At 32.5% G+C, this 72089-nt stretch overlaps 2 protein-coding genes across 4 annotated transcripts; one reads left to right on the forward strand and one right to left on the reverse strand.

Annotated features, from left to right (window-relative positions):
* Positions 1 to 14799: 14799 nt before the first annotated feature.
* LOC134696777 (uncharacterized) lies at positions 14800 to 20033 on the reverse strand. Its single transcript, XM_063558724.1, has 2 exons — positions 19914 to 20033; positions 14800 to 16765 (listed from the first exon to the last, which is right to left on the reverse strand). The coding sequence occupies exons 1-2, from the start codon at positions 19918 to 19920 to the stop codon at positions 14826 to 14828; spliced, it is 1947 nt and encodes a 648-aa protein (XP_063414794.1). The 5' UTR covers positions 19921 to 20033; the 3' UTR covers positions 14800 to 14825.
* Positions 20034 to 28998: 8965 nt separating this feature from the next.
* Positions 28999 to 50432, forward strand: LOC134695702 (uncharacterized). 3 transcript variants are annotated; one of them, XM_063557069.1, is made up of 2 exons: positions 28999 to 29102; positions 48156 to 50432. In XM_063557069.1, the coding sequence occupies exon 2, from the start codon at positions 48314 to 48316 to the stop codon at positions 49160 to 49162; it is 849 nt and encodes a 282-aa protein (XP_063413139.1). In that variant the 5' UTR covers positions 28999 to 29102; positions 48156 to 48313; the 3' UTR covers positions 49163 to 50432. The 3 variants fall into 3 exon arrangements, with proteins under 3 accessions (XP_063413139.1, XP_063413138.1, XP_063413140.1); XM_063557068.1 differs by lacking the exon at positions 28999 to 29102 and adding an exon at positions 42372 to 42644; XM_063557070.1 differs by lacking the exon at positions 28999 to 29102 and adding an exon at positions 46939 to 47078.
* Positions 50433 to 72089: the final 21657 nt, after the last annotated feature.

Genomic DNA, 72089 nt, shown 5'->3' on the forward strand with positions numbered 1-72089 from the left:
CAGTATATTATTTCAAAACTAGTTGTTGGCATGATACGCAGTCAGGGGCATTACTTAAACAAGTAACATTTAAAATTACCTATACAAGTAATTTTGAAAACGAGGCTATTTTTTAATATTACTTATATAAGTAACTTTTCTAAATATTATTTTTATAGGTGTTCAATTATACAGATTTTACTAGCTTTAAAAAAAATTCGCAGTCATCTGGTAATTTTCCCCATGACATATGAAATCTAATCTTTCTGAAACACTAATTGCCTTTCTGACGCACTTATCTTTCATATCGAAGCTTTTGGGTCAAAGATTGGTCTCTTGGCTCTATTAAAATACCATTTTCTTCAACAATCTTCAAGGTAGACAGATATAAATAGATAGAAACTTGTGAATTAATTAAGACTTGAAGTTATTTATAATTTTAATCCAAAACAATAACATATGTTCCTTAAATAACATGAATAAGTGTTATTACTAATTTTTCAAAGATGTATCAAATAACTTATTCAAGTAATATTTTTGTCATTATTTTTAAAGTCACCCTTAATCTTTATGCTCCTCTTAAATCTAATAAATTATTCATTTTATGATATAAAAAGCTTTAAAAATGCATGAAAACTGCATTTAGTCCATGCTTCTATTGAAAATTAAAATAACTCTATTGAGTTTTTTTTTTTAATTTTAAAAACAAAAATTACCTATATAAGTAACAAAAAAAAATACTTGTTTAAGTAATGCCCCTGACTGATACGAGTTCTGTTCTTCTCATATATTTTATGATGGTATGATACTAAACAGTTTAATTGAGGTCTGGAGCTGGCATAGGTATAACTGCTAGTAGTCCTTTGTTTATGTATGTAACATTGTCATCTTGTTTAGTTTGGTTGTGACCTATTCTGACATTAGACTCGGTTTTCTTTTAACTGAGTTTAACTGCGCGTATTGTTGTTTGGATGTGTTTTCTACATTAGCCAGAGTTATATTAGAGGGTTGAGTTCTCCAGAACAGCTAAGCACGCCTCCGGGTGTGAGATTATCTCGCTGTATTCAAGACCAATTAGTGGCCTTCTGCTATTGCCTGCTCTTCTATTGCGATGTTGTCTCTTTGACACATTTCCTATTTCCATCCCCAGTTTTACTATTTAAGCACAATTGATGAATAAACATATTATTATTATAGTTTTACCCTGTTTCTCAAACAAATATATTCTACACTATACTTATAAAGATCATGTATTACCTGTGAGGATAATTACCATTTAAATGCAATTCAATCGACTGGTTTTATGTTGATTAATTTTATTGTATTGTGTAGAATGAATCAGCCTTGTGTATTTTTTCATATTTGTTTGGAAGGATAGTTTGAAGCTGTGTTTTATTATATTAGAGATTTAACGACATAATGGGAGATAAAGGTAAACCTTTTCAAATTATTCATTTGAACATTTTACATATCATTTTTTATTATAAACGCATATTACACAAATGTAGTAGTTTCGGTTTCATCTTTCAGAATCAAACAACTATGAACCGTGAAAACGGATCAATAATGATCAAAAGTGTTGTGGTAATATTTTTAACATCAAACATTAATTACCCTATCAACATTTATTTGTTTTTTGAGAATAAAGTTTAAAACATACATATAGAAACAAAAGTATCCAAATTCGTTTTTCCCTATAGGCATGATAGAGTTGTAGTAAACCGAAACAAAACTGTTATTATTATAATAAAACGAGCTTTGAATAATTTGTTTTAAATGAAGGAATCTTTTATTTGTATTAATGATAAGTATCCACAAAATCCAACGGAAAGGCAGATTGCGTATTGCATTCGTACTTATATATGGTAAACATCACTGCAAGTTGTTCTGTTCAATTCGTTGTTTTGGAAATGATAATTAAATTTGAAGCATCAAACTGCGACAAACAAACCAAATATCATGAGCATTGCACAAATCAGTTGAAGTAATATAAAACATTTTCCCGATGTCAATTGTAGTTCAATTTTAACATGTCACTCCACTTTACTATTTTGAAGTAGAAAATGAAAAAAAATTTCGTGTGTTTTGTTGTTGAAAGTTATGCTCTTTGACATGAATACCAAGATCAACAACACATTTGATTTCTTTTTAACAGTGATTTAGTGCATTTCTAACAACGAAAGATTAAGAAAATTGGCTTTGAAAACAGGAAAACTTCTGCTGATTCTGAGCTACCTTTCGTTAAAATTATTCTATTCGATTTGTATTTACACAATTTCCAGGAACACAAACATAAATCATGTTAATTTTTCAATGTTAACTTCAACACATATTTATACGCATTAATGGAATTCCGAGGCTTTTTCTTACCTCAGGTATAGATTATTTTATCTGTTTTGAGGAAAACTTTTAGAATTTTTGGTCCTCAATGTGTTCAGCTTCGTTATTTATTTGTCCTTTTAAAAATTAGTTTTTTGGATTCGGGCATCACTGATGAGTCTAATGTAGACGAAAAACGCTGCTGGCTTAAATACAAAATAGCAATTCTGGTATCTACGGTGAGTTTATTAAATAGATATAATATGTTGCTTCAAATAAACATATACTGTTCTTTCTTATTCAAAAGAGAGCAGCATATTTACTTATTAGTGTACTACATAATGTTGAGTACACTAACACATTGAGTGTAAACCAGGATCAAATTTATTAGTCCCTATATGTTTCTGCTTTATGTTTTATAGCATTTAATCTGCACGTTGTTTATACAGTATTCATCTTTTGACACCATATATTCATACACAACAATGCCTATTTGTAATATGTGACACCGTATATACATACACAACAATACCTATTTGTAACATTTGACACCGTATATACATACACAACAATACCTATTTGTAACATTTGACACCGTATATACATACACAACAATACCTATTTGTAACATTTGACACCGTATATACATACACAACAATACCTATTTGTAACATTTGGCACCGTATATACATACACAACAATACCTATTTGTAACATTTGACACCGTATATACATACACAACAATACCTATTTGTAACATTTGACACCGTATATACATACACAACAATACCTATTTGTAACATATGACACCGTATATACATACACAACAATACCTATTTGTAACATTTGACACCATATATACATACACAACAATACCTATTTGTAACATTTGACACCGTATATACATACACAACAATACCTATTTGTAACATTTGACACCGTATATACATACACAACAATACCTATTTGTAATATTTGATATACATCGAGTGAATCCTCTGTAGTTAAAGTTTCATCTATTTTTAAAAGTTTAAAATGGTATGCAACAGACGTAAGATAATTATTTTTTTTAACTAGAATACCTTATCCTTGTGCAGTTTGAATATTTATTTCCATGAACATTTTTCTTCTTTGATTTTGGGACTAAAAATGTACCAACAAAATTAAAAGGTAAACAATTTTCTATTGTAAATATTATCATTTATTGATCTACAACTACATGCCAGCAAATTTTCATTTCAAATGTAGTTTAAACGATAAGTAAAACAACGATGACTCGTGAAGCGGAAAATATTAATGCTTTATTATTTTTTTATTTCATTTTGTATACAAATATATTAAAAAGACTTCCAATTTGCATGTGTCGAATTGCAAAAATTATTGGTTATAAGGCTATTCATAAAAAACGAAAGTGTAAAATATGAATAGGAAAAAAAAACATCTCCGATAGCATATATGTATGTTCTAAAGAGAAACAAACTCTTAGTAAATACAAGAGCTATGAACCTGGTGTTCAGTGAATGAAGTTTGGTGATCTTTTTGAGGGACATTAGAGTAACAATATATACAATCCGTATGTATACAGAACATACGTGTTCGGCTTTACTTCAACGTACTTTGTGTTGCACGTTGCAATTCCTTGTATGGTTAAATTTGATAATATTGAACATTTCTGGTTTCAGATCTATCATTATACCTTTACCATTATATGTGCAAAAACATTGTCGGATCAGAAAATCACGTAAAAACCATACGATTAATGAATGCAGTTTGTGATAATGTATCCAGGGATAAAACAAGAGTGGACATTGCCAGTGGTAGTTTTGGTGAAGGACTGCAAATGCTTGGTAGTGATCTAGATATTATGTGGGTATTACAATTCATCGAGGTTCACGATACCACAACATCTAAGGTTGTCAATCATATAAAACCGTATTTGTCACTGACGACGGATGATACAAAACCAGGTTTTGCAATGTTACGTCTTGTAAGTAGTCCTTATTCTGGTATACTAAAAATTTGCGAGCAATTTAAAAGGGATTTTTATCTGTCAAACGTCTTATTCAAAACAATATTTTTAAGCGAGGATGCTCAACTTGTTCACGGACCTTGTATATCCGACGTAAATGGTCTTGTTGACATAGCTGTTTGTCTTCATAGCAAATCTTGGATACAGCTTGCATCACAATGGAACACCAGGTCAAATTATTCATGGCCGAAAAAAAATATAAAGCAGATGATCATCAACCATGGGGTGTTATTTGTACCAATTGGCGATAAAGGATCACCACATGAGGATTTGGAATGGCGAATTTCTTTCTCAGTTGGAGAAAGATTTCTTATTTATACGTTTAGTCATACGCAATTAATATGTTATGCGCTCATGAAAATTCTAATAAAGGATGTAATAGATACTGATAATAAATGTAAAGATTTGTTGTGTTCTTATTACACGAAGAATATAATATTCTGGATATCAGAAGAACTTCAACCAACAGTATGGACACCTGACAATTTGATACCATGTTTTATGAGATGTTTTAGTCGGCTGATTTACTGTGTGCAGTATCAAATTTGTCCGCATTATTTTATTTCAGAAAATAACATGTTTGAGAACAAAATAAAAGGACTTGATAGGGATAATTTAATAGATAGACTTCGTATGCTTTTCAGTTACGGCTGGCGATGCATTTTATTTTCTGAACAAGTATCAGATAACTTGGTTATGCCGTGCAACGTTCAAATTAATCAAAGTTACTTGAATTATGACATCAACAAATTTTTAGAGTCAAAATTATTTTTCCGTGTTTCAGCATTAGGAGTTGAACACAATGATATCAGTAGAGTGGTTTATAATTTAATGTCGTGTACCTCCAAAACATTGAAAATTATCCATGCATATTTCATGTCAGTAGTGTGCAGAAATAAATGTCAGTCAATGTACATTAGCAGCAAAGTCAGTAACAAGAATCAGTATAAACAACACCATACGTCTCTGGGATATCTACTGATGAACATAAACCATGATGCAGTCTCTGGATGGTTGATGATTGCATCGCATTTCTACATGAAAAACCAATATACAAAATCTCTGGTGATCATTTCATATGCATTATCGAAGTGTACACATTAAAAACTATTTCGTGAAAAGGAATTGTCTGTCATGCAAAGTCTTCACGTCAAATGTCATTTAAAACAAAAGCACGGAGTGGTGCGTTCGTTGAAATCAGTACTAGTAGATTACGTTATTTTTTCAATTAATTCCTTTATACCTATGGAACTGTCAACAGACGAATCTCATTTTGAAGTGGCACCTGTAGTTTACGCACATTTTTTGTCTTTCCTATGTCATCACCATCTGAACAATGTGCGAGAATCTCGAAATTCACTCCGAGATCTTCGGTTGACAATAACCGGAGATAATTTCATAGGAGAGGATGTAACTCTTAAATCCACAGCTTACTATTGTCTTGGTACTGCTTTTCTGATAATAGGACACAATAAATCAGCAAACCAAGTTTTCGTTGAGACGGCCCATTCATATCCGCATCCACGTTTGATGAGGCCATTGGCAAGACTTCTATTTGATCTATGAAAGCTTTTATGTGACAATATCCATCTTAGAAAAACTTTACGTGCTTCACCTAGTTGATTAATAATGACATTAAATGTTGCTTTTATGTCACTTTTTGTGTTTTCTTTAATATTTTACATTTTTATCAAATAGTTATTCTATTATGAATAACAACCACGCTGATACCTTTGCTTTGTTATATACAACATATATTCTTTGCTTATATAAAAAAATGAATGCATTTAAAAGGGTTTTCATTGATTTGTATTGATTTAATTATATAATGATGAAAACAAATCATTTAATAAATACTGCAATTTCAAAAGCTCGCGAAAAACCCCGTAAACAGTTAACATTTTAAGCCGATACCGAACGTGAGTACGCTAAGCATAGAGATAGAGGTTTCTGTAGTTTTGCAATGAATGGTTTATTCCATATCAAATATAACCACACATATGTGGCAACATTCCAGAATGGAATTAAGTAAATTTGATTATAACTAGTTTAGTGTTAACATTAGAGAATTTCATTCACATCTCATGGTTTTCCTTTTTCTTCGAATTAGGAGGAGCATTATCTGGAATAGCAACTACTTCATTATTTTTATGTTAGGTGATTTCAAGGGCAAAAATCATTCGTGTTCAAATAATCAAACTATGTTTAAACGTGTTTAAATAATGCTACATTCTCAGTAGTGATTTAAATGAAGTGGACTAAAAGTTGATACTTTCAGAGTAAATACTAGGGAAAGTGGTTTATTTGAAAGCGTGTACTTTTTAATTATTTTTCATCTTTGATAATTCCTTTTATTCCCCATGGAATATATCACGTTTGATTTTAATATATGTCGACTCTCTTTCATGCTGCCGTAGGTAACCGTAAACATTTCTCATATGGTTCTGGAAAATAATGTTGCTTTAGTCTACACAGTTCGGGATAGAGGTTCATAAAAACTTACCAAACAATGTATGGTAATGAATATAACATTCGCCAGACAAACTGACAGTCATGCTTGTGTTTTATTGGTCTTCAACATTGTCATCTATTGATAAAAATATAGTTAGTATTTATTACCATTGTGTTAAGTCTGTTTGTACTTTGCAGAAACACGAAAACAAAGGATACATGACTATGAAGAACACAAATATCATAGATAACAGCAGTCAATATAGGTGCTACAATATAGTAAGCAGATCCGCCAATGTATGCAAAAGTATAATTGGAAATTCAACCTATAGAATATTGATTCAACTGAGATATGGATTACCAGACGCAAGCATTTTCGTTTTAGTTTGACTAACGCACAGAAGAAAAGGCGTGGCTTTATTATGTTTTGATCCTAACTGCTATATACATGATATATTTACCAAACAAATTAAAACTTCACATTGTCATTGAATACACGTTTATAATATCAACATAAGACCCTCATTAATAACATTCAATATATTTTGATAAATTGAATAAAATGTAATAAATATTTCAGGAGGTGAGTGATAAATACAAATAGATTTCGAAAATATTCTGGCTTATTTCTAAAAATAGGCAACAAGAAATGTCAATAAAATACACCAAAAGATATAACATGAAATGTAATAAGGAAGTTGGGAAGGGATTGATAAAATAAAAACGCATTTTACAAACATTTTGGCATTTTTCCAAGAAAAGGGAACATATCTTGAACACTAAATATCAATACAAATACACTAATTAAGTACAGGACTCATTGCTCATTTGCATATATAAACGTATGGTCAAAAAAAGATACAAAGATAACAAACGAATATTCAAATGAATGAGTCGACAACTAATTGACAATGTTATGGCAGAATAGCTATCAAAGGTACAAAGATTATAATCTAAAACGCCAAACGCGGGTTTCGTCTAAATAAGACTCATCAGTGACGTTCAGTTCAAAATAGTTATAGAGCCTAACAGGAACAAAGTTGAAGAGCACTGAGGACCAAAAATTCCAAAACGTTTTTTTAAAAATTCAAAGTTTTGTGAACGGGTTAACAATGTCATGACGGAATCAACAAACAACTAGACACGCGGTACACAAAAAATCAGGAAAACTAATGAATGGGCAACACGAATTCATGTCGGTGCCACGGGAATATCTGTTGAGCAAAACAAATGTAATTTATTTTAAAAAATATTCTCATTTGATAAATGAGGGATACTGTCTGAGGTTAGAAAAGAGGAGGGCGCTCACAAATATGTGTTACCTTGAAACATTCTTTTTGTTGCTGTCCATCGTCGGGGGCCTCTTGTGCAGTAGATGTCGTTGGTACAAGTACGTCATTGTTTTTTTAATTTTTTCGTCAAAAATTGAAATGTGTAAGCATTGTAAACCATATTCGAGTGAATAAACATCACCATTTCTTTTTGCATGTTTTTTTAACGAGGTTAAACGAATTATAATACAATACCTCATCAGAAGCACCAATTTTCTGATATATGGTTCTGAAACATGATGTTGCTTTAGTCTACGTAGTTCTTTACGAAGTATTGTATTATAATGATGTTTTTGTTAATAAAGAACCTTAAATCTGTTACCGGATAACTACACAAAACCAGGTATATTTTGTTTCAGAAATGGTTCAAATTATATATTATTTGCTCAATAATCTTCCACATGACGAAGTTTAAAGACTGTTAACTTATTCGCCTAGTTTCTGTACAATATTGGACAATATGACTGTTAAATTATAAGCAAACAACTGCCACCTAAATATATAAGTGTGACATTATTAGTTATATAGTGATATAGTGAACTAAAAAAATATATATGGGGTCTTTTAATTCTGATTATTCAACCAATGATCAATATTTCTAGTTTTTCTTATTACTCATAAACAAGAATGTGTCCCAAGTGCACGGATGCTCTATCCGCATTATCATTTTCTATGTTCAATGAACCATGAAAATAAGGAACAATCTTTAATTTGGCATTACAATTAGAAAGATCATATTATAGGGAACACGTTTACTAAGTTTCAAGTTGATTGGACATCAACGTTATCAAAAACTTCCTTGACCAAAATATTTAACCTGAAGCGAACGAACAGACGAACGAACGAACAGACGGAAACACAGGTCCAAAAACATAATGCCATATTGGTTTAGAGCAAAGCTTAAATCGCAATATGCAATTTACAAACCAAATATATAGTTCACTCAAACACGTGCACTGTACAACGAATTATGAATCATTTTCATAACAGCGTGGACAACCGCAATACTTATGTAGGAAATAATACTGGATCGTTTACCTGTTCCTGGTTTGTCATTGGCTATCGATAACAGTGGTTTTAAGTTCACCATGTGTGTCAGGTGCCTTCCAATGGGGATTACGATAAAATAAAAAATAAGAAGAGTGAAGTACATGAAAGTGCACAAGAAGAAAATAAGAAGAACCTACCTCCAATAATTGCGTTTAACCAATCATATTCCTAAACAAGTATAGGAGTTCAACTTTTAACAATGTGAAAATCCTATATTGCACACTCAGCTATAAACGGCCCCGAAATGACAATGTGAAACAATTTAAACGAGAAAACTAATGATCTTGTTTATCTTTGTAACGTTGTGTTTCAGTTTTTATAACTGTAGTAATGAAAAAAGAAAACTATAACATTGTTTTGGTCTGAACAAATGATTATTCAACCAATGATCAATATTTCTAGTTTTTCTTATTACTCATAAACAAGAATGTGTCCCAAGTGTACGGATGCTCTATCCGCATTATCATTTTCTATGTTCAATGAACCATGAAAATAAGGAACAATCTTTAATTTGGCATTAAAATTAGAAAGATCATATTATAGGGAACACGTTTACTAAGTTTCAAGTTGATTGGACATCAACGTTATCAAAAACTACCTTGACCAAAATATTTAATCTGAAGCGAACGAACAGACGAACGAACGAACAGACGGAAACACAGGTCCAAAAACATAATGCCTATAAATGGAGCATTAAACAAGAAACTAAATCTGTACATGAAAGAAAATGGTATTACAATTAACAGTTAACTATACACGATTATTAGTTGTTGTCTCTTTGACACATTCCCCATTTCCATTCTCAATTTTATACGATATGTAACATCTAAATAATCTACTAAGTATCTAAAATTGAGTTTGTAAACATCGATTGCATCTAAATCATCATTTAAAATTAGTCCTGCTGGCCGATTGTTACCTATCAACAACAAAAAATACACCAGTACACCAGTAGTATATAACCGTGTTCGATTATTATCAATCGATTAAAGAAAAACAAACCAGGGTCAATAACCAAAACATAGGGAAACACACCAACTACAAAATGAAAACAATTGAATAACATAAACACTGAAGTGCTAGACAAATATCTTCCCCGGCGCTATCAAAATAATCAACGCCTATACGTATACTTATATTTAAAGAATAAGAAAACTATTTGTTCTGCTTATTGATTACCTTTGACTTGTCTAATGTTAAGACTCCAAACTGTGCAGAACGTTAAGAGATCAATATTATATCTTTTGAAAGAACAAAAAAACTTGTAGGTATTGAAGTTTTGAAAAAAAACAACAGATCAAAAATATGTTTGTATTTGTTTTCTTTTTGTTATTGCAAATAATTTATTATATGTTTTAAACTCATATATCTTCTAAAATGTATCAGTTTAATGTCTTAAATTCAAATTTATAATATGAGGAAGGCGCTACCTTAAATGCCAGCTTTATAATGTCCTAGATATTGATTGGTTGTTGGTGGTTTAACGTTCAGTGGCAAATATTTCATGCATGTTCAGAACGAATGTCCAAGGCTACAATAACGTTTTGTTTATATCTAAAATAAAATTATAAGTTCAGATGGAAAATGCTATTTTTCTTGAAAAAAATATTCTGATTCCCAAATTGATGAATAAAAAAGCATAGGACAAAAAAATATTTTGAATCCAGATCTTTGCCAAAAATGATTTTATCTTTCAGATATGCAAATTAAATTTAACTTTTATATAATATCTAAAAACATAAAAACTTCCCAAACCGCACATGTCAGTCTGTACACAGTATTTTTTAGGTGATAATAAGACTGTATTTGCCAATTTGTTATGATAAACCTTAATACTAGTGTTAAATTTTGACTAAATAATTTTAAATGATAGCGCTGAAGGGCTTCGGTAAAAAAAAAATCTGACTCGAATAAAAACATTTGTATTTCTGATCATCTTCAGTTTGTGAGTTCTACATCAATATCTGACATGTACTATTTAATTCAGAGTCAGTTTTATGTCATTTCTTGCATATATTTTTTTTGTTACATGTACATAATGTAGCTTACTTTTCAAGTTCTTATATGATAGCAAAAAAAAAATGAGAATGGAAATGGGAAATACAAGCATGTTAAAAAAAACCACATTTGGTTTCAGACAATAACTTGAGTTAAGTAAATGGAATTCCATGAAATTTTACCAGGAGGTTCATACACAAAACTCAAAAGGAAGATAAGAATTGATTTTGGGGTTATAGTACATTATTGGAGGTATTTTTATTTTTATATTTTGGGTTTTTCTTCCAAAAATTACCTTATTTACATCAATTATACTCATCTACTACAGATTTGGCAGGAGATGCACTCAAAATATGGTGTTTTAAACATTTTATCTGTAGTCTGTGCATTTTTCCTATGATGTACATGTACTTCTTGATAATGTTGATGTGAGTATCATGATAAAGAAAATATATTTGGTAACCGTAAGTATATATTCACAATTGACATGCACCAGAGCGAGAAAAGGATCATCTTTCCCTTTAATTCCAAAAATTGAACATGATTTTTTTCTCTCACAGAAACACATGAGTTATTTGGTAAATAAAACATTTGTCAATGTTTGAAACTTTCAGTAATAAAAATTCAGTTTAGCTTGTTTGAATGTTTCACTGATTGTGTGAAAATTTTAACAGCAATGTACAAAACACTTGAATAAATTTCATTATCTGCAGAATTATTGATAACTTTCCTCACAATAAATTCACAAGGACATAGAACTAACACATTGTCTATGCTATTCTGATCTGAGTTTTATACATACATATACTGGCATGGCTGTGCTGTTTCAAGTTGTCTTCTTTTTCTGTTTCCTAAGAAGTATTTGTTTAACCTGTTCAGTCACTATAAAGTGTTACAATTCTTATTTAGACGCAACACATAAATAGTGACCAAAAAGGTTCTGCTTTCACACGAGAGGAGCTAGAAAAAAAATAAATGTACACATTTTCAATAGTTAGTAGGACTTACTATCATATGGAATTAAGGAGATATGTACATGTAGTTGGAGACTTCTGCTGAATAGAAATATGTGGGTCTACCTGTGCCTGTTTTCAAATTAGTCCATATTGATCTAAAGGATCTAAAATTAAAATATGTTTGATTTCAACTGACATAAAAAAAAAAATGGTGTTATTTATATGCTCAATATACATCTGCAGTCGTATCAGGCTGTGCATGGCAAAGCATTTTATTGCCTTTAGGTTTGCACTTTTTTTTTTTGGTCATGAAAATAAATTTTCTAACATTAGAATACCCTAATTTTACCTAAATTGTCAGTTTTTTTTAACAAACTTTTTTTTATGTACCAGACAAAAGTTTATTCTGTGCTTATTTTGTAGACTTCCTTTGTTTACAATAGAGTTATACCAATTTAATTTTGAGTCCATGTACAGTCATTGAAAAATTAGTTTGAAATAACATCCAAACAATCCATGATCCTGTAATGAGACAGGAACCCAAATTCCATACATCTTTACATTTATGGTTAATTTCAAATCCTTTAAACTGGGATATAAAAAGAGATTTTGTTTTATTTCATGCTGTAACTATTATTTTTGGAAGAAAAGGATGTTCATGGTAACACATTTAATTTGCTTATTTTATTGGAACCCAATTGAACCTTTCCATAGATTCACCTGGTAGTTACCTGTCCATTTAAACTTTTTGCAGTTCTTTTGTCCCATTGAACAAATACAACAGGTATTGTTCTCTGTATAGTTTATAGTCACTCAGACCTTTAAATTTCTTCTAAGAGAAATCTATCACTTATTAATTAATGTACCAGAGTAAAAAGATGATAATAAGATAATTTCACATGGTGAAACAAAACTTGTAAGTTTTTTGCAGGTATTTTTTGTTGAATAGGTGCAATTTGGTTACTGAGTACAATTTTTGTACTGTGATGTTATATCATAAGTGTGTATTGCTAAATAGGTTGAAATGTGAACCTGATAGTGATATAGTCATAAAGTACTTGGTAGAGTGAAAATGTTTTGATCAGGGATAAACTGATGCATAAAATATGCAGGCGACTGCTGCAGCTTGAATTTTAAAGGATGTAGCCCACATTCTTCCAAGTAACATGCCCTATATACACATCATGGTTTATTCTCATGGGTTATCATAATAACTCCATCTTCCCATAAAATCCAATTTTGGACAATATTGAAGCATACAATATATACAGTAGTCAGTTCTAAATGTACTACTCAGACTCAAGTCTCCTTTTATGATTAAACTTAGAGAGAGAAAACAAAACAGTTTCCATTTCCTGGGACTGTATAAGGTTTGACATAATCAATGAAAAGATGTCTTGAGAGTTTGCCATTTAGAAAGTACAGAATAAGAAGATTGTGAATTATTTGAATGTTTTAACTTTTGTTAAGTTTTGAATTAGTCTGTGGACTACCAAAGGATCCAGAGGGAGACCCTTTTCTTTAGGGAAAAAATGATGATTATATAGGAAATAACTGAAGCATGACTGGAGCGCACCGTCAGACCCCCCCCCCTTTTTTATGAAAAATGCTGGATTCGCCATTGACTACATGAATAACCGTGATCACATTCAACTGTATAATTATCACTGTTCCTTGGTGTGGGGAATAATGATATGTGGCAGATGAACATAAGGAGTCATGGTCAACCAGTGCACCGGAGTTTACCCCGCATGCCCGACATGGTCAATTTGTAAAAAGAAATGCGAAATATATTGCTTGCAGAGTTTTTTTTCTGTGTTCCCATGGCTGGACGGAACTTTTACGCTAAATATGTTTTCGTTAACTATGATTTTGTGACTTTTGAATGAAGTACCTGTGATTATTTAGGACAGTTAATTTGCTTTGACCTCACTGATAATGGAATGTTGAAGCAGACGAAACATGGCGTCGGATGTTGTTGTCATTTCTTCGGTAATTTCCGTGGAACAATAAAATTTAAATAAGCTACACAAGTAGCCAACATTTCTGAATTCTTGTTTTTGCAAACAAATAAAAATTCATGTCGTATTTAACATCGAATTTGTTCCGTTCTGCCTGTTTTTACAAGATCGCGATTAAACGAGAATTTTGGCAGCCATTAATAAAAAATAATCATACGAGATTTAACGAGAGTGACGAAACTTTTCAGATGGGTCGTCTAGCAAGAGTTATCGTTCTTTGTCCCAAAACGATGCTTCTACCATAAGTGCCAGCTAAAGCTGGCATATAATTCGACTTAACATTTAGTGCTATTCTCTTTGTCCTTAAACTGGAAAGGAGGACACCTGAATGGTTTAAATTCTAATTTTAATTTTCTTCTTATACCAAAATCATATCCATAAAAAATTGTTTGTGTGGTCTTATAATGTGTTTGTATCAATGCTCAGTTTTAGACTGTATTATGCAGTTGTGGAAATATGACAAAAATTTGCGAAATAAAACATTGTGGGATTGCATCATCCATTTGTGTTTAGCGGTACATAAAACACTGATAACTTGTAAAAAAAATATGTACAAATTATAATCTGTACAACATTACAACTTGTACACAACATATAAAGCACAAATAATATAATCAATACCATGTGAGTAAAAAAAACTTTAATCATTAAAAGAATAAGTAAAATCTTCGGTTTTATTACACTATCTGCATTACATTCCACCAATTGATAACAAATTCCGAAAAGCAGTATTTAAATCTGGATCTGATTCGAGTTCTATAGATCTTATAAAAGCATATCTAGCTGATTCTACGTCTCCAAAAACCTTAAAAGCTATACCGAGGATGTTGTAGGACATAGCTATCTCTGAGTCACTTGCAATGAAATGCTCTTCCTCTATAGTCAATTGTAAATCTTGGAGAGAATCAAAACATTGATCGGTATTTTTCATTTTATAATGACACAGAAAAGAAATAAAATGAGCATATACCTCCGGTGGTATTTGGTAATATGACAAATCTCCATTAATTTGTAATTCATCTGGTAACAACGTACAGTTTTTAGTAAACCTTAAATAGCTGAAAAGCAGCATTTTCTTCAACCGAGAAACAGTCAACCGCTTTACACACTGCGAACTTAACAATTCATTCTGTATGGGCGACAAACGAATGCCAAAGTAAAGTTTTTCGGGTGAACATTTTAAAAGTGAATACTGCAGAATGTCGAGAGCTAGTTTGTACTGTTTTGTCCTATAGAAAAGCGAAGCTAACTTTAGCCATCCAGACACAGCATCATGTCGTGCATTCAATAACACAGTACTTATACTAGTTTTGTACTGTTTATAGGAAGATTTATTATCGGGTTTATCATCAATTGTAAGAAAATTGTCACTATTGAATAAGATCATTGACGTATAGAACGAATAAAAGTCTCTTATTTTGGAACTTTTATTGGACAAAACCATGTGCATTCCTTTCCTCCATAACAAATTATCACTCTCACTTGGGATTGAACGGTCTCGTAAACACATAGATGGCGACATTAGTAATCGAAGATTTTCACCGTACATAAGATGCACTTCTTTTTGAAAAGATAATTCATTGAAATTCGACATTTGATCTGAAAATAAGACACTTCGCCACCCATAACTATATAGAATGTTCAGTTTTTGTAAGAGTGTTTCCTGTGCGTGTCCTTCAATCTTATTTCTAAATAAATTATTTTCAGGAATGAAGTACTGTGGGCAAACTGAGTTTTCAACACAGTATATTAGTCTCTTCACACACCTCATAAAATTAGATATCAGGTTTTCTGGCCTCCATATCGAAAGTGGACATTCCTCAGATATCCAAAATAAAATTGTTTTCATGAAGTATGAGCTAAGTAATTCTTTACATTCTAAGTCAGTATCTATCACGTCTTTTAGAAGAATTTTCATGAGAGCATAGCACACTACTTGTGTATGTGTGAAAGAATAGATAAGAAACTTTTCTCCAACGGAAAACGATATTCGCCATTCTAATTCTTCTTTCTGCGATCCTTGAACACCTTTTGGTACAAACAGAACACCGTGTTTTATAATTGACTGTTTAACATCGTATTCCGGCCATGCATTCTTTGATCGTGTTTTCCAATCTTCTGCTTGTTTTATCCATGATCTGCTGTGTAAGGTGTATGCATTATCCATGAATCCATCATTGTCAGAAACACATGGTCCATGGATGATCGAGGAAAACTTGTGCAAGAATAGTTGTTTTATTTTAAGGTTTGAAAAATAGTATTCGCCTTCAATTTCATTACAAAGTTCATATATTTTCAAGTTCTTACTATGAACCAGACGTAATTGGGTAGATCCTGGTTGTGCTTCGCATGTTTCCATGGTAAAATATGTTCTATTTGGGTTGAAAGGAATGTCTAAGCTTTCACAAACCTCAATAAATGATATCACTTTCACAAGATCAACGTCACTTCCTCGCATATCAAGGCCTTCTCCAAAACTTCCACTTGTGATTGTTGTTTCAATTTCATTGCGTGATAAATTATCTCTGACAGTGTTGATCATTCGAAGTGATTGAACATGCTTCTCGGTCCCAACGATATGATTGCACATGTATTGATATAGAGCTAATGATGATTGGTGCGTTGCTGGTTCTGAAATGATATTTATTTTGAAATAAAAAGATAATAACTTGCACATTAAAGTCGATCAAGCGGAGGCAAATATATATAATTAAAGTTGAAAATTATATTCAATTACATGTTTGTTTTGTTGCTTTTTTCCCTTTGTGTTTCCAGTTGGGTAATTTGACATTTAGTTAGTAACTACTCTTAAAAAGTCACACAATTGATTTTTTTCCCGAACTTGATAATGGCGACTGCATTATTTGTGAATAAAATGCTTGTTGTACAAAGTATTGTTGTTTACTTTGCAGTATATTCTTGTTTTTATACTGTATTGTGAAAGTTAAAGGAACGATAATAGCATTAATAGTGCAATATTGAAACAATTAGGAAGAAATTATCAGCCAATCTTAAAAATCATCATTGAAAATTACTTATAGAAACCATAACAACAAAATTAGTTTTTTTTATCTTACGAAAAAAAAAATTGACCCTGGAAGTTAAAGCAGACCAAAAGAGAAAACAATCATTACTGGATAACTTCAACTTAATAAACACTCCTCAACTTTTTGATTTTGAATTTTACAACTTGTGTGCGCCTTTACTATACTGTCTAGGTTAGCTACATTGCTCATATTATCATTGTGACGGCATATACAATTATGTAAATGTACTTGATTGATTACTTATGACAAAAAAAAATGCGTAGGAGTTTCTGAAAATAGAGCTCCTGCGCATGCTCATATACAAATAGTATCATTTCATTTGTGTTTATTTTCCCCAGTGATTTGTGACGCAGCAAATATAATAAGGGTCTCTATATATAGGTTTGTCTGTTTCAGCAACAAATGTACAGGATTTGTTTACATTTGCTCTACATCTTTTTGACACGTTTGGCAGTAGTGACTTGTAATTTGTGGATGGTTTTTTCCTCTTTACACTTTGTTTAGATGCGCGCGTCACTAATGAGTATGTGAAGACGAAACGCGCGTCTGGTGCAAATAAAAAAAAAATCCTGGTAATAAGTTTATTTTCAGATCTGTTGATCAATTCTTCTTGTTTTCTGATGTTTTGAATTATTTTGTGGGTGTGCAGCATGTACAACTTATAATAAAGGTGGTATAGGACAATACAGGGAGATAACTTTGCAAACATTTTTAAAGTGTATTAATCACGTTCATTTGATACATTCTAATTTTTCAAAGTCAGTGTTTGTTTTTTCCTGTTCTGTACAGGTATTTTCCTTCGTTATATATTAGAGGACATATGGGTTAAATGCTTTTAAAATCAACACAAATATTTACACAGATATTTACACATTGTGGTGGGATCTTAAGTATAATAAAAATTGTACACAGGTAATACTATTAATTTTAAAAAGAAGTGTTTTAGTTTAAGTGCTTTTTACATCATTTATAATACTACCTTCGTTCAGATTTTTATTTTCATTTTAAAGTTTGTCAAATTGCAATATATATTGCCGTGTTATGTTTGAAATCATACCTCCTTTGAAAACCTACAAGAATACGTACATGTATATACAACATATTAATGCTATGCATACATGATATATACGTTCATTTAAATGCATTTTTTTTTCTTTTGAAAGTCTAATATTTTATGAATTGAGCATCTACGTTCACCCTAAGTACACCTGAGTTTTTATTACAATATTGAATGTTGTGGGAAAAGTAACACACCAACAGCATTTTATAAAATAATCTAGAATGTATGTCGACATGCTACATGTATCTACACAGATCTCTTAAAAGCGTAATATGAATGTTCCCATGAAAAAACATGAACACATCAACTTTTGTTATAGATCTTACTTTTTTGAACATTATTTCAATGTACAGTTTATATATATCTGTACTAATATTCAAGATAATAACAAAAAACTGCAAAATTTCCTTTAAACAACCAATTTCGTGGCATCAACCTAATAATGAATTGTGAAATTTGTCTGTATTTTCAGGACTGATAAATCATAACCAATTGAACAATTTAAACCATTGTCAGATCAACTCTAAAAGCTTTAGTTTTTGAGATGTAAGCCGAAAACTGTATTTGATCACTCTGTTCTATTTTTGCCATAGCTGTCATGTTTGTCGATGCATCAAAACTTCGGACACATACTGCCATACTAAACAACCTAAATATTCGTTATTCAGTCTTTTTCCATGTGTCAGAAGCTCTTGAGAATATGCACAAGTCTATATCAATGTCTTAGTGTAAACAAAACTCGTCAAAGATACAAAGCTTAAATAGTTTGTTCGCCGTACTGGCGATTCGCCTTCAACATGTTCAAATGCTTCATCAGCTGCACTCAAATAAAATAAATCAATGACTATAGCACCTGAACTGTTGAAATGGTTGAAGTAAACAAGTATTAGACCGTTGGTTTTCCCGTTTGAATGGTTTTACACTAGTTATTTTGGGGCCCTTTATAGCTTGTTGTTCGGTGTGAGCCAAGGCTCCGTGTTGAAGGCCGTACTTTAATCTATAATGGTTTAATTTTTGAATTGTTGTTTGGATGGAGAGTTGTCTCATTGGCACTCACACCACATCTTCCTATATCTATTTACAAATTGAAATTATTTGCAAAACGCTTGAACGACCTTATGTGTTATATCGCCTTAACACATCTATGTTGTTATAGATTAAATATAATGAAACATGCATATGCTTTCTTTGTTGTGTTTTGTTTTCTGCAGTTGTCTTTTAGTCCCTTCGGTGTCTTTTTGTCTCTTTTAAAATACACATTAAAGATCAGAACATTGTTATTAACTATAACTTACCAGCCATTTTGTTGATGACGTTTGGCTTACCTGGATACATACATCAATGCATTTCTTTTCAAACCGGTTTGTGTTCTATTTATTATATATAGTGCAAATGAAGTCAATACTGCGATATTGGAATATCAAATTCCATAGTTTGCATTATCATCATTGCAAATGTTGCTTGACATCATACAGCATAATATTTTTGAATCAATGAGAAATAATAAATTAACAAAGCTGAACGTCGTTAGTAACTAACGTGAATTGTTTAGCACTATGCTCTGATTTTTTTTTCTATAAATTATTTTCCAATATATGTCTGTTTTAAAACTTTTAGGACAGTAATACAAATATTATTCAAGAGCAGAAAAATAGAATTAAATAGAACGTACCTGCCATTTTACTGTTTCGAATATGTCTACGGAGAGGTCAACGGCATATAGTTCATTTCATAATCTTTAGAAATTTAAACATCAGTTGATATTTAATCATACACTACAGAAGAAATCTTTCTTTTGATGGTTTAAAGGATAAAGGCATGAATAGGGTTTAATTTATATGGGTTGTCCTCTTTTGTTCGAGGTTAAATTGACTTGAAATATTATATTATTTGACACTTCACTGTGACCGATTAATTTTGACTCCGGAGAGTATATTTACTGTTAAATAGTATTTTTATGCCTAAGATTTTATGTTAACCAATTATCTATATTTCAGAACCCCTTAAAAGAAATACATGTTTGATCAAAACGTGACTATACATGTATATACAGATAGTGTGAATAAACTCATCATAGATACCAGGATTTAAAAAAAAAACGCCATGACGCGTCTACAAAAGACTCATCAGCGACGATCGAATAAAAAAAATGAATGTTTAAAAGGCCAAATAAAGTACGAAGTTGAAGAGCATTGAGGACCAAAAATTCCAAAAAAAGTCTTGCCAAATACAGCTTAGGTAAACCTATTCTTGAGGTAGATTGATTGATTCTACTGCGATTAAAAGTTTCAGTCAGTTTGTATCTGACGTAGGCTAAATAGGTTAACCTTTGTCAAATTTAACCATTTTTCATAAAAAAAGAATCTTTTAAAAAAGTCTTCTTTTGTAACAATTGAGACGAATTTAATCAAACTTGGCCACAGATAAGCATTATGGTATGTAGTTTAAAAATATGTGTCGATTGACATTTCCTGCCAACCAATATTGCAGACAGTGATTCGGTTCAATTTTATTAAGTTATAGCTGTGAATACATCATTTATTTCAACATATTAATACAATTATTTCAATATATACATTTTTTCGACAAATTTGAAGAGGAAATACAGTAATGCAGCTACAACCACAATATTACACATCAAGCTACATTGTGTAAGTAGAGATCAAGAACTAACGGACTGCTTAAATCAACAAAGCACAACACAATTACGCCGTGAAATGATAATGCAAATAAGATAAGGTACATGTACATGTATAGCTGTAGTTCAGTCATTTGGATACTACAAAATGAAGTGAACTTTGTTGTGAAAAGTATTAAAAGTTTTATAGTACTATCTTCTCATAGATTTTCAAACTAAAACTATCATTAATAATGATCAATACAACTTTTACTGAATCAATAAATGTTTATCGGGAAACTGTTACATCTACAAAATTACAAAATTAACTTACCGTCCTGTAAATGTTGTTGCAGGTTAGATAAGCGTCGGCTAAGAAAGTCAGTTAAGCAGTTAATGATTTGTTAAAAGCATATATGGCATACATTTATTTTCCAGAACATTATTATTCCAACTGAAACATTCATTTGCGAAGAGATGTGTATCTGAAATTGTGCAGTGACGTACATGTATATATAAACTATCGTCAGTCGTTGTCAAACGTCATAATGAGTATGATGAAAGAGCAAGTGAAATGATTGAAATAAATGAAATAAATGAACAAAATGACAAGATTTTAGAAGTACACACAAGTATAAAGGTAACATCTACACACTCTTTGAGCAATAATACTTTATTCATTTTTGCATTTTAGAAATTTAGCTTACCGTTTTAACCTGATGATCTGGGTTAGTTGAAATATCTATATTTCCGTTTTACGGTTCGTGGAGTATTCGTCCTAGTGCTTTTTATTTTATATTTTAAGTTGCTTGTTTCTCTGAAGTTAACATTTCTGATGCAATATTTGTATCCTTTTATCTTTCACAAAAGTATGTTTCATTCCGAGTTATTGTCAGTTCTCTATTTAGGCAGAAGCAACACAGAAAATGAAGTGCGGCTCTGAATACAAAGCGTGTAACCTCTTACTTTGTTTGATTTTTTTGTGTCTAATTACAATTTTTTTATCTGTATTTCCTTAATGTTGCTTTTCTATGGAAAGAAATAATTTTTGTTTCTATAGTATGAATCCCAAGGGCATTTGCAAGTGCTGATTTATTTATCAATGACAATATAGATTATTTTCACATGACAGATTTTTAACTACGGACATATCATTTTTCAGTTAAGTGACCTCAATGATTGATTGATTGTTGGTTGCTTAGTGTCCAGTGGCAAATATTCCTTGCATTTTAAGGACGTGAACAAGACGTGAACAAGTCAACAAGTAATACAATAGGTAGGTTTTTATAACACAGGCCATTCGGGTTGATGGTCGGGGACATCTGGACTGCCACTGGAAAATGACGGGATTTTAGATAGGAACAGCAATTTGGCCTTACAACAGGCCACCTACGGACCCCTCAAAGAGTTGTTGCAAAGGTTCTTAAGGTGAATAGAGCGTGACACTCTCTTTACACGCGGCATCGGATTAAACGTCCCAATTCTGGCCGGACGTGGCTGCAAACTTGATACATCCCGCACAACCAAACGGACGCCGGTCCCTGCTTTTGAAAACGTCTTACTGCTGTTTGTTAGAAAACTAAGTGACCATACTTCAATTCCCCAATCAATCTTGAGGTCAGGCTCACAATAACCCAAAGAGATAATTGGTGCAATATGGAGAAAATGAACTACAAATATGAAAAAGTGTATAAGTGTCAACGAGACAACTCATCATCCAAGTCACGCTTCATAAAAGATTTACAATTATATGTCAAAGAAGAAGGCCTTTGACCACACCGAACAGCTAACTACACAAGTCCACAAAATGACAAGAGTGTTAACAATTCAAGCTGAAAAACAAACGGTCTGATCTATATAAAAAAGAGACCTTATTTCATTTATGTTTTCTATACACGAAAACAATCATTAATAACACGTTTCCAGATTGCACCGACTAACTCAACTTCTTTTTAGTTGAACGAACCTGGACGAGTACCAGACATAATATCCTATCAGCAAGTAGGTAATATGTCGAAAAATCACATACCCCGTAGTCAAAAATCGGTAATATGAATAAACATGTAGTCTATTGTCTGATATCGTACAACTTGTTTATCATACTGCAATAAAAAGACCTAAGAATTAATCGTTTCATTTGTGTAATAATGTTTTGTATTACACTTAAAAACAAAACAAAAATCAAAACAAAACAAAACAAAATCAAAAATCAAAACAAAACAAAAATCAAAACTAAACAAAAATCAAAACAAAATTGTACGTACGACTAAAGCTTGGACGAAGAACACATATTCCATGTTCCATTTGCTAAACATTTAGATGTACTGGAACCATTAATCCTGTTTGACTCACTCACACAATCAAGCTTCACAACAGTTCTTTCCGGTAAAGTTTCTTGATTACCGGTTATATTTGCCTTGAGTTCATCTTTGTTTGCTTTAGTAACAATTATCGCATTAATCCAGAATCTCCGACAAGTTGATTCAGCTATAAAATTGAATATAAATTAATTAATAACTTACTATTGGATGTAAAACGTCTTCTGATTGACTGAAAGTTTTCTGTCTTTCAGCTCATAGACAAATTTTTTTGAATGATTTGCACCTTCACAATGAAATAGAGAATTAAGGAATGACTGTATAAACAAAATATATACATGTATATAATACAAGAGGTGGTCTGGCCGGGAGGCTCCTCGTCTGTTTATTATGATCATGTGAACGGTCGTGATGCTGAATTTACCATTGTTTTTCGTTTATTTATCATTTTGTTTTATAGCTATATAATTAAATAAGAAACTACATCATTTTGTTTTTTATGCAAAATCTACGGTGGCAGAATGCGGAAATGAAAGCTGCTATGCCACTCCCACAAAACAGTTATCTCGTTCCCTCAAGATGCTATCTCGTTCTCTCAAGGTGCTATGTAGTTCCTCAAGATGCTATGTCGTTCCCTCAAGATGCTATTTCGTTCCCTCAAGATGCTACATCATTCGTTCAATATGCTATTTCGTTCCCTAAAGATGCTATCTCGTTCCCTCAAGATGCTATGTTGATGCTATGTCGTTCCCTCAAGAAGCTATGTCGATGATATGTCGTTCCCTCAAGATGCTGTGTCGTTCCCTCAAGAACTAAGTCGTTCCCTCAAGATTTATGTTGTTTCCACAAGACATGGTATCTTGTTCCTTCAAAATATGGTATCATGTTCCTCCAAAATGCATCTGTTGTTTCTACGAGATATGTATCATGTTCCTTGAAAATGTTATGATGCTACGTCGTGACGAAAAGATAATATGTCGTTCCCTCAAGATATTATATACTTTCCACATGATAGTTATCTTTAAATGGGAAATAAAGAATGTATCAATATGATTTGATTGTTTTGCTGTGAGAATGACATACTTACTTAAAGGAACGACATACATGTAGCATCTTGCCGTAACGGCATAGTATCTCGATGGAACAAGTTCCAAACAACCTACATATTTTTCTTTCATGGCCGATTCTGCCACTGTAAAAATCTGCCATTGGACGTTAAGGAGATAACTGCTCACATTCTGATTATTATTAATTTCATTATCTTCTATTTCTGATGTTTGAGTTTCTTCGAAAAAAAAATAGAGACTTTTTTTGTTTTGCCTCGAAAATATAAACAAAAACCGACTTACCTTTTATTATTGGAATGGTCAAAATAACAAATGAAACTGCTACTACATGTACAAGAAGAATTGAAACCATTGCAGTAACTGAAATGCAACGGGTATTTCTAATAATAAATAATAATGATTTATATATATTGGATTATAATTGATTTCGGTTAAGTGGCGGATCCAAGGATTAGAACCCACCCTTTTTCACGATCAATACTTTGAATGGGGTCATAGGTTTGAACCCTCTTTTTTTATCCTGGGTTTGAACCCTCTTTTTTTATCCTGGGTTTGAACCCCTCTTTTAAAAATGACCGGGTCCGGATCTTAATATGTAAATTTAGAAGGCTTTGTAACTTGTATAAACATAGGAAAATGTGGTATGATTGCCACTTGCCAATGATACAACTATCTGACAAAAACGGTTCATATGAAGTGGATGTACGCAATTGTCAGCATCACTCGTACACTGTGTGAAGACAAAGTACATCAATCTCCCATGCAGAGTTGTCGGTCCTTGCTCTCTGTGAGAGAGAGCAAGGACCGACAACTCTGCATGGGAAATAGAAAGTACATGTGTCACTGAGTGAAACATTTATAATGGCATAAAAGAAGTGCTAACTTGGCACGATGCAAGTCTATAGGAAAGGATAACAAGATTATGAACACTCATCAATACCCTCAATATTGTAGATTGAAATAACGAATTTTCAACGGAAATATGAATACCAATAATGAAACCATATTTAAGAATGTCATAGTGAGATTGAATGGTTTTAAAGTAAAATACGTTAACATACTAACGCAAATTGTGCAAGTTGTAAAATCTGTTGCCAAAAACCTAGGTCCCACAAAAAAAGATGAAGGTCTGAATCATGCAACCGGCTATCAGGAATATAAGAAAAATCTTAAAAATCAATAATTATTCTGAAAACAAAATAATCCTTTTGTTATACATCCTTTCAATATGAACAAAAATAACTTTTGAAGAGGCAGAAACTCTTCTTGAATACTGAATTGAGATATGCATGTACATATACTCTTTTTGATAGTGTATCGAGGCAAATAATCTACCTGAATATTGTATTGTGGCATATACTCTACTTGCATACTTTATTAAGATAGATACCCTACTTGTCTTGAATATTGTATTGAGATAGATACTCTACTTGGATATTGTATTGAAGCAGATACTCTACTTGAATATTGTATCAAGGCAGGTACTCTACTTGAATATTGTATCAAAGGCAGGTACTCTACTTGACTATTGTATCAAGGCAGGTACTCTACTTGAATATTGTATCAAGGCAGGTTGTCTACTTAAATATTGTATCAAGGCAGGTACTCTACTTGACTATTGTATTGTGGCAGGTACTCTACTTGACTATTGTATTGTGGCAGGTTCTCTACTTGACTATTGCATCAAGGCAGGATTGGTACTCTACTTGACTATTGCATCAAGGCAGGTACTCTACTTGACTATTGCATCAAGGCAGGTACTCTACTTGACTATTGTATTGTGGCAGGTACTCTACTTGACTATTGTATTGTGGCAGGTACTCTACTTGACTATTGCATCAAGGCAGGTACTCTACTTGACTATTGTATTGTGGCAGGTACTCTACTTGACTATTGTATTGTTGCAGGTACTCTACTTGACAATTTTATTATGGCATATTCGTAACATATAAACTGTATTGGACCAAACCTCATTGTCAATTTCTAGATGTAAGTAAATATTTTGGGCAGACTAAACTAGATCGTTTGTACTTTTCATTTCAAGTTTGGGATAATCACCAACATTGAATTATTTAGTGAGAGAACATCATCTTCATTGTGGAGAATGAAGTTAAAATATAGCCTTACATTTAGTTGAACTGCAGCATCCATTTACAAATGTATAACGTAAAATTATTGCCCAAGCTCATTCAGTAGTGCACTTATCTTTTAGCAAATCATGTCTTGCATGTCATTTACTCAACAACGTTGAATTATGTTAAAGAAAAAGGTCAACGAAAACTGTTATGTAGTTCGTTAGTGGCAGTAATTGACTTTAAAACATTCAACCAACAAGAGTCCATCATCATTTGGGCAATTGAGAAATATCCGTATTACTATTAGTCCAAACATATTACGTTTTTTAAACACTTCTGATAAATTACACTTTGTTTCTTTATTAAGGGGAGGGCGGTTCATCGTTGCTTCTTGCTAAATAAATATACGAAAAAAAACTATTAAAATAGGTTGACGTATTATGCAAGTTAAATAAATACCTTTTATTTCATATGAATTACCCCCCTTTGTCCAGCGTCTGACATGTTAATGATATATTTTACATTTCTTTTTTTAACAGTTCATTATGTAAAAGCGTTGACCTTGTGCACATTTTTAGAATGAAGCGCTTCCGTGCCTCATACAAAATGTACTTCGGTCAACGCTTTTACACCCCAATGAAGTTACAAAAAGAACCATTCAATTCTCAACAGTTGTACTGCAGGCTCCTGACTTGGGACAAGCACATATAGAATAAGGCGTGTTGAAAATATTAGTACGAGCAAAACCCTCGTGCACCTAGCATATTAATGGCAGATCCATGATGAGAGGGGTCCGGGGGTTGAACCCCCTCTTTTTTTGGACGTCAATGCATCTGAATGGGGACATGTGGATGACCCCCCACCTTTATCCTGAGTTTGGACCCCCCCCCCCCCCCCCCCCTTTTTTCAAAGTAAAGCTGCAAGCTAGTACTCTTATATCTGTATATTGTGTCTTTTTTTTTTAAAGGTATTTATTAATACACTATCACGTCCGGTCTGTGTTTTTGTTAGATGTTGTTTTCCCCTGCTTTGTATCGACCTGATGAGTTAAATATGTAAGCGAGCGCCAAACCCTTCTGTATCAAAGTGGTGTAACTGTGCAACATACTGACAAACTATAAAAAGCAGGTGAAAATGGTTTAACTCATCAGATGAATTAAACTAGAAATACATCGATTAAAAAACACACAGAGTAGACGTCGCCGTGTACGTGTACATACCAATAAAAAAATTACACTATAGTAAGTTTAGAACTGATGCTACTCTCAGTTAAAGTGTTTAAATTTAAACCTGAACAGATAAGATCAATATGCACTTCTACACCTGTTCAAAGCTTAGTACATGTATTTTACTCTACAAAGAAAGTCAATCAGGTTCGATTTTTTTTGTCCTTTGTGGATTTATGGGTGCGTTTGATGGGTTGTCTCAATCCATCAAAATTGACAATTTAGTCAATATATGAACATTTCATGACTTAAACTGGATTAAAATATGGGACGTTTATCTTGTATAAACTAAACTATAGTACTCTCTCAAAGACTCACATAAGCACGTTGAGAATGATAATAAACTTTTGGTGTTATAGGTGTATTTGTAGGTGTGTTACATATATAACAAATGAAATATCGAGAAGAAAGACAAATGAAAAAGGAATAGATATCACTAGTAATCAAAAACTATGGACTAGGTCATTTAGTATACATGTTATATCCTGTAATGTTTGTCACTGACTTATAAAGATGTCGTCAACGTGTTTTTACTTTAATAGTTCACGAATTAACGTTGATATTCATTTATTTTAAATAAAGTTTCAGTCATACCCTGTCATTTTTACTGTTATTGGTGACTTGCTTCCAATGAGCATAGTATCTTTGAATTTGACGTATTGGAACTATAAGATGTTCTGATTAAGGGTCCTTGATTTTTATTTTTTAAATTTGTCATATCTTTCTTTTCTTTCTTTTTTTCGTTTGTTTGTTGTTGTTTTTTTATATATATTTTAGCAACCCATCATTCTCTATTCTTTATTTTTAAGCCCCCCCCCCCCCCCCCACCCCCCACACACACACACAATTCTATACTTTTTTTTATATTTAAGTGTTCAATTTTGTTTAAATTGTTTGTCCTTTTTTCCTGTAGACTTGGTCCATTATTCTTTTTTCTGTAGACCTTATCCAGACTCTCTATAAGGACAGAGAAAAACTTCAACTTTTATAATACAAAAAAAAGTGATTACCACACAGACATATAGACACATTACGAGGTCTCAGTTGTACATTTTGTATACAATTATAAGGACAAGGTTCTGGATTTCCTTGTGTCAATCAACTCTTTCAGTTAGACTGTCAAGTATGTAATTGCCAATTGAAGGTAGAGAAATCAAATTGAAAAGGCTAATCATATCCGTACAATGCACTGGGGCAATTCTACATGTGGTAGCTGATGCGAAAGTTATAATCTTTTCGTTACCTTCATCCATGATTACCTTGAACTCTTCGAAATTGTAATGGAGGCATTTATGAAAGTTATGTAAAAATAATATATCGAAAAATAAACGTAAATAAAATTAATCAACCCCTACCGAGCCTCTCACAAAATCGATACCAATCTGCATTAAATAATTGCAACTATCAAAAACCTTTTAAGTCTTTATCCTTGAAGTTGTCAATTTAATGTCCAATTAACATATAAATCCTATCATGAAGTTTGGTTTAAAAAGAATATATTCCTCAGTTGTAACACAGTTCGATTAGGATAGTACTTATGGGACTTTGCTTTTCTTTGGTAAGTAATGTAAGTTAACTATGATCTGCTTCTATAAAAATAGAGAAGGGTATGGGTTATTGTGCGTGTTAACATATTGGCTAGTGAAAATATCTGCATGGCGACTTTAGGTTATATAAATGAAATATTTACAAATTGCAAATTTCATGCAATTGAAAAAAGAATATACTGAAATAAATACCATTGGATACAATTGTTCGGGTATGGGGAGTTTTGACTTCACAGTTATAATAAGATATGCATTAGGTAAGTTTATATGTAGAACATCGAAGGTTTTACGATAATGTACTCAACTTGTGTACTCCATATTGTGTATGATGTGAAAATGGGCATAACTGTACATGAACACGCCATTCCCCCAATGCTGCAACCAGACGTTACGCAAACATTGCTTGCACATGTACACACCCTCCCCAGATTGCCATCTGACGTTACGCAAACAGTTATCAATCAACCAAATTCCGCGCTATTAGTGAACGATTATTTAACTTCTTGGGGAGGAATGGGGTTGGGGGGGATTATGTCTTTTTAACCTTAAAAAATATTCTGATCCCAAATTTGACAGGTAAAATATTGTGGTCAGGGAGATGACAACAAAAACATTTCCGAATCAAGATTATCTACATACCTTAATATGCATATAATTCAAAATTTTCGGCTAAGACAAATAATTCAACCTCCCCCTTGAAGTGAAATGGTTGATCCCTTACGCAAACAATTATCAATCAACCCAACTCCGCGAAAAATTATAATAACTCTCTCTAACGTGTAACCTCCTACCCGAAAATTAACTGGTCTACCTTCACTGTTATTTCTAACTTCATATCTAAAATCATTTTATTAAATATTAAGTAAAGTTACAAGAATATTTTGGTATAGCATTGAATGTGGATTACCGCTGCGTCAACACATACGGGTTTTGTCGTAATACGAACAAAGTTATTCAAAGCAGAACTATTAAAATGCAGGCACACGCCTGTCACATATTTAAAAACTTATAAATAATGTAATTGCTATTCACATATTTAAAAGAAACTAACTTTTAAAGATATTAGCAGATTTTTAACTCGTTATTGTTTGTCTGAACCAATTTATGGACAGCACAGTGTATAGAGTTCAAAATCTTACAATTTCATCAAAAAGCCACCCCATTGGAAATAAGAATAGCTACGTCATTATAGTACCATGCAGTTACACATTAGATATATTTGATATAATTAAACACAAATGTTTTATTAGTGAATGACTTCTATATCTTCTTGTGTGATTTGCTAAATTTGTAATTTAAATCAAAACACACTTTATTTAATTTTGTCATTTAAATTACGATACCTAATTATCAGGTAAATATCAAATGTTTTCCGAACGCAATCTTGTCGATCATCTTCTTTATCTTATTCACACAAGTATCGGGTTCCATTTGAAAACACCTCTGAACAATAGGTATAATTATAACACCGTCTTAAATCTCACCAAAATCAAGAGAGGGCACAATGGGTATTTTTCCAATTCATTGTAGGTGGTATAAGAAACAAATTTAATGGAATAAAAAACAAAGACAAACAAATATTTCAGAAAAAAATATTAAAAAAAAAAATACTTACAAAAGAATATATAAAAGTGAATGTTCTCAATCCTTTGGTTTGATTTGTTGTTGGTGTTACCACAACACTCATACATCATGGAGACCCTGCAGTACCACCACACCCATACATCATGGAGACCCTGCAGTACCACCACACCTATACAGCGTGGCGACCCGGCGGTACCACCACACCAATACATCATGGCGACCCTGAAGTACCACCACACCCATACATTATGGCGACCCGGCAGTACCATCACACCCATACAAAATTGCGACCCGGCAGTACACCTACACCCATACATCATGGCGACCCTGAAGTACCACCACACCCATACATCATGGCGACCCTGAAGTACCACCACGCCCATACATCGTGGCGACCCTGAAGTACCACCACACCCATACACCATGGCGACCATGCAGTACCACCATGCCCATACATCATGGCGACCATGCAGTACCACCACACCCATACATCATGGTGACCCCGCAGTACCACCACGCCCATACATCATGGCGACCCTGAAGTACCACCACACCCATACATCATGGCGACCATGCAGTACCACCACACCCATACATCATGGCGACCCTGCAGTACCACCACGCCCATACATCATGGCGACCCTGAAGTACCACCACACCCATACATCATGGCGACCCTGAAGTACCACCACATCCATACATCATGGCGACCCTGAAGTACCACCACACCCATACACCATGGCGACCATGCAGTACCACCACACCCATACATCATGGCGACCATGCAGTACCACCACACCCATACATCATTGTGACCCCGCAGTACCACCACACCCATACATCATGGCGACCCTGAAGTACCACCACACCCATACATCATGGCGACCATGCAGTACCACCACACCAATACATCATGGCGACCATGCAGTACCACCACGCCCATACATCATGGCGACCCTGAAGTACCACCACACCCATACATTATGGCGACCATGCAGTACCACCACATCCATACATCATGGCGACCCTGAAGTACCACCACACCCATACATCATGGCGACCATGCAGTACCACCACACCTATACATCATGGCGACCATGCAGTACCACCACGCCCATACATCATGGCGACCCTGAAGTACCACCACACCCATACATCATGGCGACCATGCAGTACCACCACACCCATACACCATGGCGACCATGCAGTACCACCACGCCCATACATCATGACGACCCTGAAGTACCACCACACCCATACATCATGGCGACCCTGCAGTACCACCAGACCTATACATCATGGCGACCCTGAAGTACCACCACACCCATACATCATGGCGACCATGCAGTACCATCACACCCATACATAATTGCGACCCGGCAGTACCATCACACCCATACATCATGGCGACCCTGAAGTACCACCACACCCATACATCATGGCGACCCTGAAGTACCACCACGCCCATACATCATGGCGACCCTGAAGTACCACCACACCCACACATCATGGCGACCATGCAGTACCACCACACCCATACATCATGGCGACCATGCAGTACCACCACGCCCATACATCATGACGACCCTGAAGTACCACCACACCCATACATCATGGCGACCCTGCAGTACCACCACACCTATACATCATGGCGACCCTGAAGTACCACCACACCCATACATCATGGCGACCATGCAGTACCACCACACCCATACATCATGGCGACCCTGAAGTACCACCACACCCATACATCATGGCAACCATGCAGTACCACCACACCCATACATCATGGCGACCTTGCAGTACCACCACACCCATACATCATGGCGACTTGGCAGTACCACCATGCCCATACATCAGGGCGACCCTGCAGTACCACCACACCCATACATCATGGCGACTATGCAGAACCACCACGCCCATACATCATGGCGACCCTGCAGTACCACCACGCCCATACATCATGGCGACCCTGCAGTACCACCACACCCATACATCATGGCGACCCTGCAGTACCACCACGCCTATACATCATGGCGACCCTGCAGTTTTCAATGTTGCTGGAAGTTGATGTATACTGAGGGAACCACAGATCTTCGATAAGAACACTGACAATTTCAGTCAATTAAATAGGAGCCTAACACACCTGCCACAAACGGTATTAGTGTTGACTGTGGAAGTACTAATAGTCAGTAAAGAACTTTGAAAACTCGGCTACTGTTAAAAATAAAAACTCGATACATACATGTAGTAGAGATTATTATTAAAGTTAAAGCAAGAACAATATTAGGGTAAAGGTTTGATATACATTGTATCAAGTTTTACGAAAAAATGCAGAAATTCTGAGATTTATTTACATTTGGAATTTTACAAAAAATGACTTTCGATTTTAAAGTTAAAAGATTTCAGATGACACGATAGAAGCTTAAGAATATTATGCAATACGAGTAAAAGTACACTTATTATGGAAATTCGAAGTAGTAGTAAATGAATGTAATTGTTCGCTTTAACAATCAAATAATCTCTCAAAAGACCATTAAGTCTCAAATTAAATAATTAAGATGCATTTTTAATAAATTTCATCATAATTTTAACGGCTCTCTTTGTCATGTTGTCGATGTTCTAATCTATGCATTCATCAGTATTGAATTTCAACATCTTTGTCTAATTGACTCTAGGTTTTGTCAATGTCATACTAAAACAAAATACTATTATTATTATTCAAATAATATAGTATAAGGATTTTTGCTTGTCATCTTGTTAAATCGTTTCCGACAAAATTCAAGATGGAGTCGAAGAACTGCAGGAGGGAAATGAACTGTAAGTTGTTTTTATTATTAAATCGAGATGCTAGTACATAATGTAATTGTTTTAATTTTGGAGAACAGTTAGAGATTTTGGGTTAAAGCTGGGGTCACACATTCACGATTTTTACTACCGTTCTTGACAGGACCATTCCCGATTAAAATTTATTAAAAGTCTGATCAAGATCCTGTGAATCGTGGATGGAAATTCAAACTTAAATTAAAATTTGTGAAAAAAATAATTTGATCACGACAACAATCAGATAGTGTTCAGGAAGCACCGATATTCAACCGTTTCTAAGCGAATAAGTCCCGATAATCCCGTTCTGAATCCGCTTCTAATCCGATTTGAATTTTTCGCCAGGTAAAAATCGACCGAGTCTGTCACGACTGCGTCCCGACTGTACCGAATGTAATCCGACTGAGATCAGACAGTGACCAGACAAGGAACCGACGCTGACGGAAGTTATTTGTTCGAAAACTGTCGGCATGTTCGGGATGATCAGGTACTGTCGGAACGTAATCCTATCACGGTCCGCTCTATCGCATTGCAAACGGCTTTGTCTGGTCTCAGTCGTATTGTATTCTGTAGTTGTCGGGACTCTGACGTGGGTATCATTGACAAATTTCGCATTAATAACGGGACTGTTTCGGAACGGTTTCGGCAAAAAACGGTTCGCAATCGACAAGATCTGGATGCAATCTGGACTCAATCGGCAGAAAAACAGCTATGAAAAATTACTCCGGATCATTCCCGTTCCACAGGACACCGTCCAGAATACACAAGACAGTGTTCGGAATTCGATCCGATACAGCAGAATCTGTCACGACATAGCCACGATTGTAATCCGATTAGACAAAATCGGCTGAGTTGCCCCGAATGTTACGGGACGCACCTAACTGTCGGGATGCATTGCCGAACTATTCGGACCCTTCCCGATCCGTAGGAATCTGTTACGAACTAAAACGAATGCGTTCAAGACATATCAGTCGGAAAGAAGTCCAGCCTTTGAGTTATAAACTAGCATTCTTTGTCTTTAAAGATTTGAATCGAACACACTTCGACACGTGCGGGGATTAGACTCAAAACCTTACAATTGTCAGACGTACTCGTGATCAATGTATGTGTACTTACACCCCTCTTCTAAGACCACTCGGCTTCCGATTATGATGTTTTCTTGTATTCGGTATCTCAAACTTTTGATTTTCAAGATACTAACACGTAATTTACAAGACTTATCCAAAGGATATATTAGTCTAGAGAACTGAATTAAGTAGCACGCGTTTATCTCATTTTCATACCTAAAACATCTCGTAAGAAACATAATGCAAACAAAATTTAAAGCTAAAATCTGCCATGGTCTATGGCACAGCAAACCAATACATGTTTCACCAGTTTATGAAAAAAAAAGTTAGGTCAAAGATGATTGTCATCACATTCAAAGCATCTGAACAAACTACAATGATCCCTTAGTTTGGGCAAAAGGGTGTTGAGAATGGAAATAAGGTATGTGTCAAAGAGACAACAACCCGACCATAGAAAAAACAACGGCAGAACGTGACCAACCGACATGTATCCAATGAACACTAAAGAAGGCATTCATTTGGCAGAAAATTGCCGATATCAATTGACAAAGGCTCCTGAATGTGGCTAGAACTAAATCTTCTGGAATGAATGATAAGGTGACACTTGAGTGCTAGCATGTTTCTGCGCATATCAATTACGCATAACATTAGTAATTTATTGCTATGTCTGAAGTTAATATTGAGTTTGAAAATGATGTTAAAAGTTCATTGTTTGTTAGCAATAAGCCTGTATATATAGTATATATAACTTCTTATTGGTTACTCAATATCGACACGTGGTAAGTGTAACTGGTGAATAGAGTAAATTATGATTTAAAATTTATCATTGGACATAAATTTTATTAAGCCAAAATGAATACTACATTGTAAGCCAGTCTTGTCAATCTAGAAACCTAATCAACTTTCCAACAAGATTTGTTTTCCAATTTTTAAAAACAATTATTTTAAAAAGAACCAAAACAAACCCTGTCCTCAGTCAGATCACACATGGTTGATCCCTTAAGAGTAGTAAACAAACATACACTGATCTATAAAATCATAGTATTAAATGCATTTTGATAATGTCCCCATAACCGGATGATATACATAACCATAACATGCAAAAGTGTTTACAAAATAAAAGAAAGAGCGCAAGGCATTCGTCACAATTTTATCCAATCAAAAACCTTGTTATAATTGATGATGTAGATCATCATTGTACCTTCGAAGCCATTCGTACCCTACCGTATTTGTCACTTATTTCACGTTTCATTATCTTGTTTAAGGATAAAAACGTATTAAATTTAGATCTGTAGCTAAGTCATACTAAAACGAACTTTGTCTTACACTGTTACATGATAAAACCTGTGAATTATTTAATTCATGTTTTATATGTTTATAATGAATGTCAGTCGTATTTTCAATTTGATGATCACGAATTTCTCTGAATTTTAAAAATCAATGTACTTTTATCAATTTACATTTAAATTTCATGAAAATTGGTATGGAAGATGAAAATGTATGCAATGTTCTCGTATTTATAATTTAAGATGCCTGGTTTTAGCGGACCAAATGAACTCATATAAAAAAAATTAAGATTATACTATAATAGTCTCTAGTATTTTGGTATTATTAAGTGTTATATCAGGTGTTATTGACTCTACGAAGTATTAGTTAGTATATACCATTTATCACAAACTGTTAAGATACATGTACCTTTAACACTTTCTGACTTATGAGTTTACAAATCTGTCAAAACAATGACGAAGGAGCAAATGTTGGTCGCACAAATTCCTCTATATCTTTTAGCTGTCAATCTGTGAAATAAATATATTGATCTAACTGGAATGTCGTCGTAATGATTACATTTGTATAGATAAAGTTCATATTTTAGCCAACCAGGAGCCTTTCATAGCTTACTGTTTACGATATAGTAGCTAGGTTTTCTTATTGTTGAAGGCCGTACGGTGATCCTTTACGTTAGTTCTCTACATCATTATAATTTGGTATGTGGTATATAAGATGTTAATGGCAATCGCTGTATACAAACTTGTACACCATATTTTATATATATTTGTATTAATTTTATTAAATAAAAAATAAGAAGGCAACGGCTTATCAGTGGTTGTCGTTTGTTGCTGTTTTACATATTTGTGTTTAGTTCATTTTTATACTTAATACAATGGTATTGTAGTTTTAATTGTTTGACATTTGTCATTTTGGGGACTTTATAATATAGCTTACTATGCAGTATGGACTTTGCTCATTGTTTAGGACCGTACGATGACCGTTGATTTTATATTTCTGTGTCATTTGGTCTCCTGCGAATATTTATCTCAATTGTAATCATATCACATCTTCTTTTTATAATAACATTAACATATTTCCAAACGATTGCATTACATATTGGTCTTCAATATAAGTAGATAAACAGCTTATGGTCCATCGAAGTTGCTGCAACATGCTCGAATTCAACATGCTACCAGGAGTTAAACTTAACGTCTCATTAAAAAAGACGTGCCTGCATCTTTATCAAAATTGACTTTAATCGTCAGTTTTCTTACCGAGGTTCGGTGTTTTTTTCTGAGTATTTCCATTAGCTCGACCCAAAACAATGGTTCCTGAAATAAGCCAAGTAGTTGTGCAGCAAACAAACGTAACAAAACATCGATTCAAAGGATAAACTTTTCATGGAATATTTAAACAATGCAAAATTGAACGATAAGTTACGCTTTCAAGCGTACCCACAAAACTATTGAAAAGATTTCATTTGACAGATGATTCTGGATCACTTTTTTCTAATTCTAGAACCCCAACGTTATAGTAGTACTTCCTGGTGCTTAATTGTTGTCACAATTCTTGTAAAACATAAACAAACATTGTGCTTCCGTCTGGAAAGAACCGTGATTATCAGCCTTTATTGCATTTTGTTATCTTTTAGATAAATAAAAGACTTTTAACTTAATCTCAAAACATATACAATTTAGATACTAGACACTAATGTGTGAATGCAGTAGTACTGGTTGCCCTTTCTATTCTACGTAGATTTTTCACCGCACTCCTTTTATTAATTGCAAAGCACGAACACTGAATATTAATTTCCTGTATCTTTGACAACAATGATACAATTCTATAAAAAACTGACATACAATGTACATTGGCTGCAATTCTTGTCCTTTTTTTTCATTATTAGTTCATCATTTTTTTAATTGGCTTGGATTTAAAAATATTTTGGCCTTGAGAAACACTGCAATAAAACTGCACTAAAGAAACATTTATGGACGAAAGGTGCAGCTGATGCAGTAAATATCGTCAATTTTAAAAAGCGAAGAGCAGCCTCTGTTATTCTATTCTGTATTTCAATAATTTGTTTATTTCTGTCGACCCGACTGGCATGTAACTCTACCCAGAAATTATAGTCAAATTAATATGTTTCGCAATTATTTACAAAGAGCTTGAAAATACAGTTGAAAAATTGTTTACGATATAAGTTCATTATAACAAATTGTATAATTGTTCATTCTGTCTGTGAGTGATTGACTGGTACTTCGTCACGTGATATTGAGTTTTACAGATGTTCATGCCACCGAATAACGAGCAATCTTACCACAGAAATAAGTGTCAAAAAGGAACAGAACCACTTTTTTATGGAGTGCAATGTATTGTGAACTTTTAAAAGTACTTGCAAATGGGGTACAATATCGAACATTATAGTTCTCAGATGGAGAAAATTGGACAATTTCTGTTCTATTCTAAGTTTTCTCCACATGATACCTTGATTCAACATAATATCAAATGTTTGGCGCTGTTTAGTATCCAAAACTTTCTGCGTCAATGTAACTATGTGTCATCTTGCATTTGGGGTCGATCAATGTCCCTATGATTTGGCATGGCTCTGTATTCCAAAAGGTAAACGCTTCTCTGTATGAATACAATGCAGACACATTTACATTATATAGGCTACCAATTTCAGGGGAGTGTCCCATGCCTATGTCCCCATTCAAAAGTATTGGTTGTAAGAAAAATGCAAATTCAAACCCTCGGACCCCTTCTCGCCACTAAATATTTGGAAGACCTACATTAAAAAAATCTTTTTAACAACTGTATCTATATACATATACACGTATTGTAGAAATTACACTTGATTTATCTTAATGTATTTTGGTATGGGAGCCTACAATATACTAGTAATCTGTTTGATTTGATATCCATGACAAATGATCTAAGAGTGTTGTCAAATGATCATTCAAAAGAACATTATTTACATAATTATTATGACTATTTTGCACTGGATGTTTAGCTATACCAACAAAGTATCAATTTGAAAGTCTTAACAAAATTTACATTGTAGGAGTAACGACTTCAAATTTGTTTTAGAAACGTGACATCAGATAGAAACGCGGATGAAAACGGTTACTATTTACTAATAGTTTCAAAATTATAAGCAGAGGTCTTTTAGGGATTTACTGTTTTGATAAAGAATAAACCAATCTAAATTCACCGCCTATAGATAAAACATACTCATCTTATATCTCCAACGAATCTGAATTACAACATATTTTACAAGAAGTATATCTTAAGCGATCTCAAATATTTGTTTTCCGTTTCCGTAACTTATATGATAACCAAGAGTCTGTCTGTGGTAGGTGGTGTCGCCTCGGGGGGTCTTTATTCTTATTTCTTTAAAGAAAAGCCATTCTCTCTATTCTTTAAGTGTTGGCCCTTTATTCGCTATATGTTATATAGCATCCCATAATTATTCTCTATTTTGTAATGTTTTGGTTAATTTTCACAATTATTATGTATGGTCTTAATATTTTCTACTCTGTAAACTCCATACTGACCATCATAACTTAGGAGCAGGACAGATGGATGAATGAAATGGTATCGAGTATATTAGACTTTGCCATCGTCGGGCCATGCAATTAATTTACTAATTGTTAGTAAATTGAAACTATATATTTGTATTTTTAATTAACATATGGTTATAAAATGGACAATATTAATAACCTAATAACATTTCCCATCAACTGTAACATACACTAATTCCACTTAAGCTATTGCATTCAGTCACTGTGGTTGTCGTTTGTTTATACTCTAGCTTGCTGTTCGGTTTATAGCTAATGCTCCGTATTGAAGGCCTTGCATTTTGACCTATGATTGTTAATTATATATCTATATATATGTCTTATATATCATGTACTGTAGTACGCCGCTAGATTAAAACTGACGTGGAAAGGTAACACAGCCATGTATCACCATCATTGATACTGTATTGACGAAGAGTTGTCTCATTGGCACTACATGAAACTGTGGATTTTAATCGGGCGTAGGAGTTCATCTTCGGCTTTTGATTGGTGTCTAATTGTTAAATACATTCATCAGTTTGTAATATTTGGTATAAATGTAGTCTCTTTTTTGTTTTTATTTTTATGCCTCATTTATGGGCATTCTGTTTTCTGGTATGTGCGTCCGTTCGTCCGTCCGTCCGTTCGTTCGCTTGTCGTACCGTTCGTTCGTTCGTTCGTCCGTCCGTCCGTTCATCCCGCTTCAGGTTAAAGTTTTTGGTCGAGTTGTTTTTTGATGAATTTGAAGTCCAATCAACTGGACACTTACATGTAGTTCACATGTTCCTTCTGATATTATCCTTCTCATTTTAATGCCAAATTAGAGATATACCCAATTTTCACGGTTCACTGAACATAAAAAAATGAAAGTGCTGATAGGGCATCCGTGTACTTAAGACTCATTCTTACTTTGTTTTAAAAAAAATCAACCAGCACTCTTTAAAGTCGTTTCCCGAGCTCTTTATTGCCACGGAATAGTGGGAACAGTACAGCAATGGCCTTTTGACGTTTTTGTTTGACAAGCTAGTATTTGAAAACAAAAACATTTAGCTGTCACAAGACCGTCAAGGCTAGGAAACAAGATTAATTATTGGCGCCTTGAACTTGAAAGATATTATATAAAACAGATATTTAACCTTGAGCAAAGTTATATACTTTCAAGTTGAACTTGTTTGATAAGATATAAAATACGTTTCATAACTCTATACAAGTACCTGTCGAACTTAATGAATGGCCCTAACTGTGACTTTTCGCACGTAGTTGAGAAATATTTTGATTCGACCACATATGGCTAAAATAAACACAACCTCACTGGACATCGATAAGTCTGTACCTGGCCTTACTTTTTATTGATATGAACTTTATACTACAGGTCATATCTATACTGAAATTATCTGCGTTCGAAAGATTCCTGTAAACCTCCGTAGAAAAAGGTCGATAGTTTGTTGAATAGGTGATATAAGTTTCATGATTGTAAAAGATTCCGAAATTGAAAAAGATCTTCAAGTAACTGATTTCTTTTAACGTAAGATTTGTTGCTTAATTTCAGTGGCAAATATTTCGTGTATATTCCGGAACATTTTTTCCTTATTGGTGCAAGACAAGTACATGTATGTTCTGCATTATAGGCAAAGAAATCAGGAGCATTTAGAGTTTACAGTAAAAGTAGCAAATGGGTATATGCGAATCAAAGTATTTACTCGGAATTACTTTCTTAGTTATTATAATATTACGAATATATTGAGCTTAATATGATCTATGGGCAAGTGTCAAAATGGGGAAAAGCTTAATATTAATTGTAAATCCAACTAATTAGTGTTTTATGACAATGTTCAATTATCGTCTACATGTATAATCATGACAATTTAGTAGGTAAATGTATACATTGATCTTTTGACAACAATGGAACATTTTTACAGTAACGCTTTTCAAATACCAATCTTTTTTTAAGGAACTTGTATGAAATCAAATGAAATTACAATAGGAAAGAAACATGATATTTATAGTGTTGTGTTATTCTGTCAAGTGATTTGTGTGAAGTGTGAAAAATAAATAGAAAATAGAAAATTAATTTTAAAATGATTAGGTTGTTAGATAATTAAGAAATATTAATTTCTGTGTTTTTTTTTTAAATCTCCAACAATCTGTTTAGTTATAATATATAGTATTTGAAAAAAAAGTTAATGCATGGGATTACACAATTTTTTGTTCAAGCAATGCACTAAATTACAATTAAATGTAATGCAAAATTTACTGCATTACACGTTACATGCAATTACTTGGAAGATTGTAATTCATTACCGTGCTTTGCTACAAAATGAATTGCAAATTTGCATTACCCTATGCCTGGTATATATACATGTACGTCAAGCTAATTAAATACATGTGAGTCTGCGAGTTTCTCACATTTCTTATGAAAAGGAATGCTAAAACTTTTAAGTATCTATATAACTACATTTTGTACCATTGAGACAATTTGCAAACAACTCAGAGAACCTTATCGACTTCAAAATTCGTATAATATTTTGATGTTTTTTCTTAGACATTTGTTTTTAGAATTTCCTCCCCTTGGTATGTTCTTAACATATTTTTATTTTAATACATTCCACTTAAGTTTGTTTGACCCTTACACTTTTAGTAGCAATATATCACGGTGTTTAAATCAAAATAAAGGTTAAAATTAAGAAGCCTCAACAATTAGAAAGCGAGGGAAAATTCCCTGGAATTTTTACTTTTTATTATGGGAAACGTGCGAGTTAATTTTTTTTTAAATCTTCCCATTAAATCTTAAGTTAAAGTACGATTATGAATTATATATCCAAAAGATAAACAAATCCTGACCGTAAATATCAATAATGCGGTTCACCACGGACTTGTAACCCACGTGTTGGATTAGAATTAACTCAAAGCGGTCAATTAACACTGACTGGACATATACATTCCTATGTTTATCTTAAGGGTTGTTAATACTTTTACTAAACATATTGATCTTGCCCACCGGAATGTTATAGAAGTCGATCCAGGGCAGTAAACCCCTCGAAGAATTTTCTTGTGTCGAAGTATTTCGAGTCTTACTTAATCTGTACTTCATGCAGAAAGGGAAGATAAAATCTGGTTGAATAACATACACTGTAAATCATTAAATGGAATTTAAAACTGAACTTTTAAAATTGTGTTGGCGTTATATTGTTTGTTATGTGAGAACACCACTTACATTTTCTATATAGAACAAAAAAAAGAAAAAGAATCAAAGGTAACATTTCAACCAATTTTCCATCAAATTAACTAACGGTTCTCTTATACCTAATTCCTAGAATAAAACCCCCTCTCCACCCACCCTACTCATCAAAATCGGGTTCCGCGACTGTAAGAGTTATCTATGTGCGCATCACTGATCAATCTTTTGGAAAACAAATTAAGGAAGTACAAGAAATCTATGATTTCGGACTATATACCTTTCAACTAGTCTTTTTGACCCTTAAATTTTGATATTATGATGCTAAAGTAAATATCCAGGGTTGCATACGTGTCCCGTGCAACTGTTTACTATATCATGTGGAACTCTGTACAATAGACAACTGCTTACGACCGTTCTGCTTACGGTAGAATTTTGTCGGATTTGAAGCATACTTTCACGAGAAACACGACGGGTGCCACGTGTGGAACAGGATCTCTTTATCTTCCTGAGGCAACTCACATCAACCCCAGTTTTAAGTGTGGTTAGTGTTGCTCAGTCTTTAGTTTTTATATGTTGTGTTTTATGTATAGGGGAGGGTTGAGATCTCACAAACATATTTAACCCTTCCGCATTTTTGCGCCTGTCCAAAGTCAGGAGCTTCTATCCTTTGTTAGTCTTGTATCATGATATGTATTATTTTAATTTTAGTTTCTTGTGTACAATTTGGAAATGAGTATGGCGTTCATTATCACTGAACTAGAATATATTTGTTTAGGGTCCAGCTGAAGGACGCCTCCAGGTGCGGGAATTTCTCGTTGCATTAAAGATCTGTTGGTGACCTTCTGTTGTTGTCTGCTCTATGGTCGGGTTGTTGTCTCTTTGGCACATCCGCCATTTCCATTCTCAATTTCATTGAATTGCAGTTTTGATATATTTGGCATCATTCTCGTCTCCATGGATCAGAAGACAAATATAAAACAAATTGAGACAATTGAGATCGGCAAATATTAGTACATTTAACCTTTTTTCACAACTAATTAATGTTTCTTTCAATTTTTCACCGTTCTACTTTCTTATTATACATTTTAACACGGAACATTAGATCTTGAACCATCAATAACATTAGAATTTCTTACAATCATTGTTTACCCCATTAAACCGTTGTCAACCCTCGTGTTTGTTTACTATAGAAAATACGCATTTAAATGACAAATACTGTTATATAATTAGAAAAATAAACATCTTAGATGACATCAGATAGAATAAAGAATAAGATTTATGGATTATCGTAAATCCAAATTACGGAAATACAATCATGTAACTAATTGTAATGAACATTCGTTATTGGCGTGTTTATTTCAGTGCGTGCCATTTAAATCCGCCATATAGGTACATGTAGGTCAGTGGAACAAAATAAACCATGCTGTTTCGATTTATAGATTTTAAACGAATTGTGTTTAATGTCTAAGGCAAAGAATTTATTTTTGTATTCACAGAATTGAAAAGGAATGTTTTGTCTTTATACCGAGATATGTTATTGAAATATAAAATTTATAAAATAAATAATATATTTAAAAATCAAAAAAATATATTTTTATGTTTGATGGTTGATATTATCGAAAACATTAATATTTACGATATAATGCACATACACATGTTAATATCAATTTCAGTATATAGTATAAGGCAGCAACCATTTGCTCTTCTGGATGTTTTTTTTTCCCCAGACAAACATTTTTTTCGTCTTTGGCGAAAAACAGTCTATTTTTTTAGCGACACATCAAAAGCATTTTTTTTCTTTCAATTTTAGCATTACATATAGTGGCAGCTGAGGGTGAAACAAACAATTTTTTTTCTCAAATTCAAAAACATTTTTTTTGTTTTTTTGTTCTCCAAAAACTGGAAACAAACTTTTTTTTCCAAAAAAAATCCATAGAACCCCCCCCCCCCCCCCCCCCGAAATTCAAATAGTGACTGCCTAACTCATCTGAATTTTTTGATGATAAAAATTGAAAATAGAAATTAGTGTTCTAACTAAAATCAATTAGAAAAAAAAATTATTCTCCACATTTATAAAATAATAATGATAAAATGGCTTTACATTACACTGAAAATTTGTACTAAGGCAAACTGGGATTAATTTTATATATAAATTTTGACAGCTAAGGCGAAATGAGAATTAGCCGTAATTTGTGGTGCCCTTTATAATAGCTTGCTGTTCTGTGTGAGCCAAGGCTCCGTGTAGAAGGCTGTACCTTGAGCTATAATTGTTTACTTTTATTGTTACTTGGATGGAGAGTTGTCTCGTTGCCACCCATACCACATCTTCCTATATCTAAATAACGCATAATTGGCTAAAAGATTAAAAATGAAGAAAACGACTAAAAAAAAAACCAGAAATGAAGGACTCCCCATTCATACCCTCATTCATTTCATCGACTGGTATCTTGATACAAATTGGACTTCTGCTTCATAGATCACATAAACGTATCTTTGGAATATATGGGAAATTATCTGGTTTGGAAAGTTTAATTATATATACATCTGTATAATGATCAAAATAAATAATATAAGTTTCAATCATCAAAAATTTTGTTTGTAATTTTCAGAGCTTAAATTTTGAGATTGATTTACCACTTTGTTCTATCTTTCTGTTTCATTTCCAATTATGATTTGCATATTTGAATTTAAGATATTCTTCTTAAAAGGGTTTACATTTTATACCAGAACTCTTTTGAACACGAAAGCAAACATAGGTTTATAATTTGAAAAGTTGTCTTTAGAGGTGACAGACCTTTCAAAAGTAATTTAGTAGGTATTTTTCATACAAAAAAGCACCAAAATATAAAAGGAAAGACTATTTTTTTTCATATTTTGTATTAGTATAATATATTTTTTTATTTGTACTTTATACTTTGGTTAATGTACAATTCGAACATTTATATTAAGAGGTGACATACCTTTCATCAAAAAGTGTTTGAATATGAACAAAAGTTCTACATGAGCAATTATATCTTCAAAAAGTCAACCACTTCTCGAATACTAGTATGTACATAAATTGACCATTCTCATATAGCTCATCCTTAAGGTAGACATTTAAATATTTAATTATAATTATCAATATTGACACGTTTTAAAATTACACGTTTTAATGTCAGAGAATTTTCTGGATCGCCCATTTAAACTGCTTAGTATAGCCTTTGGTGTGACACAATGATTTTTCCATTGACGAATGTAGATGCCGTTACCAATAATCGGGATTATAATAAGAAGAAGATTTAAATTTAATCCAACAATAGTAAAGGGGATTTTACATTACATTCCGGAATGTTTTCGCGTGTAATCAGAATTTGTCAATAGTGTGAATATAGATATTCATCATATTCCATTTGACATGTTTTGATTACATTGAATGATACGTTAAAGTTAATGTAAATGGACGAGAAACTTCTCTCTAATCCCAATACATCAATTTCCACTTAAAAAGCAGGTTACATAATGCACTTACAGAAATGAATAAATAAATTACAAAAACAATAAGCTTAGAACAAGAAGAGGCTATTCTATGTGGGTGTTTCATTGTCATAGATCCCTGTATCAGCACAATTGTGAAACTGACAGGGAAAAGAACATAAATCTATCTATGCACATTTAACATATTAAGTTAATTTGTAATAAATAATTTAACATATCCACGTTGTCCATTTAGGTTGCTGTCTTATTGAATATGTATTATTCACATGTCCTGTTATTTTTCATTACCGCAATATATTTACGAATAAAACAAATCTTACAGAAGTTGAACCCAGGTTTGTAAACTCGGGATTTGCCATAAACAACATAAGAAATCGAAAGTTGTTAAAAAAATAACGTCCGACTAGTATCACAAGTATCAGGAAAGTCAGTTACGGATTCCGGATTCTGAAAAAGGGATAGGGAGGGGCGCCGGCCCCAAACTAGAATTTTTTTTTAAGTGGTACATGTCAAAAGTCTACATTAACCACAAATAAATCTCCATAAGGCCGCACTTTTAATTCCGCCTCTGAAAATGAACATTCTAAAATTCAAACACTTTGATACTTTTTATTATATAAGTCTTTTATCAATTATTTGAGTATTTGAATTATTAAACACGTTCAATATCACGCATCTCCATGCATTATACTGAATGATACTGTTTATATGGTGTATTATACATTAAAATGTAAATTTATGTTAAAACATGTACAAGTACACTGTTTATACATTAATCTATCAATTAAAATAATTAAAATAATTAAAACGGTGCTCCTTGGTACAGCCGGATCCGTTAAATTATAATCCACGAAATAAATAACAAGTTCTTGGAATTAAAGAGGGTGACAGAGAAGTATATTTATTCGTTGAAATTTAAAATCTGAGAGGTGCATTAAATAAGTTGCCAATAATCAGTACAAGTACATTCAACTATTCGGGAATTTTCAAGTATTTGTTTCCTATTGTGAAAGTGCACTTTCTCTTCAGCTCAATGTGAGTATTTTACAAACTGTAACTTAATATTCTTGTAGCTGACGAATCAAAAGAAACATCTAGAAGATTTATGTAAAATAACACTAAATCTGACAAATATACTAGACTCTCTGGAATTAATGTTTAAATTTGAAATACTTCATCTTCGAGCATTACTGACGAGACAATGATTATTTAAATTCTAGTCTGGGAGTGAAATTATTGGTGCATATATCGTTATTAGTATCCCTTCTTTAAATACACCCCCTTTTTTTCTTCTAAACATCCATATACAAGTTCTTGTGTTCGTGTTGCTCAATATGTTGATTTGTAAATGTTATGTTGTAGATTACTGATATAACCCACAGGCCTTCCCTTTTTCGATATCCGACAGGCATTAAATAATTCCGTTATGATATCTAAAAATACTTGATTACAATGAACTTTTTTATTTGTTAATACTTGCTATTCAAACTTATTTAAACTTAGTCCGTTAATATTATTCTTAATGGACCATTAAGTGTATAAAATGTATACAAAACGCATTTAATTCTATTTCAAGCCATGCCAAACAGATGATTTGCGATTTTCACAGAAAATATATGGTCATGTTGACTATCTTTGACAAGGAAGGTCTTCAATTTCCACTTGAACCTAACTAAAGAGTTAAATTTAAATACTTTTACAATATATTGCCTTGTTTATGATTTTTCATTAAAAACATATACATTAAACACAGGTGCATTAAACTTGATTATTCGTATTCAAACTATATCCTGGTTAAATGTTACATGAATGAAAATGAAATAAAATTGTTGAGCATATAGGAAGAGGAACGAGCGAACTTAAAATAGCAACACTTAACATGTTTACGACATTTTTAATTGACTGAAAATAACTCTTCATTTAAAGGACAAAGACTTTCTTCTTTTCTTATGTTATATTTATTGTGTACTTAGACAAACTGTGCCTTTATTTACCAAGAACCGCAATAGTATAAAAATAAATCCAAAATGTTTGCGTCCAATCGATTTGCCTTTTTCTTTTTCTTTCAAATGTTATATATTTTGTTACTAATAAATATTTTTTCATTCTCAGACCGACTTGAAGACATTTTAACGATCGCAACTCTACAAACCAATGGCAACTACAAGACGAAGGAAATAACAACTCCTAACAGAAAACAAAAACAAAGCAACGAGAAGATACAATTATCGGCACCATTAACTGTTGAAGGTAGTTATAAAAAACTGAAAATGATTCACGAAGAAACGAACTTGAGAATAAATCAAAAAAGAAATAAAACTTCAATAACTTTTTCATGGGATATTCATCCAGTGTCAAACAAACAAATTATATCGATAAATAATAAAGGAGGAATTAATCAGAATCAGATTTCAAGAAATAAATCTTTACAATTTTTAATGGGTTTGCAAGCTAAATCATGTACTGACATTAGGCTTCCCCCGTTGGAAGGTACGAAAATTAATAAATTAAACCCACCTAATCGCTTGCCATTCAAAGGTCATGACGTCACAGAAAATACTTGGGACATCCGGAATCTCGAGAACGACAGAAATCGATTGATCAATCACTCGACACTGAAAGGAGGCTATATAAACAAACAGTCTACCTGTATTGAATCATTTAAACCTAAAACTCAGGTGAAGCAACAACTATCATCACAACTTAATCGACATTTAAAGGAACCTACTTTGATATCAAAATTGTATAATAGCATGTCTTCTCTACGACTTGATAACCGACACGACATGGCTGCAAACGATCATGTAAGACATCACATTAAGAGACAACAACAGTGGATACGAAGTGACCAAGTGAAAAATTGGAGCAGATCTCCATTAAATCGCGTGAAGAAACAAACTTATCCAAACAGTACGTCGTCCGGACAAAAGTCGGATGTGATAAGTGGAAATTCCGACGAGTCTTTGCACACAGCATCCTCCTCGTCGGAGCAACACAATGTTATTGACTATGAATATGATGAAGAGAGAAAAGAAGCTATTGAAAAATGTATGAAATGGATGAATGACTTGCCTACAAAGTTTTCAGGACTTCATATATTAGATCCAGCAAAATCTTGAACTCGGTATATTTCTCCAAAGGAAATGAGCGGCATTTTTAACCAAAAAAATGCATTTGTATTTTGAAGTGCAATTTTGAAATATACTCGAGACTTCCGAAGATTTTTTCAGTGGAACTGGACTGGTTCTAGTTCCATGAACCGTGTTCATAAGACAGTTGGTGCTTTACAAAAGGACTGGGCTAAGCAATGCTGAGTGCTACGCAGATTTTAGAACAGCAAATTTTACAGACGCAACAAACAGTTCTTCGCAAGAAACTGTGAAAGAACTGTAGTGTTACTGTTAGAACTAGAACAACACTCGTATAGACATTCATAATTATAGAAGCAAGAATACGGGACATTTCTCCAGTGGAGGAATATAAGTGCCAATATTTCAGTGTGCCAAATGTATTTCGTCGTATCGACTTTTTATGTCTATCTTGTGTGTTTGTGGACTTGTTTACCAGAATCATAGAAACCTGACCGTGATTGCAACTTTAGAATCACAAACAATTAAAACGAATTTAATGTTTCCTGATTTTCAATATACTAGCTGACTTTAAAAACATTACTTCGTAGTGATAATATGGATATATGCATTTCCGTTCATACAGTCTTTCAAACATTGCAAATTTGTTATTTTAATGGATTTCTTTTCAATCTGGTATGTCGTCTTTTTTGTTTATTGACTATTGTAGTTTTTGGAAGCAAAGAATTATCCCCCTTTTTATTCATACAGCTTGTTTTATTTTCGAATGAGAAAAAAAGTTGAAAACTTCTTTGGATTTGAAAAAAAAAAATGTTGACCAGAAAATAGCCCAAAAAGTTAATGTTAATCTATTTGTTTTCTTCAAAAGAATATGTTTTCTAAGTTTGTCCTTCTTTTGTTTACATATCATATTAATGTGTACTAATATATTTATGGGATTTATTTATTATTTTGTTATCGTATTTTTCTGTGATCAATAACTGTGATATTTTTGTTTTCATTTTCATACAATTTTTGTTACTGTAATTCAACCACATTTACATGTAATTTCCATTTTCCGTCCATTTGATAAGATCTGATTTATATGTATATCTGTGATAAAAAGATCTTTTAATTCTTGCAATTGAATAGTGTATGTGTCATTGAAATTAGGTAATGCTCTATTTAATACAAGCTGTTAAATATTGTATGCATAATTTGACTGTGTAATTCTGGATGAGTGGCATTTATATATTATCTATTTATTGTTACAAATGTACGAATGAAGTTGAATATTAAATTATTAAAGGAATACAACTGATTAATTATTTATACAATTGAGAAAGGAAATGGGGAATGTGTCAAAGCGACAACAACCCGACCATAGAGCAGTCAACAGTTATGTTTGAAAAAAAATCCCTTACTAAATAATTTATTGTGGTACAATTGCCAATGCGACAACTTTATAAATACAATATATGTCAACCAGAAACTACAAATGACGTAGATGATAGCAATTGTATGGGTCACCGTACGGCCTTGGTCAATGAAAAAAACCTACATGTACACTTTTGTTTATTACCTAGCAATCTGAAGCATAACAGATTTTAAACAATTTAATAAAACATCTTGTTTCTTTCCCAATGTGAAAATGCAAATTGAATTTAGCTGATGACCATAAACGACTAAGCGAGAGGAAAATCGCGTGTAGTGATTTGTGTTCTCGGTTCAATTAAGCTATTAAACCAAGAGTTCACAATGGTGAAGTTGAAATCATCCCTTCGTAAATTTTACGGACGCCATCACGAGTTGGTTGACCGTTATGGAATAACCGTTTCACAAATGATATCGGATATGTTCCTTACGTCGTAACTACAATTCCCTTCCCTTTCATGAATGTGACCTACCGAATTAGACTATTTACCGGATTCGCTATCACATAAGCAACACGACGGGTGCCACATGTGGAGCAGGAGCAGATTAACCTTCCGGACCACATGAGATCACCACTAGTTTTTGGTGGGGTTTGTGTTGTTTATTCTTTAGTTTTCTATGTTGTGTCATGTGTAATATTGTTTGTCTGTTTGTCTTTGTCTTTTTCATTTTTAGCCATGGCGTTGTCAGTTTGTTTTAGACTTATGAGTTTGACTGTCCCTTTTGGTATCTTTCCTCCCTCTTTTTTCAGTCCGGTGTTAATTGCGGAGTTCTTGGTACACAAATGTATATGTACATGTACATGTCTATAGTCTTTAGTTTGCTATGTTATGTTTTGTGTATTGTTGTTAGACTTTTGGTCGTTGGTCTTTTTTGGCCATGACGTTGTCATTTTGTATTCTTCCTGCGAGTTTGAATTTCTCTTTTGTATATATATTCGGTCTCTCGTGACATACACTATATAAAAAAAAAGGGATATGTGGAGAAATTTGTGTCAACGAGACAACAACCCAATGATAAGATATTAATAAGACCCCCTATAGACGGGGATCCTTATTTTCCAGTACAGTAACAAGTCCATTGACAATATTGACAAGAGTTTAAGCTTAGCGAGGAGATGAATGATACACTCATGAACATGTTTCACCAGTTACGACGCTTTTATTTCTTTAGAAATTTACCAGACAAGTTTCAGGTCGTCTTGCATGTGCCCCGATCTGTATTATTGTTTTTAAACAAATCTACTACAAAACAGTTAAATTTGTATCATAACAGTTTGCTACATACAGAAATCTTGAATATGCATTTAAGACAATTGCATTCCGTTAATAACATGTCTAAATACAATTGAAACTTCATTATAGGAGTAAAGCAAAATGTACAGCAGCTTTAGATAAGAACATGAAATTTCGATGGTATTTTCAAACTAGATTTATCCACTAAAACAACATACAAGAAAACGAACATCAATCTGATTTCCATTATAAAAAAATGAAATACCACTTTATTACAATTTCATCTCTAGTGTCTACATTATAAAATATTCAAAGAAGTATATTGATTTTCATCTCGCCTGCAACTAGATATATTCATTATACAGCAAAATCTAATATCATAATATGCATTGCTATATTAATACATTTAATCTGTCGTATTGGTAATAGAAGTGTTAAATACCTTACATAAATCATTCCACCAAAGTTATTTAAGTTTTTTTTAAATGGACCGTATATGAAAAATTTGAAAAGATTCAAGAGTGTTTTAAAAAAATGATACAAGTGTATCAATTTAAACGGGCCACAAATGTTTAATAAACTATCTTGAAGTTCATTTTCCTTTTTGCATCATTTGACACCTATCCAATTAGAACCTGTTATCTATATAAGTAGACCAAAAATCAGCGTTTCGAGTGCTTAATTCACATGTCATATTGTCGTCGTAAGTTAAAATTAAAATTCAATGACACTTAATACATAAAGGGTCTGTATGAAGATTACAGGAAAGAGAATAATAAACAAAACTATTATAGAATAGACAAAAATGAGGTGCTATAATATAAAGAATAGAAAATCATGAACAAAATTATACTGAATAGAGAAATACCATACATATTAAAGAATTCATAAATGATGGACCCTCCATGATCACCCTCACAGACAAATCAAAGCTAAATAAATAATAAGACAAAGTATATACAATGATAAGTATTAATAAAATGATTAGAAACCATCTAGAACGAGGTTGATCAAAATCTATTACTTTCCTTTCTAAGTGAAAACGTTACTAAAAGCTAGTTCAAAGCCAATTTTAACTAATTGACTTAAAGATGCCGTCTCGATCTTTTTGTATATGGTTTCCTTTTACAGCGCCGGACAAGCGCTAGGGGAGACACGTGCATAATTAGAACACAATATAAACCAGCAACATTTTATAGATGTTTCACATATCTAACTTGAAGTCTGAGGATATCAGTCCAGTGTCTTATAATTTCATAGTTCGCCTAAATAGCATCATAGCACATTGATTTTGTTGTCAAAGTAGGCATTGAAAAACCTACCTCATATATATCAAACAATGTCTTATACATGTCGTTAAACATAAAAAAAAAGAACTAAAACTTTCTCAAACAGTTGATATCAGAAATGAGAAATTTTATATTCAAGAAAGAACGTTCGTTCATACTGTCTGTAAGATATTTCTCTTAAATCTTATCAAGACTTTATCCAAGTGAGAACAATATAAAAAAACTCTTATCTCCTGTCATGTCTAGTAAAGTACAAAAGCAAGCTGTAAAAGGCCCCTGACATGCCAATATAAGACAATTCAAACGACAAAACTAACGTCCTGATTTATGTACGAAGCAATAAAGATTAGTTTGTTTTTCATTAGATTTAAACCAACATCATGAATACACTATACAAAATACAACACATTAAAAGCACTTTTGCCTAATTTGCAATAAAAAAATATAAATCGAACTCTTTTTGAATCCATTAGCAAGCTCTTAACAACGGCCGTGAATCGAAGGCAAATTGTTTCTTTGAATGGTTGATTTGCGATTATGTTTGAATAACAAAATAGATATGGATTGATCTGTTCAAAGCACGTCAACTTCAATATATCAGTGTTTCACTTCTATGGCAACTATAGCGAAGGTCTGAAATCTGTTTTGTCTATAATGCATGCGTTTTTGCTATTTGTGCATGTTCGTTTTCAAAGAGTTTCATCTATACAATATATTTGTTCATACAAAGGTATTGATTCCCGATATATATTATTATGTTTAGCAAATTTAGCGAATCAAATTTTAAGCTAGGAATCTTTAAAAGAAGTTTTGTTTTGTTATAGTAACTCAAATAAAAAAGAGGAGATGAGGTACAATTGTAATTGTAAATTCCAAGGCTTAACAATTCCAATGAACATGTGTTCCTCAGGTGAGTTTCAATGGACTTTCTTTATTCAAATGATAAAATTAAGGAAATGTGGTATGATTGCCAATGATACATCTATCCACCAACATTCAAATTAGTTGGCTATTAAAGGCCCCGACATATTTTGCTCGTTGACGTAATAGTTCGAATATCGAATATGTCTTCGAATGCACAGTTCAGCAATAGAATTTCAATATCTTATATATATTGTTTGGTAGACAAATTATGAACTCAATGTCCTATATCACACCTTCAGTGGGCCAAATTGTAGTAAGGACAATTAAGTCGGGATTAACATTTTAAATATAGGTATCGTTTGAAAAGAGCTTCCATATTTAGAACAAAGTATAAAGTCAAATATTGAAATAATGTTAAGTAGGTCATTTCAATTTAAAATGAATCACAACCAAATGGGCATTGCTTGGTATCAAACACGTGTATTTGATCTCTTATGGATTCTATATGGGGGTTATTTAATGTATATATATTCTCCAATAATAAGGTTTCTCTATTTTTTATATTTCTGCCCATTATTCTCTATTCTTTATTTTTTGAACATATTTATTCTTAATTCTTTATTTCTTTGCCTTTTTTAATCTCTTTATTCTTTATTTTCGGCAGAATTGGTCAACTATCCTCTACTCTGTTAACATAAACATGGTTCTGACGTTTGAACTTTGAAGTATCTCAGAAAAAATAAGCTTGAACGTCATGACAGTTTGAGGTTTCAGATACTCTTTTTTTTCTATTTCTATAAATGATAATTCATTAAAACAGCCGTATTGCATTCAAAACATTATGAATAATTAACGGTGTTTTGATCAAATAGGAAAAAGTTTGAAACAACACCGGGTAAGCTAAATAAAATCTGTAAAAATGAGGCGAAAGATACCAGAGGGACAGTCAAACACATTGATCGACAAAAGCCAATACTTAACAAGAAAAGGCAGACAGACAAATAATAGTACTGTACACAGGACACAACATTGAAAACTAAATACCAAGCAACACGAGCCCGATCAAAAGCTTGGGATGGTCTCGCGTGCACCAGAAGGGTAATCAGATCCTGCTCTTCATGTGGCATCCGTACGGTGGTCCCTTTTTTTAACTTCTTGATCTGTATCAGATTTTATTTCTACGCCTTTTTTTTTAACGACGTCAAATAGTTAACATTTTGCCTCTTTACAACGTTTAAAAGGATAAATATTTCAACAAATATGACTGCATTCTCTGTTCGCAAATCTAGTCGTAATTTAAGCAATTGATTTGTTCAAGAAACAGCACAACAAGTGAATGCAATACCCAAAATAGAATTAAAAGTAGGACATTTGTGACGTCATGCTGCTTAAATTTATTTCAATATTCTTTGGACTTGTTTTAAAGCACTTCAGCAACATTAAAGTATAAAATTACTGCATATAAATCCTCGGTGTGGACATACCATTTGTTTATTTCGGATAAAACAAGATTGTGATCTAACCATGTGTTTAATATTTGTTTTGATTCTAAATCGTTATACCATTAAAATAACACGTTTCTTTAAAAGTAAACATCGTTAAAACATTATTTTTAAATAATGCATCAAATGCTTATAATCAATGGACATTTTTACTTTATTTTTTATGATTTTTATATAAATATATATATACAAAATAGATGTAATAAAATAGTATTGAAAATAATGTATTTTGATCTATTTGTTATTTGTTGTATCCAGAATTACACGAGTTACTTCAATTCTCAGCATGTAAACGGATATCTTATATCATTGAATACAAAACAATCCTCGGGAAAATGAGATATGAATTGTTGTCGCTATATTGAAAATTGTAAATGTAAGTAGACCCTGGTTATTCAATTCATATTATAAGAATAGTTTTAAATCAAATCATGTGCTGCAAGTAACGCACTCGCATGGGAAAATTAAAAAAAGTTGAAAGACCAGTGTTGAATTTTCTAAAATACGTTTTTAACAAATGATCAAACAAGAAACCCGACCCTTTTCTCCTTCTTCTTATTGTAATAGATAAGAAAGAATAACAAGTGTATTGTAAACTTTAATAGAAATGATATGGTAGCTAGAACAAATATTTAAAATATCAAGATGAAAAGAGATGTCATCATTTATCAAATATTGTAACATCTTAATGGGACTACAAACTGTGAATTCGTGAGACTATTCTTTGTACGACATGTGCAACAATCGATACGTATTGAAATAGTGTAATTTATTGCATTTTGTTTAAATATTGACCATTATAGAACTGACACTGAAAAGTTGTCACTAGGCACATCCACATTGAAATGTCAAGTATACTTCCTTAAAACTTTTCGGTACTTTGTCGTTTCTTAGAGCTGAAAATTTTCCATTGGGTCATCAGCTCTGAGTATATTGGTTATTTTAAATTTAACATATATATATCTGTTTAGCATAAAATCTTTCATTCTAAAAATGAAATTGAAACATCATGAACGTATTACTAACCCAATTGAATTTTGAAATCACCAAAAAAACAACACCATAAATCTCAACAAATAGAACAATAAAACAAGGAGTTATTTAACAGGGTGTAATTAAAATTATGCTACCACGTTGTTTTCATCTATTTCATATCTTTCAGAGCAAAGCAAGCAAGACTATTCTAAAAATCAAAAGGAATGAATACATAGGCGCTGTATCATTAAATGTTTACTAGTAAAAAGAGTTATACAGTTTGCGGTATTTTTAAAACAATTTCAAGCAACATATTAATTTTGCCAAGTCGAAGGCTTATACAATTATATTACTCCCCCACTATGTCTAAGTCATCGACTTAGTTGAGAGAATCTTTGATATACGGAAGAACAACTAAAATTTTCCACGTGTACATTGATATTAAATTACATTTGGAAATGAATGCTTTCATATATTATTCAGATATATCGATAACATATACCCTTACAATAGAAAATTATATAGGCGTACACATAGATTCTTCCAAGATTTATATATATGGAAGCATGCACTTATCATTGATTGCATCACACTGTTCATTCATATGCTTTAAATTAGAGAGTCAACAAAAAAAATATGGAATTACTAGGATTCAAAATATATCCTATTGATTGGTTGTCGGTAAAGAACGATACTTTAAGCATGCTTGGCAATATCGTGATCATGGCCTGTGTTTAAAGTGAAGAAAGCCGAACTGCCCCGAGATAATTTCATCGACCATCTGAAAAAAACCTAGCGATTAATGTCAAATAAGATTGGAATCCAACCTATACTCGCAAACTCAGTGACGACATGATATTGATACAGTGGAATATATGATATTACGTTGTACAAACGTATTCTTCAAATTTGGCATAATTTCAAATATTTCCTGGCAACAGCCAAGGGAGATCAATGGTAAGAGTAACATGGAGCTGCAAAAGGGTCGAATATACTTGTTTCAGATCCAAGTTTAGTGAGACCATTTTCTATTTACAAAATAGGAATTTAAACTCTTTTCTAAACCAAAGTTTGATTCTGCGACACTATGCCACTTAATTTGTGACTTGTAATTCCAATCTTTAAGTGTATATACATAAATTTATTACATAGGATAACATTAAATAAAAAGGCAGGACAGGAGTTTTGAATAACAACAATGGCAGGATGAAACACTCTGCCAACAAAAAAAGCATGGTGTCATTTCCTTAAAAAAAGGATAAACTATAGAAAATAAAGGCAGGTTCGAATAAGTGAAATAAAAAAAGGCGGGATATCATGTACAACAAGAAAAAGAAGAGGACACAATTTTTCATTCCAGCCCCCCGCCCCTCCCCCATGACAATAGATTGGCCGCTCCCTAAATAGTAAAATAGAAATCTCAACATTTATACTTCGCTGCTATAAAGTCATTCAATTTATCCAACGCCTCCCTGCTCGTCAAGGTATACGTACAATTGTCCTGTTAAATCTTGAAACTAGGAAATAATAATTGTAAGATTAATCTTTCATATATTGTGAATTTGTATATAAATGTATATACCAAATACTTGTCTAATGAATGTTTAAAAGCGAACGTGAAATACAATTAAATCTTAAGCGTTACACAAACTGTGAATACTTCAATAAAGGGATGTATCAAATATGTATCATCATAGTGTACAGTCACACATAGTTGTATGATAAGTATTTTTAAAACCAAATATGGAAATTTGCAAGAATATTTCTCATAGCGTAAAGATAAGCAGTCATGATATCAAGGAAAGACGTCTAGATTGTTTCGATTATACATTTTTGGTTATTGGTCTACAACGTCATAACTTGCAATCTTTTGTTCTATGTTCTATTTAAGTTTAAACTTAGATATTACGATTATGTGGATATGTTGAAATCTATCAATAATGTGATGCAATGTAGCATACGCAGTTATATGCAGTGATAGAAAATATAACATGTGTGGTAGTATTTTTTTGAAATAGTTTTCCTACTAAATTTTTATTTTCTCAACATTATATCCTTCCTCTGCTGTTCAAAAGCAATGGAATAAATCGTCAGAGTCTTTGAACTTCAAAAGAACAAAACATACATATTTCCGTTTTAAATCTGGCAATCAGATACCAATAGATAATGCATTTAATCCGATTATTCTCCCATATGCATTAAATACATAATTATGTAGCTTTATACAAAAATATCTTTACACAATAAAGCAAAGTAATACACCTTAAATATAGCACCTACTGCATGTCAGCCACGTGTGTTAAGAATATAAATAATGTTATTAACCAAATATGGAAGTTACCAAGAATAATTCTTGTAATGTATTTGCAAGTATATATTACTATAAGCATGCAGTCATGCCAGTCCCTTCAAAACCCTTTTAAGGCTGTGACACCGTGGTGGTTATGCCCAATTTTTTTAATATGTTTTCAACTTCCAACTTTGTTTCTGCCTTATTCTCTAATTTTCGTACTATTTTCACATTTCCTGAGCGGTGAAAGTCTGTTCTAAGCAAATGATTGGCCGAGAGACAAGGTTTGATATGGTGCGTTTTTGGCCCATTCAGGAATAAGTTTATATATGGATCATTGATAGGATTCGTATCAAAACTAGACAAAATAATGATTTTTTTATTGTTCCGTTGAAAGGAAGGTTGATAAGCAACGGTTTGATTAATAGCCAAACCATCACGTATGCATTGCTTAAGACATAATGTTTTGTTTAACAATAACTTCGAGTTGCAAAGGAAAAGTCAATTCAATATCAGTTTAACAAATTCTTAGCAACAACCTAGCAACAAAAATAGTGCCTAGCAACGGTTCAAAACTTTGTAATTTCTGCAATATATGAGGTCTATAATTTAACATTTTTCTTAATTTAAAACATGAGCACCAGCGTTGACCACCATGATATGTTATCTAATGAAAAATACATAAGAGTAGAAATGATGGTTGAAAATGTCAGGATGGTCTACTTTGGTGGTGATGTCAAATTTCATCTTCAAACATGATCAAATTGTATTTTGTTACACTTTTCGTCTTTCAATCTCTTCAAGGTCGTAGTTTGCACAAATTTGAGCACATATCACGATAACAGAAGGTGCTATGTGGCCGATCAGATACTGCAGTTCAATCCGACGGCGGGACGAGTTCCAACTTCAAAAATTTCAAAATTCTGTAAAAATATTGGAGGGGTCAGAAACGGCTCTTATACCTTGTCCTTTTATTAGGACGTTTATTTGTTTTGATACCTTCTGAGTTTGCTATTGTGACGTCATAAAAAAGACGACCATGCCTGGTGACGACAAATCTAAAAAAAACAATTTTGTTGTAACCTTTGAAAAGGAATATTACAAATCATTAGAGAAAAAGATTCCATAATTATAACTCGAGTGTAACGAAATTTCTCCACTCTCAGCATTTAGAATGCAATAATTAAAAAAAGCCTCACGCTTTCAGTATCAAAATTTCACTGTCTCAAGTGGAGAATTATTTCCAAGATTACTGTTTTTATCACCTTTATCCCGCATCCCAAAATCTCCACATAATTACCCCTAATCCCAACATAAAAAAGCGTGACAAACCCGTACCCTTTGGTTATTACATGTAAGCTCTCCACTGTATCTCCTGTGTTCAATTTGTTTGGTGTTAAGGGTACAGAAAGATGCGTACAATTAAAAATTGAAGTGTTCTTAAGTATAACAGTATAGGAAAATGCTGTTTAGTTTGATAATAATTTTCCTTGTGCAAGACCTTCATGAAGAGTCAATATCGTTGACAACCGCCGTCGTTGTCGTTGCATTCTCAAACGTATCGAGGTAATGCGTCGAACCCATGCTTTTATCAATATGTGTAATGTAGCACGCGGTAATTGAAAATGTGGTTTAATGTAACATATTAGTGGTATTTTATTTAAATCATTTTCATACCAAATCCTGATCGTCTTAACATTTTATACGTTACATTACACCCCCGCTGTTGTGCTTAGATCATAGAATAAACCGAAAGCATCTGTGATCAACGGAAGAACAACTGCATTTTTTCTCTTACACATTGCAATAAAATTTCAATAGGAAATATTATTCAAGGGATTATCCATTCAGATCCTTTATTCATATATACATCTTATTCATATTAATAACAAATACGATGAACCGATACAATACCGAAAATTCAACATTTCTTACGTCAACTTTTATATATAAATGTCAAGCAATGCATTTAAAATATATTCACACCATGTGTTCACATAAGTTAAGGCCAATGTAACAACTGTTGTATATTTAAATTTTTTCGTACATATATCTCCGTATATGCATGCTGTCATCAAACTACATTTCTGTTCTGCCTTTTCAGAACAGAAACTTCATTTCATCCTAAGCATTGAAGAAACATTTCTAAAAATAATTTATTAAAAATGTAAAGTGTAAATTACAGAATGTAGCACAGGTGTGAATGGAGGGAGTCTGGTACAAGAAGATTCCAGGACATCAAACCGTTCACTAGGCACATTTATTCCTTAATCGTTTATGGCAGGCTTAGTACATTGGCAAATCTAGAAAGGGACACTCTTGATGACTTCTTATCGATCAGTTTCCGAAAAAGTTTAGAAACATTTCAACTTTCAAGAAGAGAAGAAAATTGAAGATCTATTCGGATTCAATGATTACCTAGCCAGGAGTAGAAATTGAACCGATACAAGAAGATTGAGAGTGGGAATTATATATGAAAAACATGAGTATATTTTGAAATATAGGTACCCATGTGAATGGTAAGGGACGAAATACTATCCTATGGTGTAAACTCGACGAGAAAAAAAGCACAAAATATATTACAAATTAACATGATTATTGAATATTTAGTTGGTAAATAACAGCTAATTCGGACACCCACATAAACGGCTTTCAATAAAGAAAAAAGCACATATTCTATACTTAATAGATCATTCGCCTAGCTGTAATTTTAATTGACAAAAGGTGAATGTGCACAGTAATCAAGTTCAGGTCTTGTGACTTTAAATCATTGAAGATTCATAATTTTCAAAAATTGAAGAGAAATTAGCGTATTGATAAAAAAAGATTGTATCGAAAGGTTTTCATTCTTTTAGAAAGTAAAAATATTTTCCATTTGGTTTGGTTTTATTTATTACCAGATTAAAGCTGTCACAAACAAACATTCAATCTGCCAAAGTGGTCGTAAAGTAAGTAATAAATATCTCCAATATATACTTCAATTTGTGAAGTAATTGTATAAACCTCATTCAAGAATGTCGTTTACACAACTGTCAAAAGCTAGAGATTTAAAATACACTTATTTAAAAGTACAAATATGAAAACCTTTTCATGTACCCTGTAGGTAGATTGAATATATATATTATTCTAATGAATAATGTGGATTACTTGTGTAACGGCTTAAGAGTGTCGACCTTAAAATCACCTGATATTTTGCCAGTTCTCGAGTACATTCATGTACCATTTTGAAATAAGTTGAATTTGATAAAATTCTTCTTTCCTGGCGATTTATTATAAATCCTTTTTATAAATATAACTTCTAAACGTTTCTTTTTATAACAACTTCCCTTGTTTTCGAATAATTAAGTTTGGGCGATGCTCGCAAGGGTAAATTTAAAAAAGCCCTTCAATCACGCAAAATGTATAAAAAGCTATTTGAAGTTATAAGAACCTCACTAATATGTCAAATTTCTTCCAACGATTTCATAAGTAATTTATGAAAAATTATGAGCCTCAATTTTTCGCAATATTTGCTATGTGTTGGTACTTTAATTGGTGTATACAGCTGGAATATTTGGATTGAATCATCGACCATCAACAGGGACACTGCAAGTCACGACATCGAATACGATCAGAGTCGAGTTTCACAACCGCAGTGTTGATGTTATAGTGACTGCTGTCACAATCATTTACATGTTCCTATTTGAAGTTATAAGAACCTCACTAATATGTCAAATTTCTTCCAACGATTTCATAAGTAATTTATGAAAAATTATGAGCCTCAATTTTTCGCAATATTTGCTATGTGTTGGTACTTTAATTGGTGTATACAGCTGGAATATTTGGATTGAAACTTCGACCATCAACAGGGACACTGCAAGTCACGACATCGAATACGATCAGAGTCGAGTTTCACAACCGCAGTGTTGATGTTATAGTGACTGCTGTCACAATCATTTATATGTTCCTGGAAATTCTTAATATTTTTAATGCTTATCTATTGATTCGCACTAATTTGCCTAAATACACAACATTATGACATCTGAAACAGTGTTCCCAAACTTTTAAAACTGCAAAAGAAGATAATTTGATATGCTTAATGTAGACGAATGCAGTGGGGGTATTTGCGGATTGATTATGCTATTTATTATAAGCTCTTACTACGCTATTTTTTTCAGAATCGTTTCTTTCCAAAACATTAATGATCGTCTTTCAATTAGATACATTGGCTCCTTAATATCCCGATACCGTTTTTGTTTGTTTATGTTTTAATAACGGAAATACATCGACTTTTTAATCAACCATTCTCAGTGATATTCGGTGCATCTTTTTGACTTTTCTCTTTGTTTATGTGCTCACGTTTATTAAAAAAATAAACATTTAAGTACTGACATAATTTACATGAATAAAAAACTATGCAAAGCTTTGTTAATAGATTACATATTATATGATAATCTTGCAAGTGGACCATATAACCACTTTTCACATACTTTTTATAGATTATATTTTTTAAGTAGATATTATTCAATATAAGGAAAGTATTTTTAATCTTAATATATAATTTGGTCAGTTGGTCATCAATTTAATGTGAATTTTATCGTTTACCCATCCGGAACACATTATATCAGTATTTTTTTGTCGCTCAGTTTAAAGTTTCCTTTGAAAAAAATAAAAATTAAAATCACAAAAATACTGAACTCAGAGGAAAATCAATTTGGAAAGTCCATAATCACATGGCAAAATCAAAAAACAAAACGCATCAAAAACGAATGGACAAGAACTGTCATATTCCTGACTTGGTACAGGCATTTTCAAATGTAGAAAATGGTGGATTAAACCTGGTTCTATAGCGCTAACCCTCTAACTTTAATAACAGTCTCATCAAATTCCGCTACATTTACATGATGCGTTAAATAAAGAGTCACAATTAATAAAATAGTCAAAATATGGGTACATCAGTCATCATCGTATAACAATTTTAAATGGAACGAAATGTTTCTTTCTGTTGTTCTTCATTCCGTCTTTTTACCTGTGATATTGTGTCTTTTTATTACATTTATAATTTTCCATTCGTCCTTGGCATCTTTCTAATTCTGTTGTTGACTGCTTGACGTCTTTTCAGTGTATGTGTTTTTGTTCTTCAACTTATTAAAAAAACTCGCTATGATGCATTTAGTTGTATTTGATCCAATTTTCATAAAAGTTTTCGATTGTTGTTTTAAAAAAGTAATACACTTCATATATTTTGTGTTCAAAATAACATATGGAATATTTAGCTAGGGTATACCACTGATAGTTGTGGTACAATTCAAGGCTTTGCGGAAAAGTTATTGAAAACTCGGGAAGTGTTCCGCCTTTAGTCTGAATTCTGAGCTTAAGTTCAAAACACTAAATTTTCAGAATTCAGAATATATAATATGTAAATGAACAAGACCACACATTCTTATAATAGATAATTACTTCAGGTTTAAATCATTTTCATATAAAGCAGACATTTTTTCGCGGAACATTAAAGTACAAAAAAACCAAACACCCTCTTTACATTAGTACATTGTATTATCTCAAATGTAAATATGATGTACATGTATATATGAATGAAAAAGGTCAAAAATAAAACCTTGCCATATTTAATGGACATTTGCCTTGTAAACTGCTATTCAATAAAAATTACATTGTTTAATTGCCAAGTTTAATGAATAATAATTACTGGTCTACTATGTAGTCTTACAAAAAGATCATACCCTTGAACTATAGAAAAAAGATGATATAAAGATATACATAAACAGACAGATTAAAGACATCTTATAAGTCTACTGTTGAAATGTTTTGATAAATTCATCAAAGACAATAATATTTGCGTCGTCTAAAGCTTTTGCATGAATCAGGACACATTTTTACTTTGTTGTTTAACCATTTTGTCATTGACTTTAATATAATGGTATGAAATAATTAATATGTGAAAAAACATAATCAAAACTGTTTTTGAATAGAACGAAAATGGAAAGAACTCTAGTTCAAACTGCAATGGAGGAGAGATACACTCATGTGAACTTGGCCGAATCAGAGACAATGATACCAAAAGATTGCGGGTTGCTGAAGTTGGTTGATATTAAAAACTTTATTACAATACCACAATGAAAAGTTTGTCGTTTCAGAAAGAAGAAAAAGTCTTATAAAGAGGACATTTGCCACTCGACGTTAACCACCAGCCCCTCCATCTGTTCATACAAATATAATGATATTTGTGAATTGTATGCGTCCAAATAACATTTCTGGATTTACAGTTAAGTATAATGATAGTATGATGATTGTATAAGTACCGACACACATAAAGAGACAGTAACGTTTAGTCGTTTTGCAAAGTCTTTTCAGACACACATATAGGACACTAATAGGAAAAGAAATTTTAGTAGCAACCTATTAACTGTTATAAGTTATATCAAATATATGTACGTTCAATTATCTAAAATAGAAATAAAAACTGGTACCACCCCGTTATTTTTAAATAAAAACAAGCACAGATATATTGCTATCATGTAGTTTTTCTTTATATAAATTAATATAATTTCTTTTAAACAGTGCGAAATATGAATACAATTATTTTTAATCGTGACTTATTATAAACTGTCATGTGTCAGACCAAATTTATGTTTAAGTATTAACAATGTTTTTTTCAATTATAGAAACAGACTACAACAAAAATGTTTGTAAATAAAAGATGATAAACAGATTTCTATCATGCACAATATTTACTATTTATACAAGTTCTTTATAACAGTAATGGCTTTATCAATTGTATATATGAAAACACGTTAAAATATAATATTGAATCAAACTATTAAGGATTATTGTAGTAAAGGCATTATAATAACATAATACCCCCTTTGTAAGTATGCCATTACATACAACAATGTAGGTCACAGTCACCTTGATCTACATATTGTAATGTTAAGTATATTACATCTCTTTGTTAAATGGTGTGTTTAGCAATCTTATAGGTTTTAAATGAAAACATATTTTCGGTGTCATGCATAAGTATACCATGTACGTTGCATTCAGACCTAATTAAATACTGTGTGGAAAGAAAAATACTACATACAAGATTTTCCTATTCTAATACGTTAACATATTACTAAGATATGGTATAAAACATTTTAGTAAGACAAACAGCGTTGTAATTTTAGTTTTAAGGATATATAGCCCGAGTCTTCTCTTAATATTGCTTATTAACCCTGAATATCGATGAAGTGGAGATTGGGAAGTGAGATTTCTTAATCAGACCCTATTATTGGAGGGAATAAATCATGACATAATTCCACATACTATTATTTAATAATATCTTTACTGTCAAGTTTTGGATTTTACATGTGATACATTTTAGATTTTTGCAGTAGATTAAAAACCAATACAAAATCGTATAAACTGACAGTATAGGAATTACGATTGAACAATGTGTTCGACAAATTTTCTGGATTTCCTTTCGGTATGCTTAAGACTTCATCTACAGATGGGTGCACTCCTAACCTGTACAGCAAGTTAACTTGATAACCAGTCATTTGGACTGGTCAAAGTTAACCTGTGACCGAATATAGGACTGTTCTGACCAGTCCTAGGACCAAAATCTAGTTAACTTGGAAAGCAGACTTGCTCCTAGGACTGTTTTTATGTCTGCCAAAAAGTTAACTTGGAAACAGGTCCGCTATTGATATAAGTTAACTTCGAACCAGTCCTGTCATAAGTTAACATAAGTTAACTTCGGAACCAGTCCTGTCATAAAGTTAACATAAGTTAACTTGGAAACCGGTCCTGCCAAAAAGTTAACTTCTGCTTGGACAAATCCGATCAAAACCAGACCTGGTCTGCTCTACACTAAGTTAACTTGTAACCAGGACCGCTCTTCGTTGATTTAACAAAAAAAAAATAATATCATTTTTTTCGTAGTATAAACATCGAAAATAAAGTAATATGAAAATTAATAATTCCGTTTTATGAACAGGATTAAATACAAATATTTGAATAAGTACGCACAGAACGTAACACAAATTTATCTGTGATCCGACAATCTATCTATAATAAAAACGATCTCGGTTACAATGATAACAGGCACTGAATATATATATTATATTCCGAGATCAAAATCAATCATATTATTTATATTTTTGAAAAGAAGTATATTTGATGTTAGGTGTATACGTCCTTGTTAGTTATACATCCTTGAACTATGCAGCCACAATCAGCAATAGTTTAATTCATTTAAATAATGACTACAAATTTTTGCTCGCCTAAATTAAGGGTGCCAACATGTCCTCTTTTTACTCAAAATACTGATACGTAACAAAATTTCAGTAGTTTTGATGCCTCCAGTTGACCTGTACAACAAAATTATTTGACCGCATCCACCAAAACTAACCATATATGCACTTTAATTTGTAAATCTATATACCCGCATAGTAAATCAGCCATATTTTTTTATGTCAGGATTCAATGTATAATACAATCATGACAATGGACAGTAATATTGCAATATAATAACAACAAATTTTTGTTCGCATAAATTTAGGATACCAGCATGTCCTCATTTTATTCAAAATATTGATACGTAACAAAATTTCAGTAGTTTTGATACCTCCAGTTGACTTGTACAACAAAATTATTTGACCGCATCCACCAAAACTGACCATATGTGCACTTTAATTTGTAAATCTATATACCCGCATAGTTAATCAGCCATATTTTTTATGCCAGAATCAATGTATAATACAATCATGACAATGGACAGCAATATTGCAATATAATAACAACAAATTTTTGTTCGCATAAATTTAGGATACCAGCATGTCCTCATTTTATTCAAAATATTGATACGTAACAAAATTTCAGTAGTTTTGATACCTCCAGTTGACTTGTACAACAAAATTATTTGACCGCATCAGCCAAAACTGACCATATGTGCACTTTAATTTGTAAATCTATATACCCGCATAGTAAATCAGCCATATTTTTTATGTCAGGATTCAATGTATAATACAATCATGACAATGGACAGCAATATTACAATATAATAACAACAAATTTTTGTTCGCATAAATTTAGGATACCAGCATGTCCTCATTTTATTCAAAATATTGATACGTAACACAATTTCAGTAGTTTTGATACCTCCAGTTGACTTGTACAACAAAATTATTTGACCGCATCCACCAAAACTGACCATATGTGCACTTTAATTTGTAAATCTAGATACCTGCATAGTTAATCAGCAATATTTTTTATGCCAGAATCAATGTATAATACAATCATGACAATGAACTGCAATATTGCAATATAATAACAACAAATTTTTGTTCACATCAATTTAGGATACCAGCATGTCCTCATTTTATTCAAAATATTGATACGTAACAAAATTTCAGTAGTTTTGATACCTCCAGCTGAGTTGTACAACAAAATTAGTTGACTGCATCCACCAAAACTGACCATATGTGCACTTTAATTTGTAAATCTATATACCATGTATACACGCATAGTAAATCAGCCATATTTTTTATGCGAGGATTCAATGTATAATACAATCATGACAATGGACAGCAATATTGCAATATAATAACAACAAATCTTTGTTCGCATAAATTTAGGATACCAGCATGTCCTCATTTTATTCAAAATATTGATACGTAACAAAATTTCAGTAGTTTTGATACCTCCAGTTGACTTGTACAACAAAATTATTTGACCGCATCACCAAAACTGACCATATGTGCACTTTAATTTGAAAATCTATATACCCAGACAGCAAATCAGTCATTTTTTTTATGTCAGGATTTAATGTATAATACAATCATGACAATGGACAGCAATATTGCAATATAATAACAACAAATCTTTGTTCGCATAAATTTAGGATACCAGCATGTCCTCATTTTATTCAAAATATTGATACGTAACAAAATTTCAGTAGTTTTGATACCTCCAGTTGACTTGTACAACAAAATTATTTGACCGCATCACCAAAACTGACCATATGTGCACTTTAATTTGAAAATCTATATACCCAGACAGCAAATCAGTCATTTTTTTTATGTCAGGATTTAATGTATAATACAATCATGACAATGGACAGCAATATTGCAATATAATAACAACAAATTTTTGTTTGCCTAAATTTAGGATACCAGCATGTCCTCTTTTTACTTAAAATACTGATCCGTAACAAAATTTCAGTAGTCTTGATACCTCCAGTTGACTTGTACAACAAAATTATTTGACCCCATCACCAAAACTGACCATATGTGCACTTTAATTTGAAAATCTATATACCCAGACAGTAAATCAGTCATTTTTTTTATGTCAGGATTTAATGTATAATACAATCATGACAATGGACAGCAATATTGCAATATAATAACAACAAATTTTTGTTCGCCTAAATTAAGGGTGCCAGCATGTCCTCTTTTTACTTAAAATACTGATACGTAACCAAATTTCAGTAGTTTTGATGCCTCCAGTTGACTTGTACAACAAAATTATTTGACCACATCCACCAAAACTTACCATTTATGCACTTTAATTTGTAAATCTATATACCAGCATAGTAAATCAGCCATATTTTTTATATCAGGATTCAATGTATAATACAATCATGACAATGGACAGCAATATTGCAATATAATAACAACGAATTTTGGTTCGCATCAATTAAGGATACCAGCATGTCCTCATTTTATTCAAAATATTGATACGTAACAAAATTTCAGTAGTGTTTTGATACCTCCAGTTGACTTGTACAATAAAATTATTTGACCGCATTACCAAAACTGACCATATGTGCACTTTAATTTGAAAATCTATATACCCAGACAGTTAATCAGTCATTTTTTTTTATGTCAGGATTTAATGTATAATACAATCATGACAATGGACAGCAATATTGCAATATAACAACAACAAATTTTTGTTCGCAAAAATTTAGGATACCAGCATGTCCTCATTTTATTCAAAATATTGTTACGTAACAAAATTTCAGTAGTTTTGATACCTCCGGCTGACTTGTACAACAAAATTATTTGACCGCATTACCAAAACTCACCATTTGTGCACTTTAATTTGTAAATCTATATACACCATGACGTACCCGCATAGTTTTAATCAGCCATATTTTTCATGTCAGGAATCAATGTATAATACATTGTAATATAATCATGACAATGGACAGCAATATTGCAATATAACAACAACACATTTTTGTTCGCATAAATTTAGGATACCAGCATGTCTTCATTTTATTCAAAATATTGATACGTAACAAAATTTCAGTAGTTTTGATACCTCCGGCTGACTTGTACAACAAAATTATTTGACCGCATTACCAAAACTGACCATTTGTGCACTTTAATTTGTAAATCTATATCACCATGACGTACCCGCATAGTATTAATCAGCCATATTTTTTATGTCAGGAATCAATGTATAATATAATCATGACAATGGACAGCAATATTGCAATTTTGTAACAACAAATTTTTGTCGCATAAATTTAGGATACCAGCGTGTCCTCCTTTTATTCAAAATATTGATACGTAACAAAATTTCAGTAGTTTTAATACCTCATGCTGACTTGAATAACAAAACTATTTGACCAAAACTGATCATATGTGCACTTTTATTTGCAAATCTATATACCCGCATACCATTGTACTGTGCGCCTTAACGTCTTCTCCTGGCGCTCCTGTTCACATTTTAGTAGGACCGTAAATGTACACGTAATCAATAATATTGGAAAACTATTAATGCAAAAAATATTCTGAATAAATTGAGAATGTCAGAATTTCATCTCTTTATTCATAATAACAGTCACATCATATATAGGAGTTCATGATGGTGTACGTGTAAAACAAAACTATTATGCCACATCATCAAAGTACCAACACTGACATGTCTGAATTCCTTTGTACTATTTACAATGATTTAATAAAAAAAAAGTATACGAGGTTCTCTTCTTGGAATCTATTATGTCGGTTGATTGATTTTGTTTATAGTTAAACGTCAAGTGGTAACTATTTCATTAAAGTGCGCATTGAGTATAATTTTAGGACGTCCCGTATAAATATCGGCAATGACAAATCTCTCGATAAATCTGACGAATTTGACGAGATTGTTGATAGTTTTACCACACTGTATGCTTACGGACACTGTACAATTTCTGTTAGAATATTCTGCGGGAAATAGAATAGTAAATCCAACGCAAACAAGTTGAATATCAATGAAATATCCATGCAAGAATAAATTTATGCATAAAATAAAATTTAGGAAGGGACAGGTAAATAATAAATGATATCTGTGGAAAAACAATGCGAATGCTGTTTACATATTTTAATGAAAGCTCAAGTCTGATATGAAAACTCTTATAACGATAATCTGTCATAAGCAGACCTATCCTCAGGTCTGGTCAATAGCAGACTTGTCCACAGGTCTGGTCAAAAGCAGACCTGTCCTCAGGTCTGGTAAGGAGCAGACCTGTCCACAGGTCTGGTCTGAGGCAGACCTGTCCTCAGGACTGGTCAAAAGCAGACTTGTCCACAGGTCTGGTCTGGAGCGGACTTGTCGATAGGTCTGCAGCTGTCCTAAAAAAGCAGACCGTAGGTCTGGTCCACCAACGACGAAGTTAACTTGCTTGACTGCTTAAAAATTCTCAAGTTAACTTAGAAAGCAGTCAACAAGTTAACTCTAAGTTAACTTTTGTCAAGGTTAGGACCGCACCCATCTGTAGCACCATCATATGAGTCCTGTAAAAAAAATCGGGGGACCTTGCAGCCCTCTTGGCTGAATTTTGGTTCTTGATTTCCTCCTTGGTACTTTGTCTCCACTTGTATCAATTTAACATCCCGAACTGATACAATATTAAAAATTCTTATAAATTAAACTTACTTAAAATATGAATGACCGAATCATGTATCAGCAATTTATATAATCATAAAAAACGCAAAGAAAATTAACTTACTAAACTTTTAAGCTACATGTCAGACTATTTTAAGATTAAAAATACCACAATGCAAAACGTTATGTTAATAATTTTGAGGTTAGGTTGAGAAAGAAAAAAAATGGCACATGACTTTTTTTTCTTAGCCAGAATCATCATCAGGGCTTGTCCTTTGATATAAAATACACACGATACTTTTCTAAACTGGGGTTCATTTGAAAATTGACGTTCTGTCTAAAACGTTTTAATTGATGATCATCAATACTCTACATGATTGAAGTTGTATGGTGTCGTGTTGTTGTGTTATTGTCGAGTTGGTATATTTCACACAACTCCTTTTATGAATATTCATATCTCTGTCATACTCAAGCTTCAGTTTTGTTGTGTAATTTTTCAGTTCGACGTCTTCAATTGCATGTTTTATGTGGTTTTGT

The sequence above is a fragment of the Mytilus trossulus genome, chromosome 14 (assembly GCF_036588685.1).
Source record: "Mytilus trossulus isolate FHL-02 chromosome 14, PNRI_Mtr1.1.1.hap1, whole genome shotgun sequence".
NCBI classification, from domain to species: domain Eukaryota; kingdom Metazoa; phylum Mollusca; class Bivalvia; order Mytilida; family Mytilidae; genus Mytilus; species Mytilus trossulus.

Coding starts and splice junctions, on each gene's coding strand:
- LOC134695702 (XM_063557069.1), top strand. CDS start 48,314: ATGATTCACGAAGAAACGAACTTGAGAATAAATCAAAAAAGAAATAAA.